Consider the following 72089-nt stretch of genomic DNA (forward strand, 5'->3'; position numbering starts at 1 on the left):
TGTATATATAAAAGAAAAACAAAAACAAAAACACCAGCCAGCCAGCCCCAGTGCTAAAGCTAGTAATATTCTGTACCTTACCCATGGGGGGGAGTGTAAGGGGCATATACAGTCACTGTATTACATACAGAAAAGCCTTTCCAATGGGGCAGTTTATTCCCAGATGGGCTGTTTGTAATAGCAAAGTGACTGAAACTTTTGTCACAGCTTCTCCCTCTGTTTCCAACCTTTGTAACTTATATTTGTTACACAGCTCAGTATTTGGGATCATGACAAGGTGGAAAGAAAAGTCACACAATAAGGATTCAGCTAAAGTCTCGCCCCAAGCTCAAAAGGCCTTTAGTTTTTAAGAGAGCAGCCAGACAGGACTGTGATTGGTTGGCTAGTATGCATGTTTAATAGTGACTAGACCAAGCTGGCAGGGGAAAGAAGAATATTGTGAGTCGATCCCTAAGCTCAGGTCACTGACATCAGCCAAGAGCAGACTGAGCATGTGCAGTAGTTGGGCAAGGCAAAAGATGGAGAGCTACTGTGGGCATCTTCAGGGGCATGAATCTTTATTTCTATAGAGCTTTGGTGGCTTTGGGCTGGTATAAGGGCCCAAAACACATAGCTAAACATTTCTAGCCATATTCTTTTTTAGGCTTTAGTTGTCCTTTAACAGATTCTCACTTACCTTTGGTATTGTATGTAGAACATCATATTAGAACAAGGGAAAGGATTAGGAATGGGGTAAAACCTGTATAAAACATGCCCATCATTCTATGTACTTGGTTGCACAGGGCAAGTGGGCAGTTGCAAAAGAACATGGCCTCCCGTAGCAACATATAAACAGTTAGAAGAGAGCTTCAGTCTGGCCCTGACATGTATTCCATTCCCTGGGTTTGTCCTTAGAGTGCTCTGGATTAGTGCAAAGTGGATCTGAATGCAAACAATCCATCATGCTGCCTGCCCGGCCCCTGCAGTTGGCAGTTAGTTATTAAATATACTGTAAATACTGTCACAGTGAGAGAAACATGGTCTGGCCTAGACTCGCCCTTCTGTTTATTATTGTGAGCGTGACCCTCAGCTGCATGGATGTCGCCTAGTCTTTATATGATTGGGAATCCCTGAGCTGCTCTCTGGACATAGACATGAGGGTAAAGGGTTCTGTATAACCCGTCTTGCTCTTTAAAGGGAAACTTCACCCAAACACAACTTAAGCTTTTTGAATAGTAAACAAACAACTTTGCAATATACATCAATTAAACAATATGCAGCCTTTTCATGATCTTTAATGTAATAATATGGTTTGGAACAGTTCCCTTAGCCCCGCCCCCTGTTCCCCTGCTGATGGTTTGGAACAGTTCCCTAAGCCCCGCCCCCTGTTCCCCTGCTGATGGTTTGGAACAGTTTTCTAAGCCCCACCCCCTGTTCCCCTGCTGATGGTTTGGAACAGTTCTCTAAGCCCTGCCCCCTGTTCCCCTTATGATGGTTTGGAACAGTTCTCTAAGCCCCGCCCCCTGTTAATCTGGCTGACTACTTTGAGACTCAACCAAAATGTGACAGTAGTCGACTTCCTTCAGCCTGTCTTCATCCTGCCTCCTCCCAAACCCACAATCCCCTGCTGCACATGTGATGTCAATAAGGAAAGGAACATCCCAGTGCAATGCATTGTGGGTTATGTAGTTCCTGCATGCTGTCTGTAAGCTGTGGGGAAGTTGTTACAATTTGTAACATCAGTGTTTTAGTCCCTCCTCCCCTGCCAGGATTTCAAATGATGCAGAAAGAGAAGAACTGTTTTGCAGCTGGATTTCAGCATATAAAATGGTATTTTTTTGAAGGAACAGATTACAGTTTTAGGTATATTAAGGGTTTTCTGTGTTGTGCGGGGATCTTTCCTAATTTTGGTTCAGAAGCTGAAGTTTCCCTTTAATGGTGATATATGTCGGATCTTCAGTAGAAGAAAGGGCTGCACTTCTGTGGAACCTAAACGGTGGCACTTGTATAAAGGAAATAAGCAGGTCTGAGTGTTGAAACTGTGTCTCATCGCTATAAATAACAGACAAATTGTTGTGTTTAAAAAAAAATGGCTTTTCGCTTCCTTGTATTGTGTGGGTGATGGTGCGTGCTGCTAGGGGACTTACTGACCCGGCAACCCTATACATCAAAGTGCTGCTTCCTAAAGGGAAGTTATTAGTGTAAGAAGCCTTTATCTGGGAATGATTTTTAGTTCCGGACGTTCCCGCAACCCTCCTGTTTGCTTTGTGCTGTACGTCCGTACGCCAATCACCGAGCAATCAGCCATAGCAATCTTACAGCTCTTCTATCATTACTGGGAAACGACTAAACTGTCTATATAGACTGACTTTTGGGAAACCCATTGACTGATTGGCTGGTTATTATATCCCATTTTCTGATTTAAACATATACTCTTTTGAGTTTGCCAGTATAATTTATATATTAATAAATAAACCCAACCATAACGCTGTCCCACTGCGCCCCCCTAGTTTTGCTATAGAAGTTGCTGAAAAACATAATTATAGATGCAAGGAAATTCCCCAATGAGAATTCTACTGAGCAACCATCTGATTATAAGTGCAAGAGAAGTGACCAATGAGAATGCTGATTCCCAGCACTGTGTCAGGCCCCTTGCTGGTACCTTACATATAGAGATAATGATGGCATTTTTCCCGTCATTATATGGCACAGGAATCAGACATGGGGATAAAGGGACAGACTTGTTCAGTGCTGGGAAACTGTGCTTATTGCTCCCAACTCCAATTGCAGGAACAGAGAACAGGGAGCCGGATTTACTCACATCAGCTGGGATTCTCATTGGGGGATTTCTTGCATTTTAATGGGGATTTGGGGGAAAAGTTTTATTGGCCAATATTGCTTTAAGAATACAACCCTGATGTTGCTGGACTACAGCTCCCAGCATGCATCACTATTCATTATATGTTACATTATTCTGGGATTTGTAGTCCAGCAATAGCTGAGTAATATTTGGTTGAGCCGTGCTGTGCAGCAGGGTTAAGTTCCCCTTTAAAGGGCCACATCCAGCCCGTGGGTCCCCAGTTGGACAGTCCTGCTCTAGGGTATCGCCAAATTTCCTAAAAGGCAACAACAAATTCTCACTGGAGGCTGCACTACCATACTCTACCTGTTGGTAGCACCATTTCATGTCGTACACTGACCCTTTTTGGGATCAACAATATCTAAAATATCACGTTTGGTGTAACAAATACCTAGAAATGTTTTCTTCCTCTCCTATATTTAAGTGCATGAAGTCATCTGTTTGTGAGGGAGTTGGAGAGCCGCCACGCTTGCATTCCGCTGTAACCCACAGAGCAGCGCCATAGGAATGATAACTGACAGTTGCTTCCCTTTATGGCACTCGCTACATGTCCAACAAGTGGCAGCCGCACAGAACGCCTGCGGTGAATACAAACAGCGGCGGTATTATGTTTAGCTTTCCCTAACGGGCTTGTTTGGTACCCACGGCGGAACCCTCCCGAGCTCACATAATGAGAGAGGAAAAGGGCCCGAGCGTCGGGAAATAAACTGCTCTGCTCATTGTCTCACTGCCACAAATACACAACAACGGTCAATGCAAGGTCCTACCTTTATCTCTGGGCAGTGTCAGCGTACTAGTCTGAGACAATTTGCAATTGGTCTTCATTTTTTAGTTTTTGAATTATTTAGCTTTTTGTGCTGAAGCTCTCTCGTTTGGAGTTTCAACAGCTAACTGGTTGCTAAGGTTCAATATAGCCCAGCAATCAAGCAGGGGTTTGAAAGAGAGACAGGAGTATGAAAAGAGGAGGGTCTAAATAGAATACAAAGTAACAATAAAAATACTGTATATATTATATATAGTTATATAATATATTTTTCATTATTGACTACAAGACTGAAGGAGTTTTTAATTATGCTGTTTTTCCCTTGTAAATGATTTGGTATGTTTTGATTCTCTGTCTATCTAAGATATTCTGTCTTGGCCTATTCACTGCTCGCATGTAAAAAAGACAGAGATCCCCCTCTTCCTTATAGAGAAAGTGTCATCTTAAAAGTGTCATTTTCACAGGCAACTTGTGGCTTCACACTTGTGGTGCAACTACACTTACACAGGCTTCCCACACTCGCCATATTTATTAGAAAACCCAATGGCAGTCTGAAGGTGTTGCGCCCATAGCAGTCCCCTATTAATGGTACTTCCCACAACCAATGCATGAAATACACAGGTCACTAACGGCCACTAACGATTATCACAGACTTTAAAATGTCATTAAGCCACCCCCACCCTCGCTGATTGCCTGTCTACGTGCTCACAAACCCATTGTGTTCTCTGGAAAACACTAAATATATCTCTCAGCACCTTCATTCATGTCACAGTGCCCATTCCATATAACAAAGGGACAGACAGGAGGATCTAGTAGTCATTGAGTCTTTATAACACATTATGAGGGTGCGGATGGCACCGCTGCATTTCCTAAGGAACACACAATGGTCTGACATTCCAGCGGGATCTTCTTGGAACGGCCCAAAGGAAACTGTAGTATCATGAAGGCTGAAATAAAAGTAATGAGAAAATATAACACAAAATGCACTGGGTGTAGAATGGTATTAGTTAACCCACCCTCAGGCATCAGAGATAGGGCAAACAGGCTAGATATCTAGCTCAGGTAGAGAGTTAGGGTGGTAAGATTTGCTTTATGGGAAGGTCTCCAAACGAACCGATTTTCTCCCAATATGCCCCCCTAAAGATGGGCAAAATCAGATTAATTACATCGGTGGGTATAGGAGCCATTGGACCGAGGACCGCATTAAAGAAACGATGCAGCCCCCAATCAGGCAGAAAATCAAACCTGCCCGATTGAGATATGGGCAATTTTAGGCAAGATCTCCATTGGTTAGGCCCCACAGGGGTGCCCATACACAGGCAGATAAGCTGCCGAATCAGTCTGAAGGGCAAACATGCTAGATATCTATCTCAGGTAGAGTTAAGGTGGCCATACATGGGAAGATTAGCTTATTTGGCAAGGTCTCCAAACGAGCTGATTTTCTCCCAATATGCCCCCCTAAAGATGGGCAAAATCAGACTAATTACACCGGTGGGTATAAAAGCCATTTGGCAAGGTCTCCAAACAGCTGATTTACTCCCAATATGCCCCCCTAAAGATGGGCAAAATCAGACTAATTACACCGGTGGGTATAAAAGCCAATTGGCAAGGTCTCCAAACAGCTGATTTACTCCCAATATACCCCCCTAAAGATGGGCAAAATCAGACTAATTACACCGGTGGGTATAAAAGCCATTTGGCAAGGTCTCCAAACAGCTGATTTACTCCCAATATGCCCCCCTAAAGATGGGCAAAATCAGACTAATTACACCGGTGGGTATAGGAGCCATTGGATCGAGGACCGCATCGGTTCAGCAGAATATCAAACCTGCCTGATCGAGATATGGGCAATTTTAGGCAAGATCTCCATTGGATAGGCCCCACAGGGGTGCCCATACACGGGCAGATAAGCTGCCAAATCAGTCTGAAGGACTTAAATCTGCTCGTGTATGGCCACCTTAAGGGTAAAACAGCCATCATTTTATGATAAAAAAAAAGGGGAAGCAAAATCTTTTAAATTCTGATATCAGCCCATTTTTAATGCAGCAAGTATTTGTCTGGCTCGTGAATGTTACAGGGTAACCCTTTTGAAATAAAAGATAACAAAAGTGGTATAAAGGTGATACCTTTATTGGCTAACTAAGATAACCATAGCAAGCTTTCAGAGCATTTTAGTTCCTTTTTCAAGCTGATGGCTCGTGATGAACACATACAGTATTGCCCCTTTTAACCTTTTTTTATTTCAATTGTAGGTTTTAAATCACATGTACAGGGTAGTTATTGTATCCAAAAAAAAACAAAAAAAAAATGATTTCATCCAGGAAATAACAGGGAGTAATGAAAGACTCCACTTTCCTACTGTAATTGCAAGGTGAGTGAGCTAAAGGGGAAGTCTTTTTTGGGGTCATGATGCCACATTATAAACTTGATGGGCATGTGTCTTTTTAAAGCCACCTTAACTATATAACTATCATTATATACCTGTAAATATTTTACTATTAGTAGTGCTAACTGAAAGCACTGTTAGAGCTCTTTGTATCAATTGTATGCGTAAACTGGCATCATGCTGTATCTTCAGCTCTTCACTGCAAGTGATGGAACCCAAGTTACAACTCTTTTATGGAAACATGATGTGGGGGAGGGGGTTACCTTTATTTTCCAAAAAAGCTGATTTTAAGCAGAGCAACTTGAGAAAGCACCTTGCCTGCTGATTACAGATTCCCTAAATGTACTTATGAAATGTTACTTGACTATAGAAGGTACAAGTATGAAAGAACCTTCACATTCTAAATCAGTGATCCCCAACCAGTGGCTCAGGAGGAACATGTTGCTCCCCAACCCCTGGGATGTTGCTCAGGAGGAATATGTTGCTCCCCAACCCCTGGGATGTTGCTCAGGAGGAATATGTTGCTCCCCAACCCCTTGGATGTTGCTCAGGAGGAACATGTTGCTCCCCAACCCCTGGGATGTTGCTCAGGAGGAATATGTTGCTCCCCAACCCCTTGGATGTTGCTCAGGAGGAAAGTGTTGCTCCCCAACCCCTGGAATGTTGCTCAGGAGGAAAATGTTGCTCCCCAACCCCTTGGATGTTGCTCAGAGGGAACATGTTGCTCCTCAACCCCTTGGATGTTGCTCAGGAGGGACTTGTTGCTCCCCAACCCCTTGGATGTTGCTCAGAGGGAACATGTTGCTCCCCAACCCCTTGGATGTTGCTCAGGAGGGACGTGTTGCTCCCCAACCCGTTGGATGTTGCTTAGGAGGAACATGTTGCTCCCCAACCCCTTGGATGTCTCTTAGGAGGAACATGTTGCTCCCCAACCCCTTGGATGTTGCTCAGGAGGAACATGTTGCTCCCCAACCCCTTGGATGTTGCTCAGGAGGAACATGTTGCTCCCCAACCCCTTGGATGTTGCTCAGGAGGAACATGTTGCTCCCCAACCCCTTGGATGTTGCTCAGGAGGAACATGTTGCTCCCCAACCCCTTGGATGTTGCTCAGGAGGAACATGTTGCTCCCCAACCCCTTGGATGTTGCTCAGGAGGAACATGTTGCTCCCCAACCCCTTGGATGTTGCTCAGGAGGAACATGTTGTTCCCCAACCCCTTGGATGTCGCTCAGGAGGAACATGTTGCTCCCCAACCCCTTGGATGTCGCTCAGGAGGAACATGTTGCTCCCTAATCCCTTGGATGTCGCTCAGGAGGAACATGTTGCTCCCCAACCCCTTGGATGTTGCTCAGGAGGAACATGTTGCTCCCCAACCCCTTGGATGTTGCTCAGGAGGAACTTGTTACTCTCCAACCCCTTGGATGTTGCTTAGGAGGAACATGTTGCTCCCCAACCCCTTGGATGTTGCTCAGGAGGAACATGTTGCTCCCCAACCCCTTGGATGTTGCTCAGGAGGAACATGTTGCTCCCCAACCCCTTGGATGTTGCTCAGGAGGAACATGTTGCTACCCAACCCCTTGGATGTTGCTCAGGAGGAACATGTTACTCTCCAACCCCTTGGATGTTGCTCAGGAGGAACATGTTGCTCCCCAACCCCTTGGATGTTGCTCAGGAGGAACATGTTGCTCCCCAACCCCTTGGATGTTGCTCAGGAGGAACATGTTGCTCCCCAACCTCTATTTGGCACCCCAGGAACATGTTTCATGCTTGTATTGCTCTCCAACTCTTTGTACATTTGAATATGGCTCATGGGCAAAAAAGAGGTTGGGGATCCCTGTTCTAAATAATTGAATATGGTTCTACAAGTTCAATATGTGATGCTACAAGGGTAAATAGCTTATCTTCAGTAAAAATCAGCTATAATAAATAATTGCATCCATGCACTCATTGGATTAACATTCAGTTACTGGTTTAGATCTACACATGGAGGAAATTACATTGTATTTATACAAGGAATCTTTGCCTAGCCTGGAACTATTTACATTAAGCTATAAATGCCTGGGATCTTAACATACTGTACATTACATTGTGTTTTCCATCTTAATTCCACTTTGAGGAATGCATGAGAAAAGAAACATTCTATCCAAACACAGGGAAAACTAAAAGCACAGTTCCCCTAAAGTGTTGGGTTGCGATTGTGCATTTTGCCTTTTATAGAGGCGCAGTCCTGCGATGCCCATCTGGGGCAAACAGTCCCACCTATATGCGCCATGGAACCCCAGCTGCACAGCCAGTATTTGTACATTGCACACAGAGGTTAATCCCAGGAAATCATTTATCATTGGAGTCATTTATACACTAATGCTGGTTAATTAGCAACACAGAGAAGCCATGGATCACAAATGGAATGTGCAGTAATTTGTTATATAAAATACAACTGTTCCCTGGGGCACTAAGGTGTGACTAAAGTTACCAATGCAATCACACTTAAAGTCAGCACTGTGGATTGATAATCTGTTTGCCCTTGCCCGCAGCTTATAGTATCGTTTCCAATGGGTGTTCTGTATGAGCCAGTGAAGGAACCCAACATTTAGTGTTATTATAAGGTTTTGCTGGTTTGTGGCCTGACCACTAGGCCAGGGGAGCAGCTGGCAAGCTGTCTAGTTACCTTTTACCTGGCTTTTCATCTCAATCCGGCAAACTTATTGGCCAGCCACTCAGTTCTTACTCTGCACTACATAAACCCTCCTCCTGCATCACTTTATGGCCTGAGCCAAGGTAGTTTTGGCTTGACTACTATCTTGGCCCTGACTCTAGCTCTTCTATGGTGTTACCTCCCTTGCCTTGGTCCTGTTCCTTCTCCAGTCCTGTTCCTGGCTCTACACCCACTCTGTCCCACGCCTGACTTGATTCTGTTTTGTCCCACTGTAGTCAGTTCAGCTAGCTCCTAGACAATCTCTTGCCTTTTATTTGCTCTCACCCTCCCTTGCCTTGGTCCTGTTCCTTCCCCAGTGCTGTTCCTACCTCTAAGCCCACTCTGTTCCATTCCTGGCTCTCTGCCTGCTTCATCCCATTCCTGACTTTCAGTCCTGTCTTGGCTTTGTTTTGTCCGACTCCAGTAATTTCAGCCTGCTCCCAAACAATCCCTTGCCATAAGGACTTACCACCCAACCAATAATTCCATTTAAGTCCCTGGAAAATTGGAATACAATGGTGGCCCATGATAGTCACGCAACACCTCACAGTTTATCTGCAGAGAGGGTTCCAGTTCCAAGTCAATAACAACCTTCTCCAGGTACAACTGCTTCTCCTGAAAACTAGTGAACAAGGAGGGGCATGGGGCATTTGGAGCTAAACAAGATAGGTCAACCCAGGCCTAAACCTGGGTTTGAAATAAAGTGCTAGCAAGCTTAGGTCTGTATCATAGGACATGAACAGTCTGAGTAGAACAGTATGAGCAGTAAGAAGGTTAAGTTCTTGTCTCTACACCTTTCCTCCTTGAGTCCCATATTAGGTTACTGAATAGCCCCTCTATTAGTCTCTGCCCCAGAATCTCTTGGGTTTTTAACATTTCTTAGGTAATTTGTAGTTCCAAAACCATTGTCACAGAATGTGCAAGATTTACTAAGACCTGTGTTAATATGTCTTGTTCAAGAGCAGAGGAGCTAAGCCTTTCGGTTTGGCAAGGAGCTCTGCAATATAAAATATTTTTGTAAAAGCTAAATATATTTTCAATCATAAATATAAAAATATGTGGATATTAAATGTTTTCCAAGTGGGGTTTGATTACGGGCTCACAACATGAACATCTTCATAACTGTTAGAAGAGTCAGTGATATCAGCAATGAGCCTTGTTGTAGGGTTTCTCCACTGTTTCCACTTCTAAAGCCGGAGACATGAACCGATGAGCCCCGAAATGCAGCTTTGCCTTGGGATTGGATGACGCTATCTGACGCACAGCCAGCCACTCTGATGGTAGATCCTGGAGGAAAATATTAAGATGTTTAGTATTTATGCAAAATTAATCATTTGGCTTCATGATCTGAACTGTTTGCCTTCCTCATCTGCCTCTTTCCAGCTCTCAAATGGGGGTCACTGACCCCAGCAGTCAAAAGCTTTTGCCCTGTGAGTACTGTTATTGTCACTCTTTATCACAGGTATAGGATCTCTTATCCAGAAACCCATTATCCAGAAAGTTCCAAATTACGGAAAGGCCATCTCCCATAGACTCCATTTTTTAAAAATGACTTCCTTTAACTCTGTAATAATAAAACTGTACCTGTACTTGATCCCAACTAAGATATAATTACCCCTTATTGGGGGCAAAACAGCCCTATTGGGTTTATTTAATGGTTAAATGATTCCCTTTTCTCTGTAATAATAAAACAGTACCTGTACTTGATCCCAACTAAGATATAATTACCCCTTATTGGGGGCAGAACAGCCCTATTGGGTTTATTTAATGGTTAAATGATTCCCTTTTCTCTGTAATAATAAAACAGTACCTGTACTTGATCCCAACTAAGATATAATTACCCCTTATTGGGGCAAAATAGCCCTATTGGGTTTATTTCATGGTTAAATGATTCCCTTTTCTCTGTAATAATAAAACAGTACCTGTACTTGATCCCAACTAAGATATAATTACCCCTTATTGGGGCAAAATAGCCCTATTGGGTTTATTTCATGGTTAAATGATTCCCTTTTCTCTGTAATAATAAAACAGTACCTGTACTTGATCCCAACTAAGATATAATTACCCCTTATTGGGGGCAGAACAGCCCTATTGGGTTTATTTAATGGTTAAATGATTCCCTTTTCTCTGTAATAATAAAACAGTACCTGTACTTGATCCCAGCTAAGATATAATTACCCCTTATTGGGGGCAGAACAGCCCTATTGGGTTTATTTAATGGTTAAATGATTCCCTTTTCTCTGTAATAATAAAACAGTACCTGTACTTGATCCCAACTAAGATATAATTACCCCTTATTGGGGCAGAACAGCCCTATTGGGTTTATTTAATGGTTAAATGATTCCCTTTTCTCTGTAATAATAAAACAGTACCTGTACTTGATCCCAACTAAGATATAATTACCCCTTATTGGGGGCAAAACAAGCCTATTGGGTTTATTTAATATTTAATTGATTTTTAGCAGACTTAAGTTATGGAGATCCAAATTACAGAAAGATCCCTTATCCAGAAAACCCCAGGTCCCGAGCATTTCTGGATAACAGGTCCCATACCTGTACTTATCTTTCTAGGCTGGCCCTCTTCTATTCATCTTCCACTCTCTTGTTAGGTCAAACTAGGCCCTAGCAACCAGATAGCTACTAATATACCAAACTGGAGAGCTGCTGAACAAGCCATAAAAACTAAAAAAAGTCAGACCAATTGCAAATTGTCTCAAAATATCAGTGTCTACATGATACTAAACGTTAATTTAATGGTGAACTACCCCCTTTAGTGTTAATATAATATGATATTATTCTTACTCTTTATGTTTCTTTATTTTCAGTCCAAATATTATTATGTGCACTATTGAACCACAGGAATATGCTGTATATATATATATATATATATATATATATATATATATATATATATATATATATATATATATACACACACACAGATGTTAGCAGGGAAGAATGCAGTTCTGTAATTAAGATCCTCTGTTTGCTCCCATATAATAGGAGTATTCTGCTCAGTATAAAAGGCTTTGCTGTGTCACAGTACCTGCCATGTATTGTGTTGGGCAATTCTTTTGTTATGTACACAATTCAAAGAGCTAAAATTTCTGCTTCATACAAGTCCCCCTTCCTGTGCTCTCTGCCCAGTTTGAGGGAATACAAGTCTTGTTGTAACAAACATTGGTACCCACCCTTTCAGGGCAAGTATAGCAGTTATTTACCTGGGCAGAAAAGCATTCCACCTTGTGCTGATGCAGAGAGTAGAGATGAGCGAGATTTTTCAGTCATTAGTAAACAGGACCCAAATAGATCAGTACGGGGGGGGGGGGCGGGATATTGGTATTGGTTTTAGTATTATTAAATTAGTACTGGTATAGGATCCATTATCTTGAAACCTGTTATTCAGAAAGCTCCAAGTAACTGGTACGCCATTTCCCTTTTCTCTGTAATAATAAAACAGTACCTGTACTTGATCCCAACTAAGATATAATTACCCCTTATTGGGGCAGAACAGCCCTATTGGGTTTATTTAATGGTTAAATGATTCCCTTTTCTCTGTAATAATAAAACAGTACCTGTACTTGATCCCAACTAAGATATAATTACCCCTTATTGGGGGCAGAACAGCCCTATTGGGTTTATTTAATGGTTAAATGATTCCCTTTTCTCTGTAATAATAAAACAGTACCTGTACTTGATCCCAACTAAGATATAATTACCCCTTATTGGGGCAGAACAGCCCTATTGGGTTTATTTCATGGTTAAAGGAGACATATTGGATAAATGGGAAAACCCTAATTTTGTAGGCAGTTATGAATAATATACGGTGCTGGTTTCCCTTTGGGCTAAACATTAACCCTATCTGTAACAATGGCCCCTTTATTGGAGCTCCCTATAGATCCTTTCACTTCTCTGTCCCAGTTTGAAATGAAGAGTGGGCGTGTCCTAACGGTCCCTGCCAGAAGCATAGTAGGAGGGGGAGAGCCAATCACAGCCCTGCAGTCACACAAGCAAAGACAGGCTTCAGTTCCCTATCAGGTCAGCCTAACTGCTGATTGGTTCCTATCTTATAGTGCAGGGTACGGAGGGCCGCCGGCTCCCCAGCTCATCCAGAGAATTCAGCCAGCAGGAAGTGGAACAGATGGGCGGGGCTAGTGGGGTTTTTGTGGAATTTCTCAAATAATCAGTCAGAAACACAACTTTTTAAGCACAATCCTTCTATATCTAGAGGAGTATAATTCCCTGGTACATACATAATTTTTATAGGATATGTCTCCTTTAAATGATTCCCTTTTCTCTGTAATAATAAAACAGTACCTGTACTTGATCCCAACTAAGATATAATTACCCCTTATTGGGGGCAGAACAGCCCTATTGGGTTTATTTAATGGTTAAATGATTCCCTTTTCTCTGTAATAATAAAACAGTACCTGGACTTGATCCCAACTAAGATATAATTACCCCTTATTGGGGCAGAACAGCCCTATTGGGTTTATTTAATGGTTAAATGATTCCCTTTTCTCTGTAATAATAAAACAGTACCTGGACTTGATCCCAACTAAGATATAATTACCCCTTATTGGGGCAGAACAGCCCTATTGGGTTTATTTAATGGTTAAATGATTCCCTTTTCTCTGTAATAATAAAACAGTACCTGGACTTGATCCCAACTAAGATATAATTACCCCTTATTGGGGCAGAACAGCCCTATTGGGTTTATTTAATGGTTAAATGATTCCCTTTTCTCTGTAATAATAAAACAGTACCTGCACTTGATCCCAACTAAGATATAATTACCCCTTATTGGGGCAGAACAGTCATATTGGGTTTATTTCATGGTTAAATGATTCCATTTTCTCTGTAATAATAAAACAGTACCTGTACTTGATCCCAACTAAGATATAATTACCCCTTATTGGGGCAGAACAGCCCTATTGGGTTTATTTCATGGTTAAATGATTCCCTTTTCTCTGTAATAATAAAACAGTACCTGTACTTGATCCCAACTAAGATATAATTACCCCTTATTGGGGGCAGAACAGCCCTATTGGGTTTATTTCATGGTTAAATGATTCCCTTTTCTCTGTAATAATAAAACAGTACCTGTACTTGATCCCAACTAAGATATAATTACCCCTTATTGGGGCAGAACAGCCCTATTGGGTTTATTTCATGGTTAAATGATTCCCTTTTCTCTGTAATAATAAAACAGTACCTGTACTTGATCCCAACTAAGATATAATTACCCCTTATTGGGGGCAGAACAGCCCTATTGGGTTTATTTCATGGTTACATGATTCCCTTTTCTCTGTAATAATAAAACAGTACCTGTACTTGATCCCAACTAAGATATAATTACCCCTTATTGGGGGCAGAACAGCCCTATTGGGTTTATTTAATGGTTAAATGATTGTTTGGTAGAATATGGAGATCCAAATTACAGAAAGATCCCTTATCTGGAAATCCCCAGGTCCTGAGCATTCTGCATAACAGTTTCCATACCTGTATTAAACCTTATTTTTTATGGTACATATCTCAATGCCCTTCTGCTTCTGAGCAAGCTCAGTAAGGGCAGGGGATGATACATATTCTCTGGCCCAATTTCAGAGAAGACTTCCAACATTTGATTTTTTGTTTTTAAATTGATTGAGTGTTTCTACAAACAGATCGGACATTTCCCCCCTTATATGAACATCGAAGATCTATTAGTAAAATGCGTTCCAGGTTTCAGTTTTGCACTGACATTCCATTCCCAAAATCCCTTTTATCTGCTGCCAGTTATCTGGGGAGAAGTTTGTTATTTTGGAGACCATGGGCTGCACCCCACCCTTCGGATTAGTCCTTGTCCAGGATCTATTATCTGCCAGAGAGGAAGAACCTTCCCAGAGATCAGAACTGTTCCTTTAATATGTGATAACATCTCTCTGGCCTTTCCTATGAGGGACGAGGACAATTCATACAGAGAATGAGTCGAAATGCTCCCGTTTGATGTTAATGACAAGGACACGCAGAAAACAGCAGCACATTGTTCAGATCTAAATATAATCAGCTCGTCAGTGGGGGCCTACTCTGTGCCAATCAACGGCAAAAATGGAAGTGACCGAAGGGCAGTTCAGGACACATTGTTTAACTCAGGTCACAAAGGCCCAGGCCTAGGCTGACAGGATTTTTGGGGCCACATTCAAATTGGTTCCAAAGCTCTTTCAAATCTCCTATGCGTCCCAGTACTCCAGACCCAAGAAGGGAAATTTGAACATATGTGAAGGGAAAGGTGCAGCGGTGGCGAGCAAGACGAGCACCGCCTATGCAGATCCTTGGCTTCTGTGATGGGGATACTCAACTTCTTTGATGGTCACTGTCTTCTCAGGTAGAGGAGCAGTAATAAGAAGGCAACCATTTCCCATGGCGGGATGTAGCTGTATGGGCAAACTGGCTTTTTTTTAGTTGGCATCGATTTATTGTGGCAACTAGACTTTTCAGTCTTCTGTTTGGGTCTTTAGGCTTTTTCGGTGGTGTTTTTATTATTCTTGTTAGTGGTCATCCTCATACTGTGTTCCCTTAATTCATCCAAGCGGGCCCAGCACCCTCAGACCAGCAGCTTTGCACACCCCCAGTCTGCCTCCCCTCCGGACAGGTTACCAGCTGTCCAGTTTTGAACAAGACAGTCCAGGTTTTGGAAGGCCTGTCCAGGCCAAAACTGCCAAATTAGGAATTTCAGGCAGGACTCTCTTAGACTGACATGGCAATTGGGCAATCGCTGATTGCCACATCACAGCCCTGCCCCCTTGACAGCACCGCCCCACCCTGTGACATCACAGTATCACCCCATGACATCAGGGCACACCCCACCCCCTTCTGGCTTTCGGGGTAGGGAAAGTTGGCAACCATACCATGCCCTAAATTAATTAATATGTTTAAGAAATCACAAACATAATTAAAATTACCTTGGCTGTAATTAAATAATAAGGGAACCCCTGTCCCCCTGGTTTATACTACACATAAACACACATTGGTTGGCTCCCCACACTATGAATGTTGGAACCAGTTGCACTCACTTGTCCTCTTCACATCATTAAAATACCTTTCATTTACTTTCGGCTGGGAAAGCACAGAATCCAGACAGTAAAAAGCAATCAGTCTGTACAGTTTTATTCACATGAAAATAGTATGTATAGCCACAAGAAGAGCTTCTGTATTAATGAAAAGCCAGATCCTTCTAGCCATTCATATATATTAGTCATTTAAGTACAGTACAGGGAAGTTCTAAAGGGAAATATATGTTACATTTGGGTGCACAGTAAGATACAGAGAACTTCCACCCATTCGCTATTACTGTTTCTAGCACAAAAACATACTGGAACTCAACGTGTTCTGGGAAAGTTTCCCTTAGGGGCCCATTATAAAACTTTTAACCTATTGAAGGGTTTTGTGTGTCTTTTCAACTCAGTATTATGTAGGTGGAGTAAAACCATGGGGTCATTTACTTAGCCAAATAGTGGCACTAAGGGGGCCATTTACTAGCACTTGGATTTGTTTTTGTTGTTGGATTTGTACCCTGCCTTCCATGTAGAAATATGACCCTCCTGAGGTTTTTGTCGGCAGATGCCGAGGGGCGAGTGGGGCATTGGCAGACAGAGTCACCATTAGGGGTACAGCAGTTTGGGGCCCCTGATGGAAAAGCATGATTTGTGGGTTGTGAAAGGGGCAGAGTTTAAGATGAGTGAGCAGGCTTTGGGTGGGGTTTTGGCACAATTTGGGAGTGACTGGGATTGATCAGAGGTGTGGCCACGTCTGTAAGGGGCATCTCATTGGGGAACCCAAATTACTTGTTGGCAGGGACTACCACACAGGAGACTTAAGTGACCAAAGGGCCAATAATTGGAACCCCCTGGGCAAAAGCCACTGCTCCTTTTCACTTTCTCTTAGATCAATGGCTCATTCACTCTGAACTTGTAGTTACTTGGCCTCTCATTGGGGTTCCCTCTAGCTCCCATATCATATAGAAGAATATCTTCTTCTAACACAAATATTAAAACTGTCCATTGTACAACATTGGGCAACCCAACATTGCCCTCTATGCTTCTATATCTCCAAGTACAGTCATTGATTCTCTTACCTCTGTTCTTCCACCCAATCCCCTTAGACATTAGAGGCCCTAGATTGTACTGAGCAATTAAAGCCATATAAAATGATTTATTGCTTCCAAAACTCATAGGTGACCCTACACACTGTGTGTACTTCTGTTGTATTTTCTCACAAAAATACAAACCATGCCAATGCCATGTAATACACCAGCCAAGAGAGTATGGGGAGCAACACTTGCCTACAGAGATCTATTGCCTTATAATCCTCTGCTTCCCTTATGAAAACCGTCCTTCTGGTTAGGTAACAATACAGAACAATACATTCAAAAAGAAACTACTGCCTGGAAAGGAAGCAGTTTGTTGATTACACAACATTCTTTCATGTTGCCCACTCAAAATATCACACTATTACACATTACAGTGTGCTAATCTGTGGCGTGCTTGCCAGGCAAGGAAACCGACAAGATAAGGAAGTGCAAAAATTACAGAGAATTCCACCAATCAGACAATATTTATATCGCAAGTGTATGTTTTAGTCGAAAATAGAACTTTCTAATGTGCAGCTGTAGATAATTTATAAACTAGGAAAGAAGAATATTATATATTCACTGTTATGCATTTTAATATTAAGGGTCAAGTTTCAAGTTATGTATGTCTAATTATTAGTGTAGGGGACACGTAAATGTTTTTTTCCTTATGTTACAGGCAGTTATAGGAAGCTAAGTAGGGTCCTAAATAGCAATTGTGGGGGGAGGAACAGTTTCCTGTGTAACTGGCAGTTCTATAAGTCCCCAGAAGAGGTCATTGTTATATGGAAGCTCTATAGAGCTCACCCTCTTTCTCATTGGGTTTCATTGCAGCAGGAAGGTGGAAGAAGATTGGAGCCTGGGCAGAGGTAGGCCTAGTAAGGTAAGTTATTGAGCATATTCTCTCTTATAGCTTGCTCTAGGATTGAGAGTTAGGTTCAGGGTAGTTAGGGAATCAAGTGTCCCAGTACGACTTGGAGGGCCTGATCTCTTGGGGTTGAAAAGCAAGTCGTCTATGCAGACTGGTCACTAGCCCCTGATAGGCAAACACTTCTGAAGGTTCTATTTGTGAGTTTATGCTGAACAATTGTACTGTATCATCTGTGCCTATCTCCAGAGAGATTGATGTTACATTCCTGCCAATAAATCTGGTTAAGCAGAAACACAGTTGTTGTTCCAAGCTGCCCATCACCTTACATTAGTATTTAGATATGAGATAACTAACTTTATATAGAATAGGAACAGCCTAAAGCCGGCCATACACACACCAGCGAGGTACAAACGAGGTTTCATACGATATTTGGTGCGTGTATGGCAGCTCGAAGAGGCGATCAATAGTGCATAGGCTGCGGATATCGGTCGTCTCGTCAATCAGCCAGCAAAATCTACGTTTAGGGCTAATTCGGCAGGTGGAGGTAGAATTTCTATTGTTTTTACCTCCATATCCGAACAATCTTTCGTGTGACAAATGGTCGCACAAAAGATCGTTATTGCTACATGTATGGCCACCTTTATTCTGCATTAACTTTAACATGTATACCTACTGTATATTCTTTTGAGTACACTAAGGAATATGCAGGCCTATTCTGGACCTAAAACTCTAAGTTCCCAAGAATCTATGGCTCAAAAGTAGCAAAATGTTCGTCCTAATGATTCCTAATGATAAGGGTCAGTTAATTCTGGACAGAAATGGGGCACAAAAGTCTACTTTCCTCCCCCTTATTTTCCCTTATGAATAAAGTTCTAAGTTCTAAAACCATGCTGAATGTTGGCCTCTTTATGCACTTTGCCTGCCGAGGAGAGAGAAAATGACGACTTTTACCTTTCTGTGTTACAGGGTAACAAAGAAAAAACTGAAGGGTCAATTTGCAAAACAAAAAACACAGCAAAATGGAGTTTGAATGATCCATTTGTGAATCAGTTCATTGGTAAACTCAGTAAAATTTAATTCTAAAGGACTTATAAATATATATTTTGCTATATATATATTTATAACATTATTTGACTGCCAGTGTCGCTGCAATTACAGTAAATAATGTTACCTCTTAGCCTAAAGAAGCATGCAATATATTATATATAATATATATATATAATTAGAGTGCTCCTTCCATCATTATTCTACAGAACGTATGGCCCTTCCATCATTATTCTACAGAACGTGTGGCCCTTCCATCATTATTCTACAGAACGTATGGCCCTTCCATCATTATTCTACAGAACGTATGGCCCTTCCATCATTATTCTACAGAACGTATGGCCCTTCCATCATTATTCTACAGAACGTATGGCCCTTCCGTCATTATTCTACAGAACGTATGGCCCTTCCATCATTATTCTACAGAATGTATGGCCCTTCCATCATTATTCTACAGAACGTATGGCCCTTCCATCATTATTCTACAGAATGTATGGCCCTTCCATCATTATTCTACAGAACATATGGCCTAAAGTACAAACGGAAGTGCTCCATCCACACAGCACTCTCCAGCCACAGCCCATAGAATATGTTTATTATAAAGACAGATGATGGATAAACATTGTGTCTTGGCTTTGGATTGATTCTATAAACAATGAGGTGGCAACTTTGTGTATATTAGACTTACACAATTCATATAATAATTTCCTGCTGTCATGCATTTGTTATTTTACACTATTTCCAGGACTGGAACTAACGTTAGGCAGCAGAGACAGCAGCCTAGGGTGCAACTATATTTGGGAAAAGGTAGAAAGTTACAGAAAATGTGTTTATTGGGGCATTCACAATGCTCAATATTAAGCCAACTCCTCTCTTCTCACCTTTCCTTTATCATCATTAAATCTTCCAGATAGAGAGTAATGGCGTGGTGGTGGAATATTGGCGGTGCTTTGGTTTTCTCCACTGTTTTACTAAACACATATCTGGTACAAAGATGTACAACCAACAGTGAAAGAGAAGCTAAGAGGGACATGAGAAGAACTGAGCTTTGAGTTTTTTAGTTTTTATAGTAACAAAAGAGAAGTCTATGAATATACTGAATGTACTGAAAGAGAAGTGCTGAGTATAGAGGGATGGTGCTGAGCTAAGTAGAAAGGAAGGAGGAACTATTTCATTGGTGAAACTAGAGTATTAGGAGCTTAGAGAGCAACTATACAAGAGCATGTTGGTTATTTTTAAGTGTTTCGTTTTTCTAAAATGTTCATTTGTTTAAAAATAAAATGCATGATATATATATTTATACTTTGGTTGAAAAACCCAGAGTAGCACAGTGAAGTGGTAGGTGACATCTTATGTCACTTCAGGTCCTCTTCACTGTAAAGAAAAGCGATCACTGCAGAATAAGCAATAGATGTGCCAAGGGTATCCCCAATTGTGCCATTTAGGGCAAAGGCTTGTGGGGGTTGCTGGGGTTTCTCAGCAGGCTTTACTTCTCCTTTAGGTAGTCAAGATTAATCATTTCCAAACAAATATCAAAAAAAATCATGGGAAAGAAAACCATTTCACAAGTTTTAATGAGATCTGTCCATGCACAAACAGAACCCACTCACAGAAGCACTTGCCTGGGGATGCTCCTCTGTGGTTTATTAGTCAAAAGTGGAAACACAACATTTTGGGTGTCATTTCATATTATTGTAATGAGATCTGGCAATAGCTTGGTCCATTGGGGAATGTTATCAGACAGGAAGGAGAATTATACTTGGGGAACCTTGATTCTCCCCAAAGGATTTGTATTGTACACTGCACTGCCTTGGGCAACATGGTTATAGAAGTGCACAACCACCACAGTGTTCCAGGGATCCTTCTCCCACTTGAAAATACCTCATTTGACTTAAGACATAGGTTTAGACTTAGTAGTTAAACCCCAAATCAAGATATATATATATATTTGGTTCTTGACTAATATTTCAAAAATGTTCTCACCTCTCTCTTTAGAGACTGAAAACCGAACACAGTGATACTCATTTCCCGTGCAGTTCACAGTGGCCTGAGCGTTGCAGGATTCCGAATCCTTAGCAAAGCAGGACGGGCAGCTCAGTTCATTTTGGGTGGCATTGGGTGCTACCACTGAAAGAAAAGATAATAAAAAAAAATCATGTTATACATATGTTCAGATTAATGTATTCATATAAAATATAAAAAAAAAAATTAAAAAAAAATTAAAAAAAAAAATATATATATATATAAAGATATTCACATAAATATTTAATGGTATAGCTGTACACCTGAACTCTAAAATAGGGTAAGTACTGTAGCTGGATCAACAGTGTACTATATGTATTAATTATTAGTAACTATTTGTTTTTTCAGTTGCTAAAATGGCAGCCAACCCTTTCTTTGAACAATCTACTATATCTGCCAGTACAACAACTCAAAAAAAAAAAAAAAATCTCACAACCATACTATTCTGTTTGTAAAAACCTTAAAGCAACAGTTCAGTGTAAAAATGAAACTGGGTAAAATAGACAGACTGCGCAAAATAAAACATTTTTTCAATATAGTTAGTTAGGCAAAATATGTAATCTATAAAGGCTGGAGTGGGCAGATGTCTAACATAATAGCCAGAACTCTACTTCCTGCTTTGCAGCTCTCTAAGCTGTTAGCAGTCAGTAACCAATCAGTGACTTGAGGGGGGGTGGCATATGAGCCATAACTGTCAGTTAATTTGCATTTGAATCTGACCTGTGTGCTCACAAACTAACTGACAGTTATGTCCCATGTGCCCCCCCCTAAAGTCACTGAGTAACTAAGAGGTTAGAGAGCTGAAAGCAGTGTTCTGGCTATTATGTTAGACATCTACACACTCCAGCCTTTATAGATTACATTTTTGCCTAACTAACTATATTTGAAATATCTTTAATTTTGACCAGTCTATCTATTTTACCCATTTTCATTTTTACACTGAACTGTTCCTTAAAGGCTTATAGAATATGTTGGTTTTGCTCTGCCTATGAATTTCCAGTGGATGCCCTTGTGTCCTTTGGAAAGATCTATGGTATATAGGTAAACAGAGAGCTTATATTATATTGTATTTGTTTACTGATTGTGCTCATATGGCTTTCAAGTGCCTCTTTCTCCAGTGTAAAAAATGCCATAACTAAAATCCTATTTCTTTAGCCTTGTTGCTTTTCTCTGAACCCCCCAGTTCTACAATGAATGTATTTCATTTTAGGAAAAGTACCAAACCTATCTGAACAGCTGGATTTCAGCCGGGTGTACTAGGTACTTGGCTTAGCAATGAACTCTAATAATGACAAATAATAATAAAACAGTACCTGTACTTGATCCCAACTAAGAAATAATTACCCCTTATTGGGGCAGAACAGCCTTATTGGGTTTATTTCATGGTTAAATGATTCCCTTTTCTCTGTAATAATAAAACAGTACCTGTACTTGATCCCAACTAAGATATAATTACCCCTTATTGGGGGCAGAACAGCCCTATTGGGTTTATTTCATGGTTAAATGATTCCCTTTTCTCTGTAATAATAAAACAGTACCTGTACTTGATCCCAACTAAGATATAATTACCCCTTATTGGGGCAGAACAGCCCTATTGGGTTTATTTAATGGTTAAATGATTCCCTTTTCTCTGTAATAATAAAACAGTACCTGTACTTGATCCCAACTAAGATATAATTACCCCTTATTGGGGGCAGAACAGCCCTATTGGGTTTATTTAATGGTTAAATGATTCCCTTTTCTCTGTAATAATAAAACAGTACCTGTACTTGATCCCAACTAAGAAATAATTACCCCTTATTGGGGCAGAACAGCCCTATTGGGTTTATTTAATGGTTAAATGATTCCCTTTTCTCTGTAATAATAAAACAGTATCTGTACTTGATCCCAACTAAGATATAATTACCCCTTATTGGGGGCAGAACAGCCCTATTGGGTTTATTTAATGGTTAAATGATTCCCTTTTCTCTGTAATAATAAAACAGTACCTGTACTTGATCCCAACTAAGATATAATTACCCCTTATTGGGGGCAGAACAGCCCTATTGGGTTTATTTCATGGTTAAATGATTCCCTTTTCTCTGTAATAATAAAACAGTACCTGTACTTGATCCCAACTAAGATATAATTACCCCTTATTTGAGCCAAAACAATCCTTGTGGGTTTAATTACTGTTTAAATATTTTTTTTAGCAGACTTAAGGTATGAAGATATGAATTACAGAAAGACCCCTTATCTAGAAAACCCCAGGTTCTGAGCATTCTGGATAACGGGTCCCATACCTGTACTGTATATAGTTATTGCAAGTACATCAATACTAGAGATGTAGCGAACTGTTCGCCGGTGAACTAAGTCGCACGAACATCGGGTGTTCGCAAGTTCGGAAGTTCGCAAACTTTTCGCGTATGTTCGCAATTTGGGTTCGCCGCGTTTTTTTTTCGCTGCGTTTTTTCTCGGCCTAAAAACGCCGCACAAGCCACACATGGCGTTTTTCAGCCTAGTACTGGTGTAAGCAAATCCCGTTTCCATGGTGCTAATAGTGCGAAATAGCAAAAAACGCAGCGTATTTCCGCTAGGTCTGCCAGCTGCCTTTGCGATTTGCAACGATGTGTCAACAAAGTATTTTTCAGAGAAATTTTTGCCGTGATCCCCCTCCTGCATGTCACTGTCCAGGTCGTGGCACCCTTTAAACAACTTTAAAATCAGTTTTTTTGGCCAGAAATGGCTTTTCTAGGTTTTAAAGTTCGCCTTCCCATTGAAGTCTATGGGGTTCGCAAAGTTCGCGAATATTCGCGCTTTTTGGCGTAAGTTTGCAAACTTTTTTTTGAGGTTCGCTACATCCCTAATCAATACAACTCCCAGTATCAAACCTCATCAAACTGGGAGTGCTTGTCTGGTTATTGTACCGAACTTTTCCTGTATGTTTTTGCTTCCAATATAATTGACCCACCCACTATTGTGTTTAAGAGCCTTTGTGGCTCCCATTGTACAGAAAGGCATGTTATGACATCCATAGATATCAAAGGGGTTATTCACCTTTGTACAACATTCACAAAGAGTTCACATTATTAGAACAATATCTTTGCCATATACATAGTTAACAAAATATATGCAACTGATGAGATATTCCCCTCAGAATCATCCTTCTACTGATCCCTCACCCTGTGCTGGGGGGGGCGGGGCCTGTGACCCCTATAGACACTACAGTTGCTTTGTTACTTCCTTATATGAAGTCACACATAGTACTGGCAGCAGCCTTAACTCTTATTGGCTGTTCCTCCTGTCAGTCTGACACTGCTTCCTGTGCCTATGACAGAGTGCTGCTAATGTAATATAACAGTATATTAGATGTGTGATATGCTGAGTCTGTTTGCCTATGCCATTGCAAGGGGGAAATTAACCAATTGCTTTTCAATTTATGCAGCTGGTTAGAGTGCACAAGCAACCAATGCACTGGTCCAATAGGAAAGTAGTAAGGGCAAGGATATGATGATGTCAGCATAAAGGAAGTTCTCAGTGTGTCAGGTTCAAAATAGGCCACTCCCATCCCTTCAGAAACCTGATCAGAGAGACAGGAGAAGGGCAGATTTACCACATTATTATTATTATTATTATTATTATTATTAACATTTATTTATGAAGCGCCAACAAAGTCTGCAGCGCTGTATAGATAAAAAGTACCTTTACAGTGGCCTTCTTACATTTTTTTATGGAAAAAAAGAGCATTGTTGGTGGTTTAATAAGATTTGGGCATTAAAGGTGAACAACCCCCTTTAAGCTGAATGTATCCAAAGTGAAATAGAAGCTAAAATATATTATTATGCGGTTTGTTTGTACAAGGATAGTTATGTTCTCAGGGATCAACTTTCCCTCTGCCTGAAAATATTACTCACCATAAGAGTATGCTCGTTTGGTAGCAAGTATGAGCAAGTGTTATGATGTAAGGTGTGTGCGTCCGTCAACTCTCTCGTAAACAGTGCTGAGAGGAGCTTTGAGCAAATGTAAGTGCAAGAGAATAGGGTACTCCTAGATTTCTCTTTATACAACAAGGTATTCAGGTAGAAGAACTCAAACAAAGCCAATGTGGATCTGGACAAAGTAACAGTTTATCCCTCTTATCCTGAGGGGGGTTTGGAAGGGGAGTATGGGTAGGGAGCGGGAAAGGGAAGGGTTTGGAGGTAAAGGATTACATTAATGTAGGGACCCATAGGGTTAAATGGCCCCTATGACTTTAAATCCCTACAGGTTCGGTTCCCTTAGTTGCTGGGCAGAAGGGAATGTATCTAAGTTTGTTCAATAACATATGGATGCTATTGGCTAGCAGGGATGGTGACCACTTCCTTCCTCACTTTGATATAGTGCTGGGAAAGGAGTGGCACCTTCCTGTTTGTTTCCACCTGAGGAACAGGGTGGGTGTTGGTGAGAGCCCAGGGCATGGGCCCAGGCCCAGTTGAAGTCGGGAAAAAGGACCCCGTGAATGAGGCATTAGATAGGGGCAGGCATAGCTCCCTTTATAGTACCACTCTAGGGGTGTAAGGCAGTTAGGGCTGAGCCCCTGTATAGTACCACTCTAGGGGTGTAAGGCAGTTAGGGCTGAGCCCCTGTATAGTACCACTCTAGGGGTGTAAGGCAGTTAGGGCTGAGCCCCTGTATAGTACCACTCTAGGGGTGTAAGGCAGTTAGGGCTGAGCCCCTGTATAGTACCACTCTAGGGGTGTAAGGCAGTTAGGGCTGAGCCCCTGTATCAGTACCACTCTAGGGGTGTAAGGCAGTTAGGGCTGAGCCCCTGTATCAGTACCACTCTAGGGGTGTAAGGCAGTTAGGGCTGAGCCCCTGTATCAGTACCACTCTAGGGGTGTAAGGCAGTTAGGGCTGAGCCCCTGTATCAGTACCACTCTAGGGGTGTAAGGCAGTTAGGGCTGAGCCCCTGTATCAGTACCACTCTAGGGGTATAAGGCAGTTAGGGCTGAGCCCCTGTATAGTACCACTCTAGGGGTGTAAGGCAGTTAGGGCTGAGCCCCTGTATCAGTACCACTCTAGGGGTGTAAGGCAGTTAGGGCTGAGCCCCTGTATCAGTACCACTCTAGGGGTGTAAGGCAGTTAGGGCTGAGCCCCTGTATCAGTACCACTCTAGGGGTGTAAGGCAGTTAGGGCTGAGCCCCTGTATCAGTACCACTCTAGGGGTGTAAGGCAGTTAGGGCTGAGCCCCTGTATCAGTACCACTCTAGGGGTGTAAGGCAGTTAGGGCTGAGCCCCTGTATCAGTACCACTCTAGGGGTGTAAGGCAGTTAGGGCTGAGCCCCTGTATCAGTACCACTCTAGGGGTGTAAGGCAGTTAGGGCTGAGCCCCTGTATCAGTACCACTCTAGGGGTGTAAGGCAGTTAGGGCTGAGCCCCTGTATAGTACCACTCTAGGGGTGTAAGGCAGTTAGGGCTGAGCCCCTGTATCAGTACCACTCTAGGGGTGTAAGGCAGTTAGGGCTGAGCCCCTGTATAGTACCACTCTAGGGGTGTAAGGCAGTTAGGGCTGAGCCCCTGTATAGTACCACTCTAGGGGTGTAAGGCAGTTAGGGCTGAGCCCCTGTATAGTACCACTCTAGGGGTGTAAGGCAGTTAGGGCTGAGCCCCTGTATCAGTACCACTCTAGGGGTGTAAGGCAGTTAGGGCTGAGCCCCTGTATAGTACCACTCTAGGGGTGTAAGGCAGTTAGGGTTGGGCCCCCGTACCAGTACCACTCTAGGGGTGTAAGGCAGTTAGGGCTGAGCCCCTGTATCAGTACCACTCTAGCGGTGTAAGGCAGTTAGGGCTGAGCCCCTGTATCAGTACCACTCTAGGGGTGTAAGGCAGTTAGGGCTGAGCCCCTGTATCAGTACCACTCTAGGGGTGTAAGGCAGTTAGGGCTGAGCCCCTGTATCAGTACCACTCTAGGGGTGTAAGGCAGTTAGGGCTGAGCCCCTGTATCAGTACCACTCTAGGGGTGTAAGGCAGTTAGGGCTGAGCCCCTGTATCAGTACCACTCTAGGGGTGTAAGGCAGTTAGGGCTGAGCCCCTGTATCAGTACCACTCTAGGGGTGTAAGGCAGTTAGGGCTGAGCCCCTGTATAGTACCACTCTAGGGGTGTAAGGCAGTTAGGGCTGAGCCCCTGTATCAGTACCACTCTAGGGGTGTAAGGCAGTTAGGGCTGAGCCCCTGTATAGTACCACTCTAGGGGTGTAAGGCAGTTAGGGCTGAGCCCCTGTATAGTACCACTCTAGGGGTGTAAGGCAGTTAGGGCTGAGCCCCTGTATAGTACCACTCTAGGGGTGTAAGGCAGTTAGGGCTGAGCCCCTGTATAGTACCACTCTAGGGATGTAAGGCAGTTAGGGCTGAGCCCCTGTATAGTACCACTCTAGGGGTGTAAGGCAGTTAGGGCTGAGCCCCTGTATAGTACCACTCTAGGGGTGTAAGGCAGTTAGGGCTGAGCCCCTGTATAGTACCACTCTAGGGGTGTAAGGCAGTTAGGGCTGAGCCCCTGTATAGTACCACTCTAGGGATGTAAGGCAGTTAGGGCTGAGCCCCTGTATCAGTACCACTCTAGGGGTGTAAGGCAGTTAGGGCTGAGTTCCTGTATAGTACCACTCTAGGGGTGTAAGGCAGTTAGGGTGGGGCTCCTGTATAGTACCACTCTAGGGGTGTAAGGCAGTTAGGGCTGAGCCCCTGTATAGTACCACTCTAGAGGTGTAAGGCAGTTAGGGCTGAGCCCCTTTATAGTACCACTCTAGGGGTGTAAGGCAGTTAGGGCTGAGCCCCTGTATCAGTACCACTCTAGGGGTGTAAGGCAGTTAGGGCTGAGCCCCTGTATAGTACCACTCTAGGGGTGTAAGGCAGTTAGGGCTGAGCTCCCGTACCAGTACCACTCTAGGGGTGTAAGGCAGTTAGGGCTGAGTCCCTGTATAGTACCACTCTAGGGGTGTAAGGCAGTTAGGGCTGAGCCCCTGTATAGTACCTCTCTAGGGGTGTAAGGCAGTTAGGGCTGAGTCCCTGTATAGTACCACTCTAGGGGTGTAAGGCAGTTAGGGCTGAGCCCCTGTATAGTACCACTCTAGGGGTGTAAGGCAGTTAGGGCTGAGCCCCTGTATAGTACCACTCTAGGGGTGTAAGGCAGTTAGGGCTGAGCTCCCGTACCAGTACAACTCTAGGGGTGTAAGGCAGTTAGGGCTGAGCTAGAATGAGCAGTTCTGAGCTCCTACATAGGACTGGCAGTTTTGGAGGTATCTCTCCCAGGCCATATTGCCTGTAGTGTAGGGATCCCAGTGGATAAGTTATCAGGATAAAGAATTCCCTGAGGGGATGCACTATGGGGTGTGTCGCAGAGGTGAAGTGAGGTTTCTGCCAAGTCTGTACTCAGGGGAGTGTCCGTCTGTATTACACTCTGTATGTGGTGTTGCCTGTACCACTGGCCTCTAAGAAGCTGTATTGTTGGTAACCCTGTGGGGGTTCAATAAACCTCTGGAGCACTCTGTTTTCATTTTTCTGCATAGCAACAAGAGAGGTGTAGTTGCACAATTCCCTCACCTTCCTCTCCCACTTAGCAAAGGCCCATTCTGGGTAAGAGAGTACAGTGTAACCCATATTCTACTGGTACTAGTCTGGGAAGGCAGCTATTGAGCTGAAATAGAGGTTAAGTTAACGTACTACCAACTGTGCCAAGTTTACATTTCATTCTTTACAAAACTAGGTTCTTATTATTGATGAAATAAAGAGGTATGTACTGGAGAAAAATCTGCTTTTTATTTTCTGTAAAGTGAATATTTCTCAAGATTTATTAACTGTTTGAAATGATAACTGGCTTATACTTGTCCCAGGGGCTAGAAAATATTCTAGATTCCAAAATTCATAAAGACAGTTCAGATCCCATTATTAACAGAAATACAGCGACTACAGACTAAAGAGCTTGTTTTTGAACTAAAGTATTTAGCTTTTTGCTAAGCAGCTCTCCAGCTGCCCAGCAGATATCTGGTTGCTAGGGTCCAATTTAACCTAGCAACCAGGCAGTGATTTGAAAGAGACAGGAATATGAAGAGAGGAGGGCCTAAATAAAAAGATAAGTAATAAAAAGGATCAGAACAATAAAATTGATATCCAACTCATCTGCTCAGTGATAGGATTGTACCCCTGTCACTGCAGTCTTACATGGGGCAACATTTGCGCCAAATTCACTATTTCTTTACCAGCAGAAACTGCTCTGTGTGGCATTAGCCTATGGGTTACCCTACGGGACTGTTGACTTTCTAGTAAGGCATTTCATTTTTTTTTGTTTAATTCTTGCAACTACTGATGAGCAATCGTTTTCGGCAGGCATTCCGCAACAAAATTCCGCATTTCGCCATTGGCAAATTTTTTTGTGAAACTAGCAAAAATACACTGCAATTAAAATTCACAGAGGAAAAAAAAGTTGGCACAACAAAAATGACACCGAGACAAAAAAGTCGCCAAGACAAAAATGACACAGAGACAAAAAGTCGACAAGGAAAAAAGAAAACCGAGACAAAAAAGTCACCATGACAAAAATGACCCAGAGACAAAAAGTTGACATGGCAAAAATTACACCAAGACAAAAAAGTTGGCATGGCAAAAATGATGCAGAGACAAAAAAGTCGCCAAGACAAAAATGACACCGAGACTAAAAGTTACCAAGACAAAAATGACGTAGAGAGTGTAAGGTTTGATATAATATCCTATGTTCTCATATTCATATAATCTTATATTCATATATGCATGTATTTTGCTACTTTGATACACTTTGATGCTTAGCATATCATACTCCATTTTAGAAATGGATCTCCATTTTGCAACAGCAAACAGCAAGGTTTGAACATCCCATAGAGAAAAAAGTCTGCAAGGCAAAAATGACGTAAAGACAAAAAAGTCACCAAGACAAAAATGACACAGAGACAAAAAGTCACCAAGACAAAAATGACACAGAGACAAAAAGTCACCAAGACAAAAATGACACCGAGACAAAAAGTCACCAAGACAAAAATGACACCAAGACAAAAAGTCGGCAAGGAAAAAAGAAAGTTGGCATAGCAAAAATTACACCAAGACAAAAAAGTTGACATGGCAAAAATGACGCAGAGACAAAAAAGTCGCCAAGACGCCAATGCCACAATAGAACACCCATTGACTTTAATGCATTTGAAATAAGAAAAAGTTGGGCATTGAAAATGTCGTCCGTGTAAAAAGTCACCTCTTGACTTCAATGTGCTTTGCAAATGTTTCGCCGTTTCGTGAATTTTTCTGCAGTTTTGTGAATTTTTCAGTAAAGTGAAATGAGACAGATTCACTCATCACTACTTTTTATGTATAAAATCAACCAAGAACTGAATATGTTAAAAGGATTCTCCCTGAAACTCTTGTACTGGCAGATAGAGATGTAGCGAACCTCACAAAAAAAGTTCGCGAACCCGTTTGCGAACTTCCGCCAAAAAGTGCGAACTTTTGCGAACCCCATAGACTTAAATGGGAAGGCGAACTTTAAAACCTAGAAAAGCCATTTCTGGCCAGAAACCTGATTTTAAAGTTGTTTAAAGGGTGCCACGACCTGGGCAGTGACATGCAGGAGGGGGATCAAGGGCAAAAATTTCTCTGAAAAATACGTTGTTGACACAGCGTTGCGTTTTGTGCTGTAAAGGGCAGAAATCACACTACAATTCTAAACTTGTGTAATAAACTGCTTTAAAACAAGTCGTGTAAAGGTTACAGCCGGTTCAATGTGTGGTTGGTTCTTAGTGCACTACTATGTGCAGCACACCTGTCCCCAACACACACAGACGGAGCTGCAGTACACAATGAAAAGAAGACTAGAGTAACAGTTATCAGAAAATAAAAGCAGTCCTTACAAGGACTATTGGGTTAGAGCAGATGAGATCAGCAGGACAGCTGTCCCCAGCAGCTACATACAGAGCAGTAGAAAGTAGATTACTAGTCAGCAAAGCTACCTAAACTGTCCCTCAAACCCCTGCACAGCTCTCTCCCTATGCTAACTCATCAAGCACACACAGGCAGAATGTAAAATGGCTGCTGGGCTTCGGTTTATATATGGAAGGGAGTGGTCTGGGGGTGGTCCAGGAGGGAGAGCTGCCTGATTGGCTGCCATTAGTGATGAGCGAATCTGTTCCGTTTCGCTTCGCCGAAAAATTCGCGAATCTTTGAAAAGATCCGCGAAACGGCGAAAAATTTGCGAAGCGGCGAAAATGTCGTGCGACAAAAAAAAATTGTCGCCCGCGGCTATTATTTTGTCGCGCGCAGCTCTTGTTTTGTCGCACGGCTCTTGTTTCGTCGCGCGGCTCTTGTTTCGTCGCCCGCGGCTCTTGTTTCGTCGCGCGGCTCTTGTTTCGTCGCCCGCGGCTCTTGTTTCGTCGCCCGCGGCTCTTGTTTCGTCGCCCGCGGCTCTTGTTTCGTCGCCCGCGGCTCTTGTTTCGTCGCCCACGGCTCTTGTTTCGTCGCCCGCAGCTATTATTTTGTCGCACGGCTCTTGTTTCGTCGCCCGCGGCTCTTGTTTCGTCGCGCGGCTCTTGTTTCGTCGCCCGCGGCTCTTGTTTCGTCACCCGCGGCTCTTGTTTCGTCGCCCGCGGCTCTTGTTTCGTCGCGCGGCTCTTGTTTCGTCGCGCGGCTCTTGTTTCGTCGCCCGCGGCTCTTGTTTCGTCGCGCGGCTCTTGTTTCGTCGCCCGCGACTATTCTTTTTTGACGCCGCGACAATTTTTGGACGTGCGGCGAATTTTTCCGCGGCGAAATTTTTCATCCGTTTCGCGAAACAATCCGCCAATGGCGAAACGCGGAAATTCGACGCGAATCCATGCCTGGCGAAACTTTTCGCCCATCACTAGCTGCCATGTATCTGCTGGCTCTGGGGTGAGAGGTCAGAATTTGTCTCCAGCTAAGGCGAACCCAAAATTGCGAACTTCGCTAAAAGTTCGCGAACTTGCGAACACCCGATTTTCGTGCGAATTAGTTCTCCGGCGAACAGTTCGCTACATCTCTACTGGCAGATATATTAGAAACATTCAAGTAAAGGGCAAGTGAGGAACACAAAGCTGCTTGTGGGTCATTGCCAGTTTGGAGACTTCTCTGCTTCTGAGAAACTTGCATAGAGATTGACTCTTTTTATAAACTCTGAACCAATTGGCCAGTAAGCAGGAAATGAGTTAAACTGGAGCCACTGGGATACAGATCTGTGCATTGTAATTACCGTATGGAAGAGAGAAGCTATGACACGCATTAGCTAAGTATACCTTCCTATTGGCAGAAGGGTTATTTCCAGCGTGCAAATACACATGTAATGCTCAGCAGAAATATTACTAACTGGCCACATCTGCAGAGCAGAAGCCAAAAGCAAAATGTGGTTTCTATTTACTGTTCAGCTCATTCCTGAGTCCCTGATCGCGTGCCAAGTTCAAAAGGTAGATATTAAATGCGCCGCACTTTGAAGCTAACACGCGGTTATTCATCAGATGACTTACGCGGGATGGTGCCTTTATTGCAGTAGTCAGTGTCACAGCAAATGGAGCTCACTCTCACCCCGTATCCATTGGTTCTCAGGCTCACCGAGTGAGAGCAGTTATAAGAGCTCCCACAAGCCTTCTTCAGGACTGCGCTCTTCACGTCTCCTTAATAAACAAATCAGGAAAGAATTAATAACCAAAAATATTAATGATTAGTAAATTAAACTTCAGTTCTTGGCTACTCATTGTAGCTGAGCCTCTGCAGCATATCCCTTCTATTAAAGGGGAACTAACCCCCGCTGAACTGCACTGCTCAACCAAACTTTATTGGACTACAAATCCCAGAACATATAATGAAGGTTGAGGCATGCTGGGAGCTGTAGTCCAGCAACATCAGGGTTGTATTCTTAAAGCAATATTGCACAATAAAACTTTCCCCCAAATCCCCATTAAAATGCAAGAAATCCCCCAATGAGAATCCCAGCTGATGTGAGTAAATCCGGCTCCCTGTTCTCTGTTCCTGCAATTGGAGTTGGGAGCAATAAGCACAGTTTCCCAGCACTGAACAAGTCTGTCCCTTTATCCCCATGTCTGATTCCTGTGCCATATAATGAGGGGAAAAATGCCATCATTATCTCTATATGTAAGGTACCAGCAAGGGGCCTGACACAGTGCTGGGAATCAGCATTCTCATTGGTCACTTCTCTTGCACTTATAATCAGATTTTTGATCAATAGAATTCTAATTTGTGAATTTTCTTGTATCTATGATTACATTTTTCTATAGCAAAACTAGGCGGCGCAGTGGGACCGAGTTATGGTTGAGTTTACAGCCCCTTTGATGAGCTTGTTGCTTCTCCTGTGCATTAAATATAGTTCAGTCACAGGAAAAAGGTTTATTATATGCTTTCTGCAGGCTCACCACAATAAAGCAAACACTTTAGTAAAAGAGAGATACACAGCTCAGCACAGGGGCTTTCACACTTGCCATGACTCACAAGCAATTACTGTATCTCTTCAGCACCTTTTTTGTACTTGATTTGTGCACCTTGGATGGGTGTCATAGTCCTTTGGGCTTGACCCCAACCCAAGACTTACGCGTACTCCCCCTAGCTGCAAGGTGAAGGGGAGTCCAACGACCTGGTGGGTCTCAACCTAGCTTCAGTGACGGTGGACCTAACCACCCATGCTGTTCGTTGGTGAATGCCTTGGATACATGAGCATTGGAGCCCATGCCTTCGGGTAGGACTCCCATGCGATGATTCAATATCATCATCTTTTAACTTTACTGTCAGGGATGGACAGGACCAGTTTTATCTCTGGGGCCCAATCATCTGGAGGGCAGAGGAGTGGAGTGGATGGAAGCAGAACATGGCAATGTTAGGGGCCTCCCTACAGGTTTTTGAGATGTCCTGTGTTGGAGTAGGCAAAGAGTGTCCTGACTTTTTGGAGTCCGGCATTTGGTACAAATGGTTACAATAAGCTATGGTTGTTTGATTGTTTATATATGTTGCAGTATTGCAGTTGGCTATGGGTGTCTGGACTGGAAGCCCCAGGGGTAATTAAAATGGAAGTTGGTAAGTTGAGTGGGTAATTGGGTAGGCCTAGGGGGAGATGGGTAACCTTAAATGGGGACTTGGATAGGAAGTAAAGGTAGCCATACACGTTAAGATCTTCTCCTGATACCCCCACTTACGGGTGGGCCCAGGGCCAAACGATCGAATTATAACGGCAGCAATGGGCGCAGTTGGTTCGGGGGCTGCATCAATGAGCCGATACGCTCCCCGGTCCAACTAAATCTTTTAACCTGCCCAATCGATATCTGGCCAATTTCAGGCCAGCTTTCAGTCAGGCAGGGGGTGCAAATAGGGGGGTACTGGTGGTCTCGATGCTGAGCTTGTCATGTTACTGAAGAAACAGAAGCCACTAGTTATTAGGAAGGATTGTGAAACCCAGGGGATACTGTGTGATGTACTATTAAACAGAAGCCACAGAAAAATCTGCTCTTTCAATAGATACCATGAAGCAATATGGGTACCAGTATTCAGTTTACCAAGCATGACTTATTAGGAAATAATACATCATTTGTGGTGAATGGGAACAGTGTGTGGTTGTGTTTCATCACTTTTATAGATATGAAGAATGAGTTCTTAGAATTTGGGGGGGGGGGCGGGTCAACCTATAGGGTTAATAAGCCCTTATAGCTTTAAATCCTACACTTCTTTATTTACATTGTTACTGGGCAGATGCCCATATTGCAATTTATTGGCCTACAGGTTATGACCACTTCCTGCTACACTTTAATATAGTGTTTGGTAATGGGTGGGCCTTTTTTTTGGCCTTTAGTAGTTGATCTGTGTGGATGTGGTCCAGGAAGCCTGGGATCCACACCGCCCAGAAGTGTTTGGCCCTAAGGGAAACCATCAACCTAAGAGAAGTCAGGGAACAGGAACCACGTGAAGAAGATTTATTTAGTGCAGGATATCTTTGTGTAATAGTATGTTCTAGAAACGTGACATAGTCAGCTTTAGTTAGCAAGAGCAGCTTCTTTGCTCCAACCAGGAGATATAGCTGGGAGTATTCCCCTTTACAGCTCTGCTGCCCTAGTGAAGGGACAGCAGTACTGATCAGGCTTAGATTCATTCTCCCTGATCCGGGTCTGCTGTAGGGAGTCCAGACCACTTAAGGTGGAAACCCTAACCCATTATTTTACTACCCATGCTACTCACCACAGTGGTGCAACATTACACTGCTTCTCTGCATTGAACCTCCCAGTACAATTGTTCTGTTTCTGCATTTGTATTTACTGCATATCCCAGGGCCGGAACTAGGGGTAGGCAGAAGAGGCAGCTGCCTAGGGAGCAACGATTGGGGGGTGCCAGGCAGCCTCTCCTGCCTACCCCCAGTCCGCTCACTTTAGTCATTGCCCCCACCTCTTGTCCTTACGCGGTGGGGGCAATGATCCATCGAATCGCAAATCGAACCCCGCCCCCCCTTTGGCGCGCATGCGCAGTTGAATGCAGGGGCGGGTTTGCATTGCGATTCGAATGAGGAAGGTGCAGGGGCGAGGTGGCCGACCGGGTTGCCTAGGGCGCCCGGTTGGCTTGGCCCGCCCCTGGCATATCCCTGTGGATCAATTGTCTTGGACAATAAACCAGTTCTATTTGAGCTTGCTTGAAGAACTTTCTGGTGTCCTTTATTTTCCTATATTTTTGCCCACAGCATAAGTGAGTTGTAGTTGCACTACCTTCCCCTTAATCCTTCCATACAGCGAAGGCCCATTCTATGTGTTAGAGTCCAGTGAACCCCATGCTCTATAGCCTATCTAGCTGGTCATGTTTTACAGACAAAAAGAGGTTACCCTATTACAAGGTGTGTTTCTATGGGTGGGTTTCTATGGGTGTGCGTGTCTGTACAGTGTCCGTGCATTCCTTGCATTTTTGCATTCTGGTAAGATTAAAATGATCAGTCAGGTATTAGCTAACACATAATAAACCTGGGTTCAGTAACAGCTAAATGTAAATGAAAGCATGAAAAAAATGACTGGCGAGGTACAAACAGAACAAAGATGGCTGCAGGCTATAGGGAAGAAAAGCAAACACTGCAATACGATCAGATACAAGTGATTAGATGATTATATGTTAATGTCTGCTCAAAGAGATGGAATAATTGCCAAATAATTGCTATATTTTGTGTAACCAGACAAAAAAAACCGTCATATTGGAATTCATGTGGTTTGAAAAACCTTGGGCGGGGTAGCTCTGCTAAACAATTTTATCCTGAAATAATAGTGTTGATCCATTTTTGCACTTTTAAAAGCTCTTATATACAATATCTTTTTCATGTTATTCAACAGGGGCGAACCGGTGACATTGTGGAGGTGAAATCCAGTTTTGGAGACAACTGGGTAACCAATAATTGCTGTTTTTGCTGTAATCAGTCCCAAACTGCGGATTGCAAAACCTTGGGCGGGGTGGTTCTGTAAAACCATTGTATCCGCAAATAATAGTTTTGATTCAATTTTTGCTTGTGAAAGTTATTATATGTAATTATATATAATGTCTGTTTGTTAAAGGGTAAGGCACTGGGCACGGGTAACCAATCAGGGTGCAGCTGATACTATTCAGATGGCTCTAGGCTTTGATCAAAGGGAAAAAAGAGAGGCAAACAAGTGGCAGCTGTCTGGGGGTGCTGATACCATAAGGGAAGGTGGGAGGGTAGGTGGCAGCACCCCTACATTAAAATGCTGCTCCTGGTAACCTTAAAAGACACAATTAATTTCATTAAACCATAAATTCTGCTCTTCTAGTTTAGAGAGCAACTTTTTGTGAATGTGGAAGGTGTGGTATCAGGAAGGCTAGCCAAAGGCAGCTTGGGGCCCAGAATCACCCCTAAATCTGTCATAACAAGATAGGGCAGATGGATGCTTATAGGTGGTAGGGATGTCACCGAGGAGAAGAGCAAGATTATAGGATTCCAACAGTACAGGTGAAGGACAGGATCCTAATAGATATGAAATGCGTAGAAGGGGAGGCAAATGTAACCCCCCATCCTCTGTAGAGCCCTCGGTGAATGTGTCTGGAGGAAATGTGTCTGTTAAGGTCCTGTGACAGCTTTGAGAATGTTAGAGAAGTAGCTAAATGGGCTCCAGTGGTTCTTAACTATGGACTGAAGGTACAATAATTACTGATGAGGCAACATATATGTGCAAAGGCACCTAACATATATGTGCGTGTAGACACCCTACTGAGTTGGAGCCTGGGTTACTTTCCAATGATGCTCCCTACACTAAGCAGGTGTTGCTTTGGAAAAATATTAACCACATTACTTCTCCTTGGTAGAGTGCAGGATGTTCTTGCTAGTTGGCCTGCACTTAAGACGCTCTGGTAGATCCAGAGTCACCTACATACCTACATAGTGTTATATGGTTTGGTGGAGAAAGTAGTCAAATAAAAATTAGCTGCCCCTTTTGGATGTTGACCATTGTGCAGAAACAGGGGGCCTCCATCAAGCATTTGCTGGATTTGCTGAGGACTGAATACTGGCATCTAACGTGGGGAAGGGAGGCCAAGGTCCCTCACTGGATCGTTTACATGGACATATATACTTCATCTTGCTATCAGTTCATTGTAGAACTAATTTCTCCTGCACAAATTACAATGTTATACTGTGAAGCAAACCATTTCATAAAGGCCTCAAATATCCAATGGGGCTTACCAAGAGAGGTCTCAGTCAAGGTCACCATGCAGCGACTTTGCGGATCTTTACAGATCTCAAAGTGACCCGAGCAGGTCCTCCCACTGCTTGAGGAGCACACCTCACACTCAAGGGCAACTCCTGCAAAAGGAAAATGTTGATTAGTCATAAAACAGTTTTTAATGCACGAGAAAACACACGTTCCTCTGTATAGAGAAAAATATACTTAATGATTCTGGTTAATTGCAGTTTCAGTCTACTGACGTAGTATTCTGGATTATATAGTAAACCTGCTGACTCTAGTCAACAGAAATCTGGCAAATATATATTATGTTCTAATAGTATAGTATATTCATATGTATATCTGTTACAGTATGATGGATTAGTGTTATGCTAAACATTTCACTAACCAAAATAGGCTTTTCAGAATTAAGTGGCACTTTGTTCTATGGAAGCCACTGTATATACTGTATATAGCTAGAGCAGCCCAAACATTCAAGGAATGTTTATATTGGCCTTTCTTTGTTTGCCACATTCTGTTTTTTTAGTGGATAATGGTTTATCTTAGCCCAAACTTCATGTTTAATAGAGCCCCATGTTTATTAAGGATTTTTTTACCCATATGTGAATTGTTTCTATGGTTACAGGCCAACCTCGATTTCTCAGTACACAACTGATGAAGAAAGTCCATTATTCCATTTGATCTTAATTTTATTGGTGATTTCTGCCTATTATATTTTCTTCCTACCAAGTTATTTGTCTCTAAAGTTTTCTGACAATGGTCATGTTCCATCATACTGTACTTCATGCCTGGGAGACCATGGGGGTTATGTAATAAAAGGCACTACGTTTGCCCAGGAGCAGTAACCCATAGCAACCAACTAGCAGGTAGAATATACTGGTCACCTGTTCAAAAGCAAACATCCTATTGGTTGCTTTGGGTTACTGCTACTGGGCAAACTTAGTGCCTTTTATTACATATGGGAGACCTTGTATCCAATCCAGACATTCTTAATCCATTGTGATGTTTCTGTGGTTACTGGTCAATTTTCACCCTCTTTCTCTCAAATCATTAAGCTTTATCTCAGTTCATACAGGAGAAGCCTGTATCTTAATTTTTAGACTTTTCTTGCCATATCATGGTTTCTGGTTCTACAGCTGCTCATCTAAGCTGACTGTTCCCTTGCTGACTGTAGTATTGGAGCTTTATCTGTCTGTTCTAGTTTTACATCCCACTGGAATGTATATTGTTACTGCTCCTTGTTTTCTGACCAAGTCCCAATGAAAGTTCCTGTAAAACCATCAACATCATATCTCCCTTCCAATATTCCCCCTTTATTCCCACCCTACAAGTCTAAACAAAGTTTTCTGCATCCTGGTTAATCTTCCCTTGATTTTCTGTGCAGTTGCCTTTTCTTTGTTATAATTTGCTACTCAACATATCAAGCTCCATCCCCACTATTTCTAAGGCCAAGCTCTATAAATACCTAGTAAATGTAATGTGTTACTGTATCCTGATTACTGTCCACAGGCCCAGGGATCAGACACTATATGATATGAATTGGCCATACATAGCATTGATCTACTCATTGGACCCATCCAAAGAACCTGATAGTAATAAAACCCTTGTTACTTCCTGACATGCTCAGAAGGGTGGCACCAGGTCTTCTATCTGCCTAGGCCAACTATGAACTGATTGGATCATACTCAAAGCCATATTTGGAATATCGGTGCTGGTTTACAGATTAACTCACAATATGCTAGGCACTAAGTTTGCCCAGGAGCGACCAGTAATTGCTACCTGTTGATTTGTTGCTATGGGCTACTGTTGGTTGATACGGTTAGTCTTTTATACCATACCATACTGATATGTCATGCTTGTGGAATTAGTGTAATAACTTATAACTTTATGGGGTTTTTTTAAGAAGGAAAATAGTACTCTTAGCACTCATAGACTGGAAACCTGCCTCCGGGTCAATTGCAGCACCCTACGGTGCTTGCAATTGCTTGTAATAATTAATGAGTCCTTTTACAACTTATGTACATCTGTCCAGACACACCTGATGTATTATTCCATTCTATTGTGTTCAGATAATCAGCTCTACAGTAGGGTTAGCTCTCATTTGCCAAGCAGGCTTTTACCCTCAAGCATCTAGAGAACAGATATGAGATATATTCCTACAGGGAACAGGTTTCCATCTCTGGAGTGTGACTGTCTTGCTTCCAACATTTCTACCTTGTAATCTGTACTAACGTTATTAAGATGCCAATGGCAGATAACACAGTCTCTAATCTTGTTCTACTCGAGAGCTGTGAAGTTTTGGAATTCCCTCCCCGAATCAGTGGTACTGGCTGATACATTAGATAGGTACAAGAATGGCTTCTTAGCAAGTGAGGGAGTACAAGTTGCCCCAGGGAGTGGTCTGATTGCCATCTTGGAGTCAGGAAGGAATTGTTTCCCCTCTGGGGCAAATTAGAGAGGCTTCAGATGGGGTTTTTGCCTTCATCTGGGGCAATTAGCAGTTAGGCAGGTTATAAATAGGCATTATGTTGAACCTGATGGATGTATGTCTTTTTTCAACCTAACTTACTATGTTACTATGATTGCAGCCCACTCTGGCATTGTTAAACCAAGTGCCAAGCATCTGCCAACCCTCACCCATCCCCATTCATTCCTCCACTCATTTCAGGGTGTTCTAATATTGCCATTCTCCAGTAAGAGATGAAACCTCCCACCGTTAATGATATAATACCAAGTGGGGTCAGTCATTCTACATTAGAACCTATAATTCTGAGGCTTAGTTAGAAAAAGTACATGTACAGTATGTGTATTTTAAAAGGGTTCTACTTGGGTACACAGATAATAAACATATTTACACTACAGTATAAGTGGCAAGGATTTTTTAAGCTTCAAAAGGCTCTGAGCAGACAGAAATGTTGTGATGGAAGGAAACCACAGACTCTCATAGACATAGACTTATAGAAGAAGCTTTTTATTTCTTCTAGGGACAGTTAGATCAATAACCAGTGGCTGTAAAAAGAACTACACCTTTTATTTCCTAAATTATGAGGAGATCTTTTTTGGATAGAGATTGTGTATTTGAACACATGCTCTTAAAGTGACACAACCCCCATGCAAAACAGTTGTGAAAGTGAATCCTTTTTGAAGAACTAGGTGCAACCGCAGATGATTGAGCGCATAGTGATCCTCATCAGACGTGGCAAACTGCCATTTATGGAACTTAACCGCTAAATGGCAATTTTATTGAAGATATGGGACCTGCTATCCAGAATGTTCAGGACCAGAGGAAAAGGGGTCTTTTTGTAATTTGGATTTCCATGCTTTCCATGTCTGCTAAAAAATAATTTAAACATCATTTAAATAAACCCAATAGGGCTGTTCTGCCCCAATAAGGGGTAATTATATCTTAGTTGGGATCAAGTACAGGTACTGTTTTATTATTACAGAGAAAAGGGAATCATTTAACCATTAAATAAACCCAATAGGGTTGTTCTGCCCCAATAAGGGGTAATTATATCTTAGTTGGGATCAAGTACAGGTACTGTTTTATTATTACAGAGAAAAGGGAATCATTTAACCATTAAATAAACCCAATAGGGCTGTTCTGCCCCAATAAGGGGTAATTATATCTTAGTTGGGATCAAGTACAGGTACTGTTTTATTATTACAGAGAAAAGGGAATCATTTAACCATTAAATAAACCCAATAGGGCTGTTCTGCCCCCAATAAGGGGTAATTATATCTTAGTTGGGATCAAGTACAGGTACTGTTTTATTATTACAGAGAAAAGGGAATCATTTAACCATGAAATAAACCCAATAGGGCTGTTCTGCCCCCAATAAGGGGTAATTATATCTTAGTTGGGATCAAGTACAGGTACTGTTTTATTATTACAGAGAAAAGGGAATCATTTAACCATTAAATAAACCCAATAGGGCTGTTCTGCCCCCAATAAGGGGTAATTATATCTTAGTTGGGATCAAGTACCGGTACTGTTTTATTATTACAGAGAAAAGGGAATCATTTAACCATTAAATAAACCCAATAGGGCTGTTCTGCCCCCAATAAGGGGTAATTATATCTTAGATGGGATCAAGTGTTAAAAAATTGAATTATTTAATTAAAATGGAGTCTATGGGAGATGACCTTCCCAAAATTTTTGGATAATGGGTTTCAGTATAACAGATCCAATAACTGTACACTACTATATATATATATATGGGCTTTAGTAGCAACTGCAATATAGGAAGACATTTATCAGCATGCACTACATAAAATCATATTCAAATATTTACCACCATTAGCAACAGGTAAAAGCACAGAAAGTACATAGACATTTGTTTAACACTTACAAAAAAAAGCCTTACAAATCAATAGTTTCTTTTTTTTGTTTAGAAAAGAATGGCAATGAAACAGATAACTGTTAACTAAGGGTGCCCCATAATCCTGATATTGTTGCACCATAAAAGACAAAAGGGCTGTTACCTGCGGAGATTAATGAAGAACAGAGAAGGAGAAACAATACTGCCATCATGACGGGTCCCCTTGGGTCTCTGGTTGGGGGTCCTTGAGTGGCTTTGGTGGACTTGTTGTATGATCAGTGGCTTCTCACACAACTTCTCTTCTTTTCTGTATTAACCCCAAACCTAGTAGTTTCCTTATTGCCTCCCACAAAGCATGATAACCACATTCCTAATTTAGAACTCGTTCCAAAGAAGAGATTATCAGTCAGATTTCCTAGCAAGTTCCAAGGAGAATTAGTGGTTGTTGATGAACAGGTGCTCTCAGGGCTTTCCCTGCTGTGCCAATCGGCTACTGAAGTAACACACTTTGTATGGGAACCACAAACCAAAGTCACACCCCCCTATCCCTGCTTTGCCTGTGCCAGGGCAGAAATATCCTGTAAGAGTTTCCATCCTCTGTCAGGCATAGAGCTTCAACGTCCCAACACAAGTGCCAAGTTGGAAAGGTCTGCAATTTAGTCCTCTGTCTCCGTGTGTAGGATGATAATAGCCGAGCAGCTCTCAGTGTAACACGTATACACCCTGTGTGAGCAGAGAAGAACCACACATGTGCCAGACAGACACGCTCAGGCAAGCGGCTGTATCCTGTTTCATTGGTTTAGCCTTTTAAAGGGAAACTACCCTTCTGTTCTTAACAGGAATGTGAAAGAGAGAGATTCTGTTTGTTTTGCCCAATAAATTTGTCATGTGGGGATAAAAGAATAGAAAGGACGGGCACAATGTCATGTGTAGTTAGCATGTTTGGAGCTGCTGTGGGAATTTTAAAAAGTCAGTTTAATCATGTTTTTTTTTTCCTTTTTGTTATTTTTATCAACATTATTAGACATTATTTCATGTTTAAATGATTCCCTTTTCTCTGTAATAATAAAACAGTACCTGTACTTGATCCCAACTAAGATATAATTACCCCTTATTGGGGGCAGAACAGTCCTATTGGGTTTATTTAATGGTTAAATAATTCCCTTTTCTCTGTAATAATAAAACAGTACCTGTACTTGATCCCAACTAAGATATAATTACCCCTTATTGGGGCAGAACAGCCCTATTGGGTTTATTTAATGGTTAAATGATTCCCTTTTCTCTGTAATAATAAAACAGTACCTGTACTTGATCCCAACTAAGATATAATTACCCCTTATTGGGGGCAGAACAGCCCTATTGGGTTTATTTCATGGTTAAATGATTCCCTTTTCTCTGTAATAATAAAACAGTACCTGTACTTGATCCCAACTAAGATATAATTACCCCTTATTGGGGGCTAGTTTTTAGCTAATTTTATCTTTTTGGCGCCTCTGTTTTGTCTTATTATACCGAGTCCACCCCGAGTGGAGGGGTATCATCCCCATTTTTCTTCCTTCTACAGAGAGCGACTTCTCATTCCTGAGTGGGGTCAGGATAATCTCCCCACCTGCTTATACAGTGGTTGCCTATTGGTAACCCTTGCTTGTGAGTATTAATTTATTTACTCTATTATTACTCCTTGTAAAAATATATTACACTATTGGGGCTCTTGGTGTTCCTTTTTGTTTTTGATCCCAACTAAGATATAATTACCCCTTATTGGTGGCAGAACAGCCCTATTTGGTTTATTTCATGGTTAAATGATTCCCTTTTCTCTGTAATAATAAAACAGTACCTGTACTTGATCCCAACTAAGGTATAATTACCCCTTATTGGGGGCAGAACAGCCCTATTGGGTTTTTTTAATGGTTAAATGATTCCCTTTTCTCTGTAATAATAAAACAGTACCTGTACTTGATCCCAACTAAGATATAATTACCCCTTATTGGGGGCAGAACAGCCCTATTGGGTTTATTTAATGGTTAAATGATTCCCTTTTCTTTGTAATAATAAAACAGTACCTGTACTTGATCCCAACTAAGATATAATTACCCCTTATTGGGGCAGAACAGCCCTATTGGGTTTATTTAATGGTTAAATGATTCCCTTTTCTCTGTAATAATAAAACAGTACCTGTACTTGATCCCAACTAAGATATAATTACCCTTGGATTTTGCTCCCAGTGGCCTAAAAGCAAGTACTTACTGTATTTTTGAATTCTTGGGTTGGAGGCAAGTTTTGGTTGTATTAAACAGGTGTATTGACAAACAGAACCTCCTGTAGGCTACTAGTCAACATAGGGGCTACCAAGCAGCCAATCACAGCCCTTATTTGGCATCCCCCAAGAACTCTTTGAATGCTTGTTCTTTTTACATTTATATGTTTCTCATGGGTCAAAAAAGGTAGGGGAGTCCTAACAGTTTCTGAAAGAGACAAAAAATAAGTAAGCAAATTCTTGAGCACCACACCTGCTTTTGTCCTTACAGCCATTCAGAACCTTAGGGAAACCTGAGGGAACCATTAGGTCATATTCACTAGGAAATATATGTAAGTTGAACCAGTGAAGATATAATAAACAGATACAGTGGTGTGAAAAACTATTTGCCCCCTTCCTGATTTCTTATTGTTTTGCATGTTTGTCACACTTAAATGTTTCTGCTCATCAAAAACCGTTAACTATTAGTCAAAGATAACATAATTGAACACAAAATGCAGTTTTTAAATGAAGGTTTACGTTATTAAGGGAGAAAAAAAACTCCAAATCCTGGCCCTGTGTGAAAAAGTGATTGTTAAAAAAATAACTTAACTGTGGTTTATCAATTTCAATTTTCAATTTCAATATCAATTTCTGTAGTCACCCCCAGGCCTGATTACTGCCACACCTGTTTCAATCAAAAAATCACTTAAATAGGAGCTACCTGACACAGAGAAGTAGACCAAAAGCACCTCAAAAGCTAGACATCATGCCAAGATCCAAAGAAATTCAGGAACAAATGACAACAAAAGTAATTGAGATCTATCAGTCTGGTAAAGGTTATAAAGCCATTTCTAAAGCTTTGGGACTCCAGCGAACCACAGTGAGAGCCATTATCCACAAATGGCAAAAACATGGAACAGTGGTGAACCTTCCCAGGAGTGGCCGGCCGACCAAAATTACCCCAAGAGCGCAGAGACAACTCATCCGAGAGGCCACAAAAGACCCCAGGACAACATCTAAAGAACTGCAGGCCTCACTTGCCTCAATTAAGGTCAGTGTTCACGACTCCACCATAAGAAAGAGACTGGGCAAAAACGGCCTGCATGGCAGATTTCCAAGGCGCAAACCACTTTTAAGCAAAAAGAACATTATGGCTCGTGTCAATTTTGCTAAAAAACATCTCAATGATTGCCAAGTCTTTTGAGAAAATACCTTGTGGACCGACGAGACAAAAGTTGAACTTTTTGGAAGGTGCGTGTCCCGTTACATTTGGCGTAAAAGTAACACAGCATTTCAGAAAAAGAACATCATACCAACAGTAAAATATGGTGGTGGTAGTGTGATGGTCTGGGGTTGTTTTGCTGCTTCAGGACCTGGAAGGCTTGCTGTGATAGCTGGAACCATAAATTCTACTGTCTACCAAAAAATCCTGAAGGAGAATGTCCGGCCATCTGTTCATCAACTCAAGCTGAAGCGATCTTGGGTGCTGCAGCAGGACAATGACCCAAAACACACCAGCAAATCCACCTCTGAATGGCTGAAGAAAAACAAAATGAAGACTTTGGAGTGGCCTAGTCAAAGTCCTGACCTGAATCCTATTGAGATGTTGTGGCATGACCTTAAAAAGGCGGTTCATGCTAGAAAACCCTCAAATAAAGCTGAATTACAACAATTCTGCAAAGATGAGGGGGCCAAAATTCCTCCAGAGCGCTGTAAAAGACTCGTTGCAAGTTATCGCAAACGCTTGATTGCAGTTATTGCTGCTAAGGGTGGCCCAACCAGTTATTAGGTTCAGGGGGCAATTACTTTTTCACACAGGGCCATGTAGGTTTGGATTTTTTTTCTCCCTAAATAATAAAAACCCTCATTTAAAAACTGCATTTTGTGTTTACTTGTGTTATCTTTGACTAATAGTTAAATGTGTTTGATGATCAGAAACATTTTGTGTGACAAACATGCAAAAGAATAAGAAATCAGGAAGGGGGCAAATAGTTTTTCACACCACTGTATTTCTATACATGTAATAAAATTAGAAGATGTAGTTATACGCAGGGAGAGTGCATTTACTAAGCAATTTTGGACTTCTAGATATTTTTGAGATTTGCTAATGGATTTTCGCCAGTACTCAATTTCTCTGCCATTGTTTCTTTTAAAAAAAATAAAAAAATTTTAATTTTCCCACAAAAATGTGTGAAATGGCGAAAAATTGGTGAAACGCAGGTACCACACGACTTTTTTTTGTGCGGCCACGCCTTGTTTTTTACTTTTTTGATGTGACCGGAAATGTTTTGTGGTGCAATTTTGCGGAATTTTCACGAAACAATTCGCCAACGCCAAAAATGCTGAGTTTCGCTGTGAATCCATGGCTGGTGAAAAATTTCACTCATCACTAGTGATGAGCGAATCTGTCCCGCTTCGCCAAAAAAATTTGCGAAATGACAGCAAAATTTGTGAAATGGCGAAAAATTCCTGAAAAGTGTTTGTCACACAATTGTTTTTGTCGCCCGTGTCTTTTTTTGTTGCCACGCCCAATTTAACACGACCGCGCCCTTTTTTTGTACACGGCTGTGCCCTTTTTTGACGCGGCCGCAACTTTTTTCCGACACTCGACAAATTTTTCGGTGGCGAATTTTCTCAGAAGTTGCGCAAACGAATTTGCCAATGGCGAAATGCGGATATTCGCTGCAAATCCATGCCTGGCGAAAAAATTTGCTCATCACTACTGATCACTAATTCCAGGCTACAATAATTTCACTTCTGGTCGATGATAATGACTTTTCCAGTTTTATGCCGTAGGTCATGTTGGAGATAAAAAAGTTGCAGGTTGAACCAAGAACGTAGAAAGGAAGAAGCTCAAATTTTTTTCTCAAAAAGGATATATATAATAATAATTTGTATATATATATAAAGTATATACTATATGCACTGTAATATGTACAGCATGTTTTCCCTCACTGCAGCCCTGGAAGCACTAAATGCCCCTCTCTGCCCTAAGACCAGTCCTGTTTATATTAACTGAATTAATTTTGCTAAACGGTGTTTTTTGTGGAAAACATGATTCTGTTACCGACCAATCTCACTTCCTGCTTGATTTCACTCCCAGAATCCACTTCCACCAGCTCATTATGTGTCTCGTCCTACCTTCCTCCTCTTATATTGTACTACACGGTGCCCAAACTGGTTTATCTAGAATGACAGAATCTGCTTTTGTGACGCCAGAAAGAGACACAACTTTTATATTCACAAAGCAAGAAAATGCCTGTCTTCTCCGCAACAAATACTCGCTATGGCATGACTCCTACATTAGTGAGAATCTATATTATATACACAATTTCCATGAGTTTACGAAGTGATAATTAGCCATTACTTTAGGTAGGGAATGTTATATATTCACAGCCCCTAAAATAAAGAAATTCACTTGTGTAGGTTATGCCACCATACTGTACCTTCCAGATACACAAGTATTTATACTGCAATCAACTCCATTGATTTCACACAGCGGGATCTCTTACTAATGATGTGGCTTTGCAAAAGAAATGGCTGCACCAGTGATGATTAAGGGGTGTGTACTTATGCAATCATGTTTTCCCATTGTAAATCATTTGAATTACTTGTCAGAGACCTGCTTTCACTTTGTCATTAAAGAGTTAAAAAACAACATTAAATCCACTGTGATTCAATGTTCTGTGACAGGGGTCCCCAAAACTTTAAGCCACAATGCATTTTAGAGCATTAAAAATGTTCTGGGGGTGCCAAAAAAGGTATATGATTGGCTATTTGGCAGCCCCTATGTGGACTGGCAGTCTAAAGGAGGCTTTGATTGGCATTACATCTAGTTTTATAAAACCAAAATTTGCCTGAAGCCAGAAAGTCATAATAAGCCCCTGCTTTGAGGAGGCCACATAAAAACTTCCAAGAGGGTGAATATCTTCTATAGGCACTGTGTGTAAATTTATATTGAATATATACTGTATTTTATGCACATTGGGGATCATTTGTAGGAATAGGAGGGTCAAATCCAACTCTTTCAACCACTACTGGGTAAGGTTGCCACCTCTCCTGCCCAGGAACTCCGGGCAGGAAGGTGGGGCATGCCATCATGGGGGCGGGGTGTGACATTACCGGGGTGGGCTGCGCCATCATGGGGCTATGATTTGGTGATTGGTCAATCATAGAGAATCTTCCAAATTGGGAAAACCAGGCAGGTAGTTTTGACCCGGACATCCCTACTGAAAACCGAGGTGTTCGGGTCAAAACCGGACAGGTGGCAACCCTACTACTGGGGAACACGTGGAAGACAGGGGGTGCAGAGAATTTTTGAAAAGCAATGAGCAGGAGTACTTTGAAGGGAACTCAAGGCTGAGATATTCTGGTTCCATAGTCGAACTCGCATGGAAAGACATGGAAGTTGTCCAGCCCTTGGAAATACAAAGCAAAAACTGTCAAAAATGAATAAACACTTCAGCCCGATCCAAGGTACAATTTGCACCCAAGGCAAAGCTGTCTTGTCAATGCCAAAGTCTTCCTTTCCATAAAACTACTTAATATTACAGAGAAGCTAAAGCAGAGAATACGTGAGTAGGGACCGAATGGCTGATGCTGTGCAACAGAGCGCCGGGTGTGCCGTCACTTTTTGCTGGGATCCTTTATTGGACACACTTACAGCACTGCCGGCCTGAGATCTCTACAGCTGATTTACCCATAAAAATCTCCCTGAAGTTGCATTTCACCTACATCTGAAGCTCCAAGGTTTCCTGTCCATAACCTGCAGGAAACAGATGGGGGGGGCAATAACTGGGGGTTTAGGTGCTGTTCATCAAACTTTAGCTGTTGAAGAAAGTTCTAGATGCAATATAGATCTCATAAGGCTACAAATGATTATTTCATGTTGGAACAATAGTCACCCATTCCAAAGACATCTGTTGCCTCTAGATATGCAGCTTATTAACCTTTTAATCTTGGCTCACTATGAATATAACGTCTAGTGTGACATAAAGCCATTAATCAAATTTGCCAGAAAGCACATATATCTGTTAGCTCCTCCTTCTTGTGCCCTCAGGGGTAGGTGTAATAGTGCACTCCCTCCCTGATAACCTGAAATAACCAAGCTGTGCACTGTCATTTATAGAGCTGCATTCTGCCCTTGCATGAACTGAAATAACATGGGCGCTGCTACATATAGGCAAGGAACAGAACCAGAAAGGGGTTAATATGGGCTACTTGTAATATACGGGAGTCACATTAAAGGAAAACTATGCCCCTGAACAATGTAGGTCTCTATAGAAATATATAAACACCCTTCCCCCCAGCAGCCGATCAGCAGAACAATGGGAAGGGAGCAAGATAGCAGCTCCCAGTAGGTATCAGAATAGCACTCAATAGTAAGAAATCCAAGTCCGGCTTGGGACTCCTCCAGTTACATGGGAGTAGGAGAAACAATAGGTTAGCTGAAAGCAGTTCTAATGTGTAGCGCTGGCTGAAAGCTCAGACTCAGGCACACTTTACTGCTGCGCTGCAAGTTTGAGTGATATCCCCCCCCCTCACCCCCAGCAGCCGATCAGCAGAAAAATGGGAAGGGAGCAAGATAGCAGCTCCCAGTAGGTATCAGAATAGCACTCAATAGTAAGAAATCCAAGTCCGGCTTGGGACTCCTCCAGTTACATGGGAGTAGGAGAAACAATAGGTTAGCTGAAAGCAGTTCTAATGTGTAGCGCTGGCTCCTTCTGAAAGCTCAGACTCAGGCACACTTTACTGCTGCGCTGCAAGTTGGAGTTATAGTGATTATTTGCTACGTAAACAGTGTAATTTAGTTTATATAGAATATAAAGTGCAATGTCTAGTGCAGAATGGGACAGGTGAGGATGGCAGATAAAGATGAATTTGGGAGCGGGCTAGGGCACTGGAGAGTCTGGTTGCGGGGGGCCTAATTTGCACACAAAGGAGAGAGGGTGCTAGCCTAGAGGGACCAATGGCACCCAACTCAAGTATAAGCCGAGGGTGACTTTTTCAACACATTTTCGGTGCTGAAAACCTAGGCTTATACTCGTGTATATACAGGGTCAGACTGAGGGGTGCAGGGCCCACCAGGGCTCCTGCCCCAGGGGCCCTGCGGGGGCCCCCACAGGCCATGTCCCCTGACCCCCCCAGGGGCCCCCCTAAACCCCCCCGCAGGGCTCCCACCCGATGTCCTTCCCGTGCGCCCATTAATTTAACGCATCAGGGTAGGAACAGTGGGGCAGGGGGAGTGCCGGCAAGGGTCGGACTGGGCTGTCGGGGGGAGCCCCCTGGGACCAGTCCGACCCTGTGTATATACAGTACACTACAGAGGGAAGCGCTGGCAAGGGTCGGACTGGGCTGTTGGGGCCCAATAGGGCCGGGGCCCACCGGGCCCAGTCCGACCCTGTGTATATACAGTACAAGGTCAGTCTGTGCCGCCGGGACACCGGGAAAAATCCCGACCCTTGCTGGCGCCCCCCCTCCTGAACGCTCCTCCCCTGACGCATTAAATTTATGCGCTCAGGGGAGGACGTCGGGTGGGGGCCCTGCGAGGGGGGGTTTAGCATCAAAATCTGTTCTGTGTGTCTACACCCAAAGGCACGGTGCCAGTTAGTGAATGGCAGCAGACTGACTGATTCTCTAGAATCTGCCCTGTGTGACCTTAGCAAAAAGCCAAATGACTTTATTGGACACCTGTAAAATTCCCCGTATCTGTCTACACTGGGACGTGTGCAGCACAGCTCTGCTAATATTTATTTTCTCACTATTTGGAATAAAAAAAAAAAGTCAAGGTGACAGCCAATGCAAACACATGTTATATAAACACCAATGGGAAATACTGACTGTGACATAGTGACCGTGTCCAAAGGCAGCGAGAGGGAGAAACAAAAGAGCAGTGTGTATTATTTTTATATAACATCCTTCATCTGGTGTTGTATCAATATGTCTGGGACAGGTAAGTGTTTGTTCATAGGATACGGAGGAGCTCTGGGCAAAGCTAGAAATATATAGAAGAATCAACATTGTAACAGAGTGAAAACTATTTAAAGAAGAAGTAAAGCCCAAGAAATATTATGGCTAAAAATAAAATAAAGTTATATACTGTACTAACTGCACCAATTGAAGGATTCAGCAGCTAGTAATAATAATACTACAGGTATGGGACCTGTTATCCAGAATGCTTGGGACCTGGGGTTAACTGGATAAGGGATCTTTCCATAATTTGGATCTCCATACCTTAAGTCTGCTAAAAATCATTTAAATATTGCATAAACCCAATAGGATTGTTTTGCCCCCAATAAGGGGTAATTATATCTTAGTTGGGATCAAGTACAGGTACTGTTTTATTATTACAGAGAAAAGGGAATCATTTAACCATTAAATAAACCCAATAGGGCTGTTCTGCTCCCAATAAGGGGTAATTATATCTTAGTTGGGATCAAGTACAGGTACTGTTTTATTATTACAGAGAAAAGGGAATCATTTAACCATGAAATAAACCCAATAGGGCTGTTCTGCCCCCAATAAGGGGTAATTATATCTTAGTTGGGATCAAGTACAGATACTGTTTTATTATTACAGAGAAAAGGGAATCATTTAACCATTAAATAAACCCAATAGGGCTGTTCTGCCCCCAATAAGGGGTAATTATATCTTAGTTGGGATCAAGTACAGGTACTGTTTTATTATTACAGAGAAAAGGGAATCATTTAACCATTAAATAAACCCAATAGGGCTGTTCTGCCCCCAATAAGGGGTAATTATATCTTAGTTGGGATCAAGTACAGGTTCTGTTTTATTATTACAGAGAAAAGGGAATCATTTAACCATTAAATAAACCCAATAGGGCTGTTCTGCCCCCAATAAGGGGTAATTATATCTTAGTTGGGATCAAGTACAGGTACTGTTTTATTATTACAGAGAAAAGGGAATCATTTAACCATGAAATAAACCCAATAGGGCTGTTCTGCCCCAATAAGGGGTAATTATATCTTAGTTGGGATCAAGTACAGGTACTGTTTTATTATTACAGAGAAAAGGGAATCATTTAACCATGAAATAAACCCAATAGGGCTGTTCTGCCCCCAATAAGGGGTAATTATATCTTAGTTGGGATCAAGTACTGGTACTGTGTTATTATTACAGAGAAAAAGGAAATCATTTTTAAAAATTTGAATCATTTACTTATAATGGAGTCTATGGGAGATGGCCTTTCCATAATTCAGAACTTTCTGGATAATGGGTTTCTGGATAAGGGATCCCATACCTGTACTACTACTTATAATAAAAGTAATAATAATACTAGTAATGACAGGGTTGGACTGGGGGGTGCAGGGCCCACCAGGGCTTCTGTCTCAGGGGCCCCTGCACCCCCAATGGCCCCCACGTGGCCCCCACCCGTCCAAACCCCATTCCCCGAACACACAAAGTTCGTCGGGGGAGGGTGACCGGGGGATTCGTGGAGGGCCCTGTGGTTAATGATCCAGGCCTTCATGGGTACAAAATTCTGCATTTTGCTATTGGCTAATTTTTTTTCACAAAACCGCTGCAAAATTTTGCATGAGGAAAAAGTTGCGGGAGTGGCAATAAAAGTTGCAGTCACATCAAATAAGTTGCGTCATGACAAATAAGTCGCATTTGCATCATAAAAGTCGTTCAGTAGACGCATTTTGCATCTTCCGGCATTTCGCACATTTTTCAGCAGTTTGAGGAAAAAGTCACAGAAGTGGCAAAAAAAAAAGTTGCAGTCACATCAAATAAGTTGCGTTGTGTCAAATAAGGCGCATCAAAAACGTTGTGCAGTGGCCTCATTTTGCCAATTTTTTTGTTGTTTCACTAATTTTTCAGCACTTTGACAAATTATTTTGCCAAATGGGACAGATTTTCTCATCATTACTTCAGAGTAGTCCACAGGAATTTGCCATCTTGGATCTTGTTAGACCATCTTTGTGTCAGTGGCACTGCACATGCTCAGTGGGCTCTGGGCTGCTTAGGGGTCATTAGAAACAATTAGAAGAGGTGCCAGCAGTCCAGGGAATGTGCTGTGAGTCGGCAGAAACAAAGCTGGGGGCTTCTTCTGAGCTACAGATCTCGACTGCTCAAGGTCTGTGACCATCTTGGGCACATAAAAAGCCCCAACCATAATGTGTAACATTTGTAAAAGTTTGTTAAACTTTTAAATTGTGACCTTGGAATGAATTCTGTTTTGATTTACTAAGAAGGGCGTTAGGTACATAAATAGACATAAGGGTAAGTTTCATTTAAGGAGTAGGTAGAGGCAAATAAATTAATAGAGGTTATTCTTGTATAAATCCAGATGGAGGGCCAGCAGCTCCCATTCACTGGGCTGAATTACATTCCCTGAGCTCCGGCTCGTTTAGAAAATAAAAGCTAATAATGTGCAGTCACCAGATAACTTCTCCAACACTGAGGGAAATATTTGCATTTCTTGCCCCCGGGGTCGGCTTCTATCACCAGCCCTGACTGCTTTGCCCTTCCTGTTGCTCCAACTGCAACGCCAGCACCACAATGAGGGAGCAGATAACGGCAAAGTAAAACATTGGTCGGGGGATGAGAAAATACAATAATAGGGGTGAATAATGTAGTATGGGAAATAATATAAAGTTGCTCCTCCCTTTGCTGCTATAACAACCTCCACCCTTCTGGGTAGGTTCCTACTGGGTGTTGGAACATTGTTGGCTGGGGGTGAAGTAAAGAAGCTCTTTCAATAGATCTTAGCAATCAGAGAAGGGGTTGTCTTTTATCTATTTATTATAAATACAGGTATAGGACCCATTATCCAGAATGCCCGGGACCCAGGGTATTCCGGATAAGGGGTTTTTCCGTAATTTGGATCTTCATACCTTAAGTCTATTAAAAAATCAATAAAACATTAATTAAACTCAATAGGATTATTTTGCATCCAGTAAGGATTAATTATATCTTTGTTTGGATCAAATACAAAGAACTGTTTTATTTTTACAGAGAAAAAGGAAATCAATTTTTAGAATCTGAATTATTTGCTTAAAATGGAGTCTATGGGAGACAGGCTTTCCGTAATTCGGAGCTTTCTGGATATCGGGTCTCCGGATAAGGGATCCCATACCTGTACTTGCGAATTATACCGCTCCTGGTTATTTAGTTTTGTGTGGAGAAAGGTTGTGAGAAGATTGTGAGAGTTTCAGTCCCACCCATCCAATCTATATATTTAATTAGACATTAGCTCTTTGATGAGTTAGAAGATAGAGTCAATGGGGGGAATTCCCAAAGTGCAACACCAGAAGTCTACTGAACAGTTTGATGTCCAATATACATCGGTTTATTAAAGTACATGGCACTTAGAGACCCCAAAATATACCTTGTGAGTACCAATTTGCAAAGCTTTCCTAAATCTAATATTTTTCATTTTCTGAAAATCACCTAAAAACATTGCAATTTGCTGCATTTATCTCAAATCATTTTTTACATAAAATGGCAAATCACCATAAATAGGAACACCAGAAGTCTACTGAACAGTTTGATGCCCAATATGCGTAGATATATTAAACAATGCGGTATGTACTGACCCCCAAATGAAAATAGTGCATATGAAAGATGTAAATGTGTTGATTTTGCTTAAGCTGAAATGACAGAAATGATAGATCATATGGGGGTATGTTCCCATTGGGGCCCCTACATGCCACATACTTAGGTAAACCTATACATATTGGGCATCAAACTGTTCAGTGGACCCCTGGCGTTCAAATTTATGGTGTTTTATCTTGGTACCTAATGCTATGTGGGAGATAAGATGCTGCGAAGTGGAAGCTTTGAGGGGATTTTTGGAAATCTCATCAAAATTGCCAACTTTAGGAAAGCTTTGCGGCTTGGTACTTTGGAGTAGATAGACATGGGTACCCATTTTGAATTCAGGAGAATGTGTACTTTCCAAAAATATATGGCGTTCTGGGGTGAGTATACCTTTTTGTAGCATTATCCCACATATAATGATGTAAATGTGTTGATTTTGTAGGAGCTGAATTGACTGAAATAATAGATCATATGGGGGTATGTTCCCATTGGGGCCCCTACATGCCACATACTTAGGTAAACCTATACATATTGGGCATCAAACTGTTCAGGGGACCCCTGGCATTCATATTTAGGGTGTTTTATTTGGTTACTTTATGACCTGTAGGAGATAAGATACTATCAATAACTTTAGGAAAGCATTGCGACTTGATAGTTTGGAGTAGACAGACAGTTGTGCCTATTCTGTATTCCCCAGAATCTGTTCTATATACAGCTTTCTGGAGCAGTGCTTGGGTAAGTTAGTAAGTACTGCTGGGAGTTTGTGACCTATACAAGTGAGAAATCTCCATAAAACTATATATATTTGGTATTGGCACGTTCAGGAGACATGGGACTTTCCAAATCAGTTGTAGTTTCATGCATAAAATAATTTTTGTTTCTGTTATGTGTGTTTATATTATGGATTTTTTTTTTCATTTTTTAGACATTTGGAAGCCTATATCTTGTTACATAAAAACTCTACCATATTTTGAAAGCTTAGGTTGTGCTGAAAAACTTGTTGAGGTTCCACAGAAGTCAATTGGAAGTGCAGCTACAGCCTTGAAACAAGTTGAAAATTGCATTTTAATTTTCCATGATTTTTAGAATGTGATAATGTGATACACGGCTTTTTTTGTGATATTCCACAGCAACTTTTTGATTTGTCCTTGAATGATTTTTCATAAATTTCTTCAACATCAATATAACTTTATAATGACTCTATAAGAATATATAAATAAAGCATTTTTTTAATAGAAATATGTATTTTAGTAGTATGTGCTATTGGGTAACCCTAAATGTATATATGTATGTATGTATATCTTTATTTATAAAGTGCAACTTAAAAACTGCCATTATAAATACTAACAGTCACCCCTGGGATGATACGATTGCGCACATAGAAACCAAAAGCACACATACCTGTTAGGACAGATCAGCTGACGGCTGAAGTTCTCTTTTACTCCCACACTACTTCCTGTTACAGTTAGAGCTGCATCACTTCCTGTCAGCTGATCTCTGAGGGAGCACACAGCCCATCACAAAATGGCGGCTCAAGGGAAAGGATGTAAAAGGGCAATATTTACTGATAAATATATATAAAATAACAAAGAAAGTCATGTGATCAGAACCATACAAAAGACCCACATACAGACCCAGGCTTGTTCTTCATGTTTATTCCTGCAATGTTAATGGCCAGTTCAGCCGATATACAATTTACCTTGATTTCTTCATATGTGTTGGGCTGTGAAGTTAAAAATGATACAACAACACCAACCCCCTGAATTCTAATTGGTTGATTTATGATTGTTTGAGCCACACAGGATTTCCTTTATGGCTGCTTGAGCCAAATCGGGCAATCATAAATCTGTCCCTAACTGTCTGTGCATATTCTGGGCAATTCCTGTATGCAGTTAACCCCTGGTTTGCTGGTTCTCAGTGAAGCCAAGAGTTTGCTATTAGCAGTGTAAATATCACTAAAAATAAAAAATGAATGTAAGTTAAAGGAGAAGGAAAGTCATTTTGGCATTTTACTGCCAATAGATTTGCCACATTAGTGCCACCTAGAACGCTATATTTATTCAGCATAAAGCTTTACCATACCTGAGTAAACAGCCATAGAAGCTCCCTCCGATAGCAGCTGCCATTTTAGCTTGGTCTTGGTAGCTTCCTGCTGCAGTTATAGCCGTTGGAAGCTCAGATCACGCATTCCTAAGGGTGGGGGAAGTGAGTTCTAATGAATTCTTATGGGAGGGGGGAGAACTGAGCAGACTCAAGCCCCAAACCTGAAGGAGCCCTAAAAGAGAGGAAGTCTGATACCAAAGAACATGTTCCCAAAAAAGGAGACAAATAATCCTGTGTTTCTTTTGATAGAGGACTCAGTGTAGTGTTTCTGTGAGTGCTTATGGCTGTATTTACATAGACCTTTCTGATAAAGCTTACTTAGGGGCACATTACTTTTTTCGTATTTTGCGCGATTTTTTCGTCGCCGTCGCCACTTTATCGCAGTTTGCGCAACTGTTTCGCCGGTGTCACGACTTTATCGTATTTTGCGCAACTTTTGCGTCGTCGCCACGATTTTTTCGTATTGAGCAATTGTAAACGGCGGAAAAACCAATCCGCTTTTTTCGCGACGGCGACGGAAAAGTCGTGGAAAATATACGATAAAGTCGTAACGGCAACGAAAAAAATCGCGGGACATACGAAAAAGTCGCGACGGCGACACAAAAGTCCCAGAAATAACGATCGTTACGAAAAAACGCGTTCGGACGTTTTAGGTCCGTTCGTGGATTAGTAAATCTGCCCCTTAGTTTACCATAAATTAATTTTTTGCCTTTTGTGTCCTGGGGCAATAACTTTGTTTGCCCCAGTATCAGAGCTGAAAAATACATTGATGGCCCCTAGTGTATCAGTTAGAATGTTGCGTTAACTTTGCATTCTAATAGTTTGTCTCAAACAGATTGATGAAAAGTTGCGCAGCGTAAAATTATTCGCACAGTGAACATATTTGCCCTGCCGTGTTTATATTTATAAAGCTGGAGCATTTAATGTGCAAATATAATTGCAAAAATTTTATTTGCAGTGCAAACGTCCTTAAAGCTTTTTAAATATGGCGTATTCACAAACTGCAAACATTTAACTCGCACGTCCGTGTTGCTCCACAACTTTAGCGGTGGAAACATTTTTTGGCTAAACTGATTTTGCAAATTGCTAATTTACATCCGCAAAGAGAAAATAAGCGCAATATTCACGCATTATAAACGTGCCTGCAAATCGCAATCTCATTTTCGAATTTTGGTGCGTAATTCGCATTTCACTGCGAGTATCCCCCTTAATTAATAAATTATTATTATTCCATCCCTCTTCTAGTCATATTCTAGCTTCTCATTTAAACCACAGCCTGGTTGCTAAGGTAAACAAAACCATAGCAACCAGATAGCTGCAGACATTCCAAAGTGTAGAGCTGCTAAACAAAAAGCAAAATAACTTAAAAACCACAAGAATTAAACAATGAAGACCAACTGCAAATTGTCTCAGAATATCATTGTCTACATCATACTAAGGGGCACATTTACTAATCCACGAATCCGAATCACGAATGGGAAAAAATCGAATTGGAAACGAAAATTTCTGAAGATCGCAAATTTCACGAAAATGCTTCCGCAAAAATCGTATTAGTCACGAAAATATCGTATTGGCGATCCAAAAGTCACAAAATTTTCGTACCGAACAATTGTACGAAATTGTAAAACCTTTCCGATTTTTTCGTGCAAGCGTCCGAAAAAGTTGTGCGCCGTACGAAAAAGTCGTCCGGACGCCCGAAAAGATCGGTGAAAATACGCTCGGAATGTTCGCATGAACGCTCAAGCTTTCGTGCCTTTGTAAATGTGCCCCTAAAAGTTAAGGTAAAGTTAAACAACAACTTTTGATGGCCCCCCCACCCCCACTCACCTGTCTATGTAACCCCCAGCTGAACGTAATAAGAATCAGCTAAAGGAAAGGAGGTTTCACCCATCACTTTCTATCTCTATTATGAAGCTACAGACAATTCTAAAAGGCAAGGTTTGTATCACTCTTGTTTGGAAAATATCTGATTTTGCAGAATCCTTGGGTTAATAACTGTTTCACAGGGTTCTGTACCTGCTGTCCATGTTGCTAAGCTCCTTTAGGAGGTAGTAACTTGTGTTTATACAGTCAGGGTAGGAGCTTGTTGGGGTTTTGGGCTTGTGCTTGATTAGAAGCAATTGTCTCTCTTTTAGAATATGCTAAAGGTATGGGACCTGTTATCCAGAATGCTTGGGACCAAGGGTCTTCTGGATAAGGGATCTTTGGATTTCTGTGCCTTAAGTCTGCTAAAAAAATGTAAACATTTAAACATAAAATAAACCCAATAGGGCTGTTCTGCCCCAATAAGGGGTAATTATATCTTAGTTGGGATCAAGTACAGGTACTGTTTTATTATTACAGAGAAAAGGGAATCATTTAACCATTAAATAAACCCAATAGGACTGTTCTGCCCCCAATAAGGGGTAATTATATCTTAGTTGGGATCAAGTACAGGTACTGTTTTATTATTACAGAGAAAAGGGAATCATTTAACCATTAAATAAACCCAATAGGGCTGTTCTGCCCCAATAAGGGGTTATTATATCTCAGTTGGGATCAAGTACAGGTACTGTTTTATTATTACAGAGAAATATATATATATATATATATATATATATATTTCTCTGTAATAATAAAACAGTACCTGTACTTGATCCCAACTGAGATATAATTACCCCTTATTGGGGCAGAACAGCCCTATTGGGTTTATTTAATGGTTAAATGATTCCCTTTTCTCTGTAATAATAAAACAGTACCTGTACTTGATCCCAACTAAGATATAATTACCCCTTATTGGGGGCAGAACAGCCCTATTGGGTTTATTTCATGGTTAAATGATTCCCTTTTCTCTGTAATAATAAAAAGTAAAACGGTGCCTTGTACTTAAAGGTAACTATGCTGCATGAATCCGTATTGGCTGTAATACAATCCTATTGGGTTTATTCTATGTTTAAATATATTTTTTATATTTTTTTCATTTTTGTACTTCTATACATATTGGTGAAGGCTGCACCCAGTCATTATTGGCTCTTTTTTTATCGTGAGTGCCTTTCCTATGAATTTTGATTAAATATATTTTAGTAGGAATAAGGTATGGAGATTCAAATAACACAGTAAATGCCTTATCCAGAAAACTCCAGCCCCCAAGCGTTCTGGATAATTGATCCCATACCTTGGATTTGCAAATAAAATTAATGAAACCCTGTGAGATGTATTATATACCACTCCAAGGGTGGCAAAAGAATCAAACCAATATATATATTGGGACAGTTAAGGCCAGAGATTTTCATTAATGCACAGGAAGAACCTCCTACCATTTCACTGCAAACTGTTAACCAATAAAGCACTGATCCAAACTACAAAGTCATAGTGTCTGCATTGTCTTCCCTATTAATGGGATCCCAGGTGGTGCGACTGCCTAACGTTCTTTTACTGGATCATGCCGCCACCTTGTGGTTATTTCTATAACTGCGGCACAAATACAATTGTGTATAATATTCTGTTATTTACACAACTGTCCATGTTACACCGCAGTGTAAAATCAGTTCCTACTGATGCAAAGATTAGGCCTTTTTCAGCAGGATTCGGATTCGGGCAAATCCAAATCCTTAAATGAGAACTAAACCCTGCTGCACAGCGCGGCTCAACCAAACCTTACTCGGCTGTTGCTGGACTACAAATCCCAGAATAATGTAACCTATAATGAAGGGTGAGGCATGCTGGGAGCTGTAGTCCAACAACGTCAGGGTTGTATTCTTAAAGCAATACTGCACAATAAAACTTTCCCCCAAATCCCCATTAAAATGCAAGAAATCCCCCAATGAGAATCCCAGCTGATGTGAGTAAATCCAGCTCCCTGTTCTCTGTTCCTGCAATTGGAGTTGGGAGCAATAAGCACAGTTTCCCAGCACTGAACAAGTCTGTCCCTTTATCCCCATGTCTGATTCCTGTGCCATATAATGACGGGAAAAATGCCATCATTATCTCTATATGTAAGGTACCAGCAAGGGGCCTGACACTTAGATTGTAAGCTCTACGGGGCAGGGACCTCCTTCCTACTGTGTCTCATACCACATGGCACTTACAATAAATACATATATGTATATATATATATATATATTTATTATATCACTCATCCTCCCTGTGTGTAATTTTATATTCTGTAAGACTGTACAGCACTGCGTACCCTTGTGGCGCTTTATAAATAAAGTGATACATACATACATACATACATACACAGTGCTGGGAATCAGCATTCTCATTGGTCACTTCTCTTGCACTTACAATCAGATTGTTGCTCAGTAGAATTCTCATTGGGGAATTTCCTTGCATCTATAATTACGTTTTTTGACGATTTCTATAGCAAAACTAGGGGGCGCAGTGGGGCAGCGTTATGGTTGGGTTTACATCCCCTTTAAAAACATGAAATTTTTTTTTTACCACGTGGTTTGCACATTAACCCTTTCATTTCCGAATCAGATTCAATTTTGTATTCAGTCAAATCTTTCACTAAGGATTTGAAGTTCGGCTGTGTTCTAAAATAGTGGATTTGGTGCATCCCTAACGCCTTCCCCAGGGAACTTCCATTCTAACCATAAGTAACAGGGTGAGTTTCACAAGGATCCAATTAACCTGCTGGTGTTGTTTCTTAGGGTGGAAGGAAACTGACGGACATGGGAAGAACCTACAAACTCCTTGCAGATACTGCCATGGTCAGGATCAAGTGTACGACCCAAACTTTGCAAGTTGGCCTGTGGTTCTGGTGCCGGCCCAGTCTGGCGCTGGTGGGGAACAGACTGAAGGAGCTGGAAAATACAAGGTACCTGTTGCTTGTGGGCAGATAGCAAGTCCTGCTCTGTTGGGTGCAACCGGCCAATGGTTAAATCTAGTGATGAGCAAATTTTTGTGCCAGGCGAAATTCCGCATTTCTCATTGGTGAATTATTTTTTGGGAAAAAATTCACCTAGAAAAACACCCATTGAGCTCCTTGATACTAAAGTTGTAGCAATATACGGTTTGCATACACTGAATACAGATTTCAATACACAGGACTAATTCATCCAAAAGGATAAGAACAAACCTGGTGTTTTTGCTGGATCCACAGCCCAAGCCAAACATTTGTTTGCTCTCAAATAAATCCCCTTTTGGATTCATAAGTCCCGTGAGTGTGGATTTATATGGGGGGGTGGTTTCTATACAAACATAGACTGCACCCAGGCAGACTTTCTCCTGGATATGAGTGCTGATCTAAATATTGATATTTTATATATAATAAATATAATAGGACCCTGCAAATACATACTAGGTGCATCTGTTGCTAGGAAGAACAAGTATTCTATGATGCAAAGTATAAAAAAGAAGTAATCTGGGGGCGTTTTGGTTGTACCCCTCGCACACCTGGCCCCGCCCTCATTCTGCTACGGCCCCACCCCCAATGCTGGGTTCCCTGCCCTACTGCTGTGGGCAATATCAGAGAACTTTCAGTAACCATTCTATGCCTTCCAATAGCAACTAGGGGTTTGGGTGCAAATGACTGACAGCAAGAGACAAACCTGTTACTGTGGGTGAGAGGGCTGAGATCACAATTGTAATTGAATCCCAACGTATGTATATATGTATAACTTTATAAAGCGCCACAAGGGTACGCAGCGCTGTACAGTCTTACAGAATACAGAATTACACACAGGATGGGCAAGTGTTATAATAAATACAATAAATAAGTATAAATACACAGGGAGTAAGTGCCATGTGGTATGAGGCACAGTAGGAAGGAGGTCCCTGCCCCGTTGAGCTTACAGTCTAAGTGGTTGGGTAACATACAGGCACAAACTGGAAGGTAAGAGGCACCAGGTATGCTCCCTGCCCCGTAGAGCTTACAATCTAAGTGGTTGGGTAACATACAGGCACAAATTGGAAGGTAAGAGTGCACCAGGTATGGTCCCTGCCCCATAGAGCTTACAATCTAAGTAGTTGGGTAACATACAGGCACAAACTGGAAGGTAAGAGGCACCAGGTATGGTCCCTGCCCCATAGAGCTTACAGTCTAAGTGGGTGGGTAACACACAGGCACAAATTGGAAGGTAAGAGTGCACCAGGTATGGTCCCTGCCCCGTAGAGCTTACAATCTAAGTGGTTGGGTAACATACAGGCACAAATTGGAAGGTAAGAGTGCACCAGGTATGGTCCCTGCCCCGTAGAGCTTACAGTCTAAGTGGGTGGGTAACATACAGGCACAGATTGGAAGGTAAGAGGCACCAGGTATGATCCCTGCCCCGTAGAGCTTACAGTCTAAGTGGTTGGGTAACATACAGGCACAAACTGGAAGGTAAGAGGCACCAGGTATGGGCATTTGCCCTTAAGCGCAGGACTGGGCAAAATAATGTTTTAGTGCCCCAGAATGTACAGTCTGAGTTTTATCATAAAGAGAGTGGGTGAGTTTTCCCTACGGAGGGATTCAGGGATAGAGTTCCAGAGGGAAGGGGCAGCGAGATAGAGTGAGTGTTTGACATTTTATATTTTCTTTTATTTTAGGATCCAGAAAGACACTCTGTGACTGACAGTTCTATCTAGGTTTTGATTCATAACCGTATTCAACTGATTTATAGTTCTAGTGGGGATGAACGTGATATTTCAGAGGAGGAGGATGAACGTAATGATGAGGTAGGAACATGTTTAATTGTTTCACTGCACTGTCCCTTTCCAGCCAGTAATTACACTGCTTCAGTGCTGTTTCACTCCGGGGACTGTAAAATCTACACTTGTAGATAAGTAACAGGTTTCTTGGGCCCTTTGTATGGTGACTTTGTTCTCTCCTGGGTGTCTTGCACCTTACCCACTGCATGGAGATGCTTCCCCAACTGTGTTTAACAATGTGGCATTTAATTCCATATTTTAGGATTATTATTATTATTATTAATAACATTTATTTATAAAGCGCCAACATATTCCGCAGCAAATGCAGGGCTTGAACATATCTGTATAATGCAGACTTCTGTATCGTCATGGAAACAGCTGCTTGTATAACACCCACACCAGGACTGTTATACACATCCCCTAAAAACAGATCATAAAGGTGGTTCCAATAATCCCAATACCCTAATATAAAATATTCTCAGTCTTAATACACACCTGCCCTCTAGTGGTGTAACTAGGGAACTGTCCACACAAACTCATAATGCTACAGTGCCCTCTAGTGGTGTAACTAGGGAACCGTTCACACAAACTCATAATGCTACAGTGCCCTCTAGTGGTGTAACTAGGGAACCATTCACACAAACTCATAATGCTACAGTGCCCTCTACTGGTGTAACTAGGGAACCGTTTCTAGTAGAATTAAGTCTAAAACAACTGGACTTTTCTGAGTTTTTCTTGAAAACGTTTCACCACTCATCCGAGTGGCTTCTTCAGTTCAAATGACTGGTAGGGAATTCCCCGGTATTTAAACCCTTGATGGTAGTAGAGTCACAGACATCCAATCACAATGGTTCCATTGAACTTGTTCAGTTAGGTGTTAGCTGAAACTGACAGGTGTAAGAAGGTATGATCCAATCACAATGGTACCAAGATTCTCATTGATGAAGGTGTTAATCCTTCAAAGTACATGACTGGAAGTGTGAACTGTTGTGAAACTGCCGGGGTAAGGATGTCAACGCGCCATTGTATGTTGGTGACAAGCGGTGTCTCAGGCCCCCTCCTCTGTTCAAGGATGCTTTTTCCAGGTTGGCATAAATGGCCTCTTTCACACCTCTTTCAAACCATCTGTCCTCTCGGTCCAAAATATGCACGTTACTGTCCTCAAAAGAGTGACCTTTTTCTTTGAGGTGTAGATAGACCGCTGAGTCTTGTCCTGAGGAGTTTGCCCGCCTATGTTGGGCCATTCTCTTACAGAGAGGTTGTTTTGTCTCCCCAATGAATAAGTCTGAGCACTCTTCACTACACTGGACAGCATAGACCACATTACTTTTCATGTGCTTGGGTGTTGGGTCTTTCGGGTGCACCAGCTTCTGTCTCAGGGTGTTGCTGGGTTTGAAAAACACAGGAATGCGATGTTTGTTGAAAATTCTCCTAAGTTTTTCTGATGTTCCAGCAACATATGGGATGACTATGTTGTTTCGCCTGCTGTGTTCCTCCCTTCTGTTTGTAGGTCTGGTCTTTCTGTTGGTCTTTGATTTGGTTTTGATGAAGGCCCAGTCTGGGTACCCACAAGTTTTCAGAGCTCCTTTTAGATGTTTATATTCTTTCTCCTTGGCCTCTGCATTGGATGCCACAGTTTCAGCCCGATGATGTACAGTCCTAATTACACCCAGTTTATGTTCCAAAGGGTGGTGGGAGTCAAACAGCAAGTACTGGTCTGTGTGGGTGGGTTTCCTGTATACTTCAATATCCAGGTCCCTCCCCTCTTTGATAACTATAGCACAGTCCAAAAAAGCCAGTTTGCTGTCTTTCACATCTTCCCTTGTGAACGTTATGTTTTTGTCCACCGAGTTTATGTGTTTGGTGAAGGCTGGAACCTCGCGTTCTTTAATTTTGACCCAGGTGTCATCCACATATCTGAACCAATGACTTGGTGTTGTTCCCTTGAAGGTGTCCAGGGCTTTCTTTTCCACTTCTTCCATGTAAAGGTTCGCTACAATTGGAGACCGGGAACCGTTCACACTCATAATGTTACAGTGCCCTCTAGTGGTGTAACTAGGGAACCGTTCACACAAACTCCTAATGCTACAGTGCCCTCTACTGGTGTAACTAGGGAACTGTTCACACAAACTCATAATGCTACAGTGCCCTCTAGTGGTGTAACTAGGGAACCGTTCACACAAACTCATAATGCTACAGTGCCCTCTAGTGGTGTAACTAGGGAACCGTTCACACTCATAATGTTACAGTGCCCTCTAGTGGTGTAACTAGGGAACTGTCCACACAAACTCATAATGCTACAGTGCCCTCTAGTGGTGTAACTAGGGAACCGTTCACACAAACTCATAATGCTACAGTGCCCTCTAGTGGTGTAACTAGGGAACCGTTCACAGAAACTCATAATGCTACAGTGCCCTCTAGTGGTGTAACTAGGGAACTGTCCACACAAACTCATAATGCTACAGTGCCCTCTAGTGGTGTAAGTAGGGAACTGTTTACACAAACTCATAATGCTACAGTGCCCTCTAGTGGTGTAACTAGGGAACAGTTCACACTCATAATGTTACAGTGCCCTCTAGTGGTGCAAGTAGGGAACTGTCCACAAACTCATAATGCTACAGTGCCCTCTAGTGGTTTAAAAACAATTCATGTCTATGCATACAAAGAATGCTTTAGCATTCTGGTTTATTTAGGACACAAACCAGGAGATACACTCTGTGTATCCATCAGTCTTTCATAGGTGTCTCAGGGAGACATTGGAGAATTCCCAGAGCCAGAGCTATAATATTCTAAAAGGAAATTAATTTTTACAAAACCCTGGAAAACAGGTCAACCATATTAAATTTAAAACTATAGGGTTAGTTATTGTAACAACACTTTGTATAAATAAAAATAAATATCTTGAAGAGGGTACACACTCAATCTGGTGGTTTTTAATAGATTCTCCACCTACTGTTTGTGTGACCAGAAAAGAGAAATTATGAGAACTGAAACAGCGATACAGTAATACGGCCTAACAGCGCTACGTCCCAATGGGGACTAACCGTGCTACAGCAATACGGCTGAAAAATATGTGACACATTTGCTGCGTGACTTTTTTGTCACCCGTGTCTTTTTTTTTTTTGTGTGCGACTTTATTTGATGTGACTGCACCCATTTTTTTTTTTTTAAAGTATCATTTTTATTGTTTTAGTAACATGGAGGAGGGGGGGGAGGAAGGGGGAGCAACGGAAATACACAGCATTTAGGCACAAGTCTAAGATACATATGCTGGTGCGCACGGTGTTATACAGAGATTTAACAAAGAGGAGGCATACAGTACAGAGATTTGAACACTAGAGCAGACACATGGCAATTACTATTCTGAAAACATTAGTTGAGGTTGAGGTAGTCCTCCGTTCGGAGTGTGGAAGTTAGTAGCCTAGGAGCCTCCTATTCCTGCAGGTATACCGGGGTTTAGCTCCAGCCATGGGGACCAAATTTAGCGGGGCACCCCCTGACTGCACCCATTTTGACACAACCACGCCCATTCCAATTGATGCGACCGCAGCTTTTTCTTGACGTGCGATGAATTTTTCCGCAAGAAATTTTCATGGAATTTGCGGAAATTCACTGCGAATCCAAACCTCGTAAAAAAAAAAAAAAAAAAAAAAAAAAAAAAAATTTAGCTCATCACTAATTAATTATTGTTGGTAAAGGCAGAAAGATCAAGATAGAAGAGCAGCTGATGAAAACAGTACAAGATCTCCCCCCGTACAACATAGCAAAAGATTCTTTCTTGTTTGAATCTCATACATCTAATAAGCAAGTAAACAAGGTATTTCGATGTTGGTTACCCAAAGGTCCCCATACACGTTAAGTTCCACTCGGCTGGTGAGGTCGCCACCTACTGGTGGGCAATAAATGATCAAATTATAATGGCTGGAATAGGTGCAGTCAGTTTGGGGACCACATCAACGAGCCGATGCGGTCCCCGATCCACCAAAAATTTTTAACCTGCCCGATCGATATCTGGCTGATTTCAGGCAGATATCGGTCGGGCAGGCCCCTCAGTAGTGCCCATACACGGGCCGATTAGCTGCCGAATCTGTCTAAGGGACCAATATCGGCAGCTAGAATCGGCCCGTGTATGGGGACCTTCAGGCTGACACCCCAAGTCGATGCACCAGAAATGGACGGGCACGGAATAATAAGTGGCACTGGCAGAGACCGGCTCCAATAACTCGCTCGGCTCACTGTGGGAGGAAATACTCCAAACCCTGAGGTGATGAATAATCTTAAACATTGTCAATGAATTTTTGCCACTTTTTGAACCAATGTAGTGACTGGTAATGGGGTTAGAAGATGCCCAAGTCTCCCAGGCAATGATCCAACCATTTGTAAACAAATGTACCTGGTCTCTGGTTCAAGGCAACTACAACCTACATTGGCAAGTATAGGAGATGACTTTTAGCAAATGATCCAAAGGCAGAAATAGCAGTGGTCATTACAGGACATTAGTGATGAGCGAATCTGTCCCGTTTCACTTGGCCATAAAATTCGTGAAACGGCAATAAATTTACAAAACGCATTTGCCACAGGATTTTTTTTCGCGTGTCTTTTTTGTTGCCCCCGACCGCACCCTTTTTTTGATGCGGGACAAAAAAAAAAATCCACGCAACTAATTTTTCTGCGGAGAATTTTCACGCTGAAATTTGCTGCAAAGCCATGCCTGGCGAAAAAATTCGCTCATCACTATAGGACACAGAAAACCTTTTTGGGACAACTTAAGGTTAAACAAATATTAAAGGGAAACTATACCCCCAAACAATGTAGGTCTCTATGAAATATATCCCATAAACGGCTCATATGTAAAACCCTGCTTCATCTAAATAAACCATTTTCATATAAATATACTTATTTAGTAGTATGTGCCATTGGGTAATCCTAAATAGGAAACTGCCATTTTATGTACTAAGGGCCGCCCCCTGGGATCATAGGATTCACAGTGCACACAAACAAGCCAAGGCACACATACATGCTAGGCCCCATCAGCCAATGAATGGGCAGAGTTCTGCCTTTTGCTCCCACACTACTTCCTGTTACAGTTAGAGCTGCATCACTTCCTGTCAGCTGATCTCTGAGGGAGCACACAGCCCAGAGACATTTTAAAGCCTTTGACAAGGACCTACAGCTGAGAGAATCGGAAAAGAAAATGGCGTAGTTAGATCTAAGTGCCACCTACAGAAATACCAGATACAGCCAATGAGTCACCTGATGCCCCACTCATTAGGCAAATTAAGGAGCAGGAAATCTCATTCAAATTAAACATCTATTGTTACCCATGTCATGCAATAACTAAAAATATCCAAACCTCATCTTCTTGAATTCCTGTCCCCAATACATATAAATGGGTTGGGCAGTACATATATTAGTGCTACAGATTTCCTTGTAGACACGGGGAGACAATTACATGTTACAAGACAAACTCCTTTACTGACACCTTTCCGTATCCTTGTAGCTTCAAGGGTGGAGGTAGGTCCATTGCAACAACAGTATCTGCATTAGAAATGTCAGGCTTTGGGTTTACTCACCCTGGTACCTGAAACTGTAAGGGTGCGGGATACATACTCCCGACTGATGTCACGATTGGATCATACACTGTGTGTAACCCTGTATACATTGTCTGTTACATGTTTATATTGGAAATAAAATAGGGATGCACCAAACCCAGTTTTTCGGGTTCGGCCAAACCCCCTAATCCACCGTAAAGGATTCGGCTGAATACTGAACCGAATCTGGATCCTAATTAGCATATGCTAATTAGGATTTGGAAGGGCGAAAAAAAATCAATTTCCGTGTTCACGTAGTGACATTTAACCCTTCCAAATCCTATTTAGCATATGCTAATTAGGATTCAGATAGGCCAGGATCGTGGATTCAGCCAAATCCGAACCAAAAAGGGGCAGAATCCTGGCCGGTTACCGATCCGAATCATGGATTCGGTGCATCCCTTAAATAAAATGACATTTACTGAATAAGTCCTCTGGGCCAATGACGGTTGGGAAGGTAAGTTGGGGAGGCCCATTCATCATCATCATGGTTTTTAGACAATTTTGAAGTCCCGAAAAACTAATTTTCTCTAAAACCACGAATGGCAAGTGATTTATTAAAAAGTTTAAAAAAAAAAAAAGGCACGAATGAGAAAAAAATGCAGAAAATATCCAAAAAAGATGAATTTTTCATTCACACAAATGGAAGGTTAAAAAACAACAACCCAGAAAACCTAAAACCATGAGAAGAAAGAGTAGCCAATCACAGCTGCCATTGACATAACCTTGACAGCTTTTAGATGGCGGATTTTAACTTGAACATTTTGCGCACAGTTTTGACTGGTGATAAGCGAATCTGTACTGTCGAAAAATTCACAAATCTTTCAAAATATTCACGAAATGCAGAAAATGCGCATGACAATTTTTTTTTGCACGGCGAATTTTGATGACCATTTCACGAAAAAATTCTGCCAATGCCGAAACGTGGAGATTCGCCGCAAATCCAATGCCTGGCGAAAAATTTCACCCGTCACTAGTTTAGATGCACAATAAACAGGGAAAAATCATTTTGCCCATATACAGGTATAAGACCCATTATCCGGAATGCTCGGGACCAAGGGTATTCCGGATAAGGGCTCTTTCTGTAATTTGGATCTCCATACCTTAAGTCTACTAAAAAATCAATAAAACATTTATTAAACCCAATAGGATTGTTTTGCATCCAATAAGGATTAATTATATCTTAGTTGGGATCAAGTACAGGTACTGTTTTATTATTACAGAGAAAAGGGAATCATTTAACCATTAAATAAACCCAATAGGGCTGTTCTGCCCCCAATAAGGGGTAATTATATCTTAGTTGGGATCAAGTACAGACACTGTTTTATTACAGAGAAAAGGGAATCATTTAACCATTAAATAAACCCAATAGGGCTGTTCTGCCCCAATAAGGGGTAATTATATCTTAGTTGGGATCAAGTACAGGTACTGTTTTATTATTACAGAGAAAAGGGAATCATTTAACCATTAAATAAACCCAATAGGGCTGTTCTGCCCCCAATAAGGGGTAATTATATCTTAGTTGGGATCAAGTACAGGTACTGTTTTATTATAAGATTACAACAAGTGACACTGTATGTTCCCTTTACAGGAATAAAGATTCAGCTTGAAATGAAGATGAAAAATACAAAGAAACTTGCCATAAAGCCATGATTTTCCCTACATCACACTTGTACTACTAAGGCCCTTGGCTGAGGGATATTTGATAATATAGAAGACTCCATTAACCTTTTACCGAGAGAACTGAGAACTATTGTCACCGGCCAATGGATTTCAATATATCTAATGATATAGAAGGTGAACTTTGTATTGGCAGTCAAACTGGTGCCGTCAGAACCTGTTGGATCAACCCTTCATTTATTGATGGTGATGATATCCATATTAATGCATGGATAAGTAACCGGGATTTATGGGAATACAACATTGATGATAAAGCTTTTTGGAAAATAAGTTTTGAAACTTATAAGTATCCCTGAAATGGCGGAATCATTTTAAAAAAAACATAGGCTCCATGGAACCATCAAAGCTACACGATGGAAGATCATGGATGGGGCCAAATGAGACATCAATAAATGACAAATACATAGAGAATAAGAAATGGCAGATCCATATTAGAATGGTGGCTCCTCCTACAAGGTTTGGGATATTTGTTGATGTGGATACAACAGAATTTCCCATAAGTTTTACGCATAAGAGAAGGCTGAAATATCCACTTGAGTTGTGGAACAAAGCTGAGTCTGCCTTTAGGATCAACAATATCATGGTTTAAGGAAGACGTTTTTCAAAGTAGTGTAACTTATAGTTCTATATAAAGGTACAAATGGAAGAATAGAATGGATTAGACCTATAGTATGGATGACGTGGTAGTAAAAGATCAAGAAGAACATCACTGTTGTTTATCCACGATGTGTAATAAATTGTGCAAGAACGTTACAGTCGCTGTAGTTCCACACCCTACTCATGTTACTGGCGCAGACAACTTAACCATTTCCATTCCAAACCAACTTTGAAAAGATGGACAGTTTAATAAGATACTTTGAAATGTTAATATCGCTCAATGGAAAATATCAACTGGATTCTCATAGTGTAAGCAGCTTCTTTTTAAATACAGAACCAGAAATAGACTATTGGTTTGGGAAACTGGATGCAACCAGTGACTGATCTTGTAGGAAACGTCCATGGAGGTAGAGGTGCATTGGGTACTAGCGAATGGTTTAGGAATAACTTAGAAATATTTAGAGAATGTAGGTTTATTAAACCATGCGTGGGCGAATAAGTGGGTTCGGTGTTGGTAGATGAAATGTATAGCCATAGTTGCATAGTTACATGTCTCTCTATTGTCGGAGAGGAACTATCTGTGTTTTCCGTGAGTGTTCTAGGAATACAGTTCAGTGAATCTTCAACTGTTCTATAATGTTACAGTACAAAGACGCCATCATTAATAACCATTGAGCCAGAACAAGTAGATTTGTCTTCATGTTTACATTTTAATTCTAAAATGTTATGCTCACTCCACCAGATTAAGGTGGCCATACACAGGTCGATTGTAGCTGTCAATATTGGTCCCCCAGACCGTTTCGGCAGATTATCAGGCCTTGTATGGGCACTAACGACGGGCCTCCCCTACCGACCAGATCTCGATTGGGCAGGTTTGATTTTTCAGCTGATCGGGGACCTCATCGGTTCATTGATGAGGTCCCCGAACCAATGAGTACCTATACCCAT

At 41.7% G+C, this 72089-nt stretch overlaps 1 protein-coding gene across 1 annotated transcript; it reads right to left on the reverse strand.

Moving 5' to 3' along the window:
* Positions 1–8304: 8304 nt before the first annotated feature.
* LOC101730430 (phospholipase A2 inhibitor and Ly6/PLAUR domain-containing protein-like) lies at positions 8305–42508 on the reverse strand. Its single transcript, XM_004919780.3, has 5 exons — positions 41914–42508; positions 37428–37547; positions 32230–32376; positions 20690–20833; positions 8305–9969 (listed from the first exon to the last, which is right to left on the reverse strand). Exons 1-5 carry the CDS (start codon positions 41960–41962, stop codon positions 9782–9784), a joined length of 648 nt encoding a protein of 215 aa, XP_004919837.1. The 5' UTR covers positions 41963–42508; the 3' UTR covers positions 8305–9781.
* Between the last annotated feature and the right edge of the window lie 29581 nt (positions 42509–72089).

The sequence above is a fragment of the Xenopus tropicalis genome, chromosome 7 (genome assembly GCF_000004195.4).
Source record: "Xenopus tropicalis strain Nigerian chromosome 7, UCB_Xtro_10.0, whole genome shotgun sequence".
Taxonomy (NCBI): Eukaryota; Metazoa; Chordata; class Amphibia; order Anura; family Pipidae; genus Xenopus; species Xenopus tropicalis.

Coding starts and splice junctions, on each gene's coding strand:
- LOC101730430 (XM_004919780.3), bottom strand. CDS start 41,962: ATGATGGCAGTATTGTTTCTCCTTCTCTGTTCTTCATTAATCTCCGCA. Junction 37,548..41,913: donor TTCTTCATTAATCTCCGCAG/GTAACAGCCCTT, acceptor TTCCTTTTGCAG/GAGTTGCCCTTGAGTGTGAG. Junction 20,834..32,229: donor CAATAAAGGCACCATCCCGC/GTAAGTCATCTG, acceptor CTTTTCTTTCAG/TGGTAGCACCCAATGCCACC.